At 33.5% G+C, this 72,089-nt stretch overlaps 4 protein-coding genes and 1 pseudogene across 5 annotated transcripts; 4 read left to right on the forward strand and 1 right to left on the reverse strand.

Moving 5' to 3' along the window:
• Positions 1 to 2,402: 2,402 nt before the first annotated feature.
• On the forward strand, positions 2,403 to 8,781 carry LOC145606336 (vesicle-associated protein 2-2-like). Of its 2 annotated transcripts, none has more exons than XM_081662347.1 (9): positions 2,403 to 2,979; positions 3,411 to 3,505; positions 3,695 to 3,768; positions 3,919 to 4,000; positions 5,584 to 5,699; positions 5,786 to 5,896; positions 6,498 to 6,827; positions 7,733 to 7,810; positions 8,122 to 8,781. In XM_081662347.1, exons 2-9 carry the CDS (start codon positions 3,460 to 3,462, stop codon positions 8,233 to 8,235), a joined length of 951 nt encoding a protein of 316 aa, XP_081518473.1. In that variant the 5' UTR covers positions 2,403 to 2,979; positions 3,411 to 3,459; the 3' UTR covers positions 8,236 to 8,781. The 2 variants fall into 2 exon arrangements, with proteins under 2 accessions (XP_081518473.1, XP_081518474.1); XM_081662348.1 differs by having other exon boundaries at positions 2,419 to 2,979; positions 3,698 to 3,768.
• An 808-nt stretch (positions 8,782 to 9,589) lies between these two features.
• LOC145606335 (sodium/hydrogen exchanger 2-like) lies at positions 9,590 to 18,460 on the reverse strand. Its single transcript, XM_081662346.1, has 15 exons — positions 18,021 to 18,460; positions 16,875 to 17,247; positions 16,637 to 16,755; positions 16,408 to 16,505; positions 14,619 to 14,678; positions 14,488 to 14,534; positions 14,203 to 14,397; positions 14,035 to 14,081; positions 12,243 to 12,309; positions 11,962 to 12,062; positions 11,772 to 11,873; positions 11,498 to 11,636; positions 11,341 to 11,403; positions 11,095 to 11,178; positions 9,590 to 10,393 (listed from the first exon to the last, which is right to left on the reverse strand). The coding sequence occupies exons 2-15, from the start codon at positions 17,049 to 17,051 to the stop codon at positions 10,037 to 10,039; spliced, it is 1,656 nt and encodes a 551-aa protein (XP_081518472.1). The 5' UTR covers positions 17,052 to 17,247; positions 18,021 to 18,460; the 3' UTR covers positions 9,590 to 10,036.
• Positions 18,461 to 28,977: 10,517 nt separating this feature from the next.
• On the forward strand, positions 28,978 to 29,520 carry LOC145603895 (F-box protein GID2 pseudogene; annotated as a pseudogene).
• Positions 29,521 to 33,501: 3,981 nt separating this feature from the next.
• On the forward strand, positions 33,502 to 35,422 carry LOC145605057 (large ribosomal subunit protein eL36y-like). The gene is made up of 4 exons (XM_081661072.1): positions 33,502 to 33,640; positions 34,695 to 34,799; positions 34,923 to 35,122; positions 35,238 to 35,422. Exons 2-4 carry the CDS (start codon positions 34,698 to 34,700, stop codon positions 35,266 to 35,268), a joined length of 333 nt encoding a protein of 110 aa, XP_081517198.1. The 5' UTR covers positions 33,502 to 33,640; positions 34,695 to 34,697; the 3' UTR covers positions 35,269 to 35,422.
• A 2,627-nt stretch (positions 35,423 to 38,049) lies between these two features.
• On the forward strand, positions 38,050 to 42,001 carry LOC145605710 (uncharacterized). Its single transcript, XM_081661782.1, has 3 exons — positions 38,050 to 38,186; positions 39,373 to 39,593; positions 41,433 to 42,001. The coding sequence occupies exons 2-3, from the start codon at positions 39,408 to 39,410 to the stop codon at positions 41,616 to 41,618; spliced, it is 372 nt and encodes a 123-aa protein (XP_081517908.1). The 5' UTR covers positions 38,050 to 38,186; positions 39,373 to 39,407; the 3' UTR covers positions 41,619 to 42,001.
• The last annotated feature ends 30,088 nt before the right edge of the window (positions 42,002 to 72,089 follow it).

The following is a 72,089-nucleotide window of genomic DNA, read 5'->3' on the forward strand; positions in this document are numbered from 1 at the left end:
GCTCAATTCACTTCAGTTCAGTTCAGCTTCAATCAGTTCAGTTCAGTTCAGCTCCAATCAGTTCAGTTCAGCTCATTTTAGTAAATGCGAACGGGCCCTTAGTATTATTGAACCCTAAACACAAGTCTACCCTTTTGAGATCTGAACAGTTCTTGAGCAATTCCAACTTTCAAATTCGGGTACACGAATTATGGAGGTCGTTGTGTAAAACTTGGGGGGTGTGCGTCACTAGGCTACTTGTACCGGTGGTGGCGTATTTCGCTTCTAAGTTAGTGGGTTCCAAACCACAGCACAGCTGAAGGAGAACATGTATTTGGTTCGAGTATGGCGATCAAATTTGTTCCGAGGAAGTTCTTGATTTTGTTAATATTATTCATGGAATCAACAGGTATTTTTCCAACGATGTGCACGATGTAGTGTACGTACTAAGCTTGTTACATTGCTTATTAACACATTCGCGGTGTGGTAGTGTGATGTTGATGTGTCTAGGTTCATTAGACATGGCGTGACAAGAAGCGCCTTTCTAGACTTGGATGGAGAGGAAGAGCATAATTCGCTTTGGAATTCTTCTAGGGGTATTTTAATTTTCTAGCACGACAGAAGAGTTCTTATGCTGATTTTGTTGAGAAATTCTAAATTTGTAATAGCTTTAGTCAGATATAACTACAAATCTACAATAAACTCCATTAATACTAAATTATGTTTAGATGCTATCATTTTATACCAACAAGTAAATATATTGATACCAACACAGGTATGACACACACAACACTGCTATTTATTATTATTATGTCAAATTTCAAAATCTTTGTTTAATATTATATTGAAGACTTGATGTCAATCTAATTTAATCGTACGCATCGCGTGCGCATAAGGCTAGTAAGCCCTGAAATAAGTGAGCCATGCACATAAAACTAGTAAGCCGTGAAATAATTGAATCAGGTGAATAGGATAGGGCCTCATACAAGATCAAAGCATAATACATGATGTAAAAATTGAAACCTTGGGACATGTATTTTGAAATTCATAAGAGTTAAGACATTTCATATTATTGTGTTAGGGAACTTCAATTTAACTCCCTTTTTACAAAACACAATATGATAATGTATATTATCCTCATTTCACAATAGTTGCATCAATTCATGTTTGCCAAATGCTTTACTTTTTGTGAATATACTACAGTAATTATATATATTGAGATCAACTAATTATATAAATTAGTTCTTGGGCTTGGGCAATGCCTGGAGTGATTACATTACATGTATAACAATTATTGTGCATAAAATTCATGGTTCAATTCCACTTCTATTGATTTATCATGTGTCATTTATACATAGTCTTTGTAATAAATAAAAAACACACAATATGTCATATTTCAATGGTTAGCTTTCTAATGTTTAACCTTAAGATCAAGGTATTAGTCCTAATACATGTCATATTTATGTATGATAAAATATGAATTGGAACGACAATCAACAAAGGAGGCTAAGATAGTGCATGTAACATTTTCTAGACCCTTTTAAGTACATATAGATATAAATTATTCCGTATTTCATGTTGGTAAATTAAAAATGGTCAAAGTGAATAGGAACAAAGGATCACTTAAAGGATCAAAACCATGACCGATCTACTTTGGCTTATGGGAAAGACTATGACCCAACACAACTCATCTATTTACGCCGTAACAACATAAGGTGCACCTAATTATACACTGTATATTGTCATTAAATCAGTCGTTAATTTTACTCTAATAAAATTTGGTGAAATGAATAAAATTTATTCTATGTCAAAGAGACTTGATTAAAATTCATTAGTCATCAAAGTAGAAAATTCTTTTAATTTTATTGTTTTGGTATATTTTATACCATGACCCATTAATTTCTTTTAATTGTTTTTGGTATATATTGATTTTTATGATCACTTTCCTCATTTCATTTGTTTGTTAATTTGCATACATGGTACCATCATAATTATTCACATGATTATTTTTTACTTTCCTTGATTTCAATATAATTCATTGAATTTCCTTAAATATATATATATATATATATATATATATATATATATATATATATATATATAATTCATTGAATTATCTACTAAAATATCCGCATAGAAGGTAATAAATAAATTGTTTTTATTGTGGTTAAAGTTTATTTATAAACAGTTCAAAAGTCAAATCTCACATCATTACAGACTTCACACCCCCTAAATAGAAGAAAATATGTTTTGATATCAAACATATCAATCTACTCGATATCAAATCACTACATATTACAACACACTTTACTAATTTCTAAACCAAAACTAATTCACAAATTCATATAAACTCTCAACCCAAACTCCAAAAATTCAAACTACGATTCAAACTACGATCTAGACCGCACTCAAAACAGCCTCAGAGTCAAACCAATTCACAAATTCATATAAACTCTCAACCCAAACTCCAAACAATCAAATTCATACAATACAACCTACGATTTAAACCGCACTTTGAACAGCCCTACGGATATCGACGTAACACCAACGACTAAAAAAAAAAAGAGCAGAAACGGAACAAAGAAGAAGAGACCGGCCGGTGGGTACAACGGCCTCCACTAAACAAAACCCGAAACCCCCAAAAATCACAGCCAACTCTTTCTTTCGTTTTCTTTCTTTTTCTTTATTTTAATTTCTTCACACCAAACACCCTTCTATACATCACCATCTCACCATTACTCCGCCATTTTTACTTTCCTTTCACTTCTTTCTCTTCTTCATCACTCCCATTTTCTCTCTCCTCTCAATAATCAACCCCCCATTTTTGTTTTTCAATTTTCTTTTCATCAAATTCAACAGCATTAATTGATTGATTGTACTTCTGGAAATTTTGAAATCAATTCAAATAGTATTGCGTTTTGAGTAATCTTAACGCCATTTTTCACGCATTCCCAATTTTAGTTTTTTGCCCATTTCTCCAATTATTGCGATCATTTTCTTGTACGATCTCTTTCTCTCTCTTAATTTTTTGTTGATTTCTTCGTACAATTTTGTTTGTGAATCTGATTCTGTATTTTGAGTTGAAATTCCGAGTCAAATTCTGAGTTCGATCTATTTTATTTCTTTTAAATTTGTCCCCCTTTTTTGTAATTTGAAATTTTTTCGTCGCTTTTCGAATATTCTGGTAATGTCTTTTGGGCGCTTTAATTTATCTCATGATCGTGCTTTTATTGCTCTAAATATTTGCTACTTTAATTTTCTTTAATCAATGCAATTATGCAATTACTGTAGAATAACTTTTAGGGTTTTAATTGGATTAATTATTAGTTTCCTTTTTACCCTAAATGATTCGATGCATTTTTTTTTTTCGCATTATTATAAAAATAATGTTGAATAATAATTTTGTTAGGCTAATTTCGTTGAAATTGCAGGAATTTTTGGTGTATATGCTTAGAGAAACAATCATCATAAGAAGAAATTATGGGTTCTCAGTTGGAAATTCAACCTCGTGAGCTTAAATTCATCGGTTAGTCACTAATTGTGCAATTTGATTGGATGTTATTATTTTTTTTATTTGGTTTGTTTTCGGCTATTTGCAATGATTGAATTACCTTTTGATTATCGCGATTTTTGCAATAGTTTGACCACTTTTTTTTAATGGGATGAACTTATATGATTGCTATTATTGACGTTTAACTTCTTTTTTGGGGACTAGTAGTTGAATTGAACAAACAGATCAAGTGTACAGTTAGCCTCAGCAACAAAACTGATCAATATGTTGCTTTCAAGGTACAATTTGAATGTCCTTTGGTTTGAATTTGATAATATGGATTACGATTATGCTGTCGTCTTGGTGCCGTGCTTGAACATTTCTGTATTGGTTGAGATTTTGATGATTTGAAGGAAACGAGTTTTGTGACCCGAGCATGATTGTTGCAGGTTAAGACTACATCGCCGAAGAAATATTGTGTGCGGCCTAATGTTGGTGTCATTCAGCCAAAGTCAGTCAATGAATTCATTGGTATGTCATTATATAAATGTACTTGTTTAGCTCTATCAGTCTATCTGTATCTCATAATCAATAGGTAAATTTTGACATCAATTGTCATAGTTTATTACTTTGATGACCATACATCAAAATTTGAAGCATTTAATTTGTAATTGTAAATTGGAGTACTTAAAAATAAAAATATGTACCTTTGTGAGATGATGACTTCTGTTATTTTAACTTCGATGATATGCAGATAGAAATGCTGGTTTAAGTTAATAAAATTTGGTTATGTAAGTTGACATGGTCCATTATATCGAGTCGAGTATTTTTAACTTGCCTGGTAAAGGTTTAGCATATGAAGAATTGAAGATAACAGGAGTTTTGAGGTAGAATTTAGTTACAATAAGAGCCACTTTTTGGAGGAAAGCTTCAAAGCCCTCAGCAATTACTCCTTTTGCCTTATGGGGGATTTGTCAATGTATACACAAATATGGCAGATTTAAGTGATTATAGTTTTTTTATTTTTTATTTTATTTTATTACTTTTTTTATTTTTTTTTATTTTTTATTTGATAGTAAGTTCAAGATTTAATGGTAAATGTTGTGTGTTGGCAAACATGAATGTCGAAATGGTAAATAAAAACAGAGGAAGCAGGTGAAAATTATATTCCCAAATGATCCATGAGGGCACTTTGATGTCTGTGTTGCATGATGATATTTTACTTTGGTTAACTAACATGGGCAACTCTATTGCGGAGCTAGTGTTTTGTGATTATTTCTTTGAAGTAGAATTTCTAGTACCATAAAGCATTCTTTGGGCCTTGACATAGCCCTTAGAAATGAGATTGTATAATTTGAATGCTCTGCTGTATATATGGTCACCTTCCATCTGTTAGCTGATGCTCTAATTTTATATTGATTGTTAAATTCTTAAATTTTTAGGATGTGAGGTTTATCCAAAGTCTACTTTTTGGTATACTTGTGGGTAACTTAGTGTCTTAGCTATGGTGAAATTGCATCACTCATATCCTGTTACTAACCTAAAATATCTCTGTAAATCCTTACTATTGAAATCAAGTGTAGATTTTGTGTTGAGGTCTTTAGGAATTTTGGGAGAAGTTCTTATATGGGCTAGACATAATTTTGTGATTTTATCATTTCTAGAAATTTGTTATTACTCAAAAAACATACCATCTGATCTTTAGTGATGATCGATCCATGTAACTTGCTCATTTTCATTAATTTAAGAAGTCAGTTATTGCATATTTGGGGCCTGGGGAATTAACAGTCTCATTTTTGGGTCTTGAAGCATACTATTGTTGCTAGAGACCTGTAAGCTGTAACTGATTTGGCTGGTTCAGCCTCCTGCTTTTCAAAGTGTAGCTTTTGAGATTTGAGAATTATGATGGAAAAGTAGTAAGGATGAGTCAGACAGTGATCTCTACATAACCAGAAAGCAGAGTACTAGTTCAGCCTCTTTTAACACTCCACCTACTTTATTCTTTGCTTTGTCTTTCGCCCTTTTCTTCCTGCTCCATGCTACTGTTTGAATCTGATTAACAATCTTAATTGATGCAGTAACTCACTTTCCTTTTTCATACTTTTTTGCTGCAGTCATTATGCAAGCTGTGAAAACAGTTCCAGCTGATATGACTTGCAAAGATAAGTTCTTGGTTCAAAGCACAATTGTTCCTGAAGGAACAATGGAGGAGGACATTACGTCTGAAATGGTATGAGTCAGTTGCTGATACTGATTATTTTAAAGTTTGCACATATGCTTATATTGGTGGACTTATGGTTACTGTTTATCTTGCAGTTCTCTAAGGATGGTGTGAAATATATTGAAGAGATAAAAATGAGAGTGAACCTTGTTATCCCAACCCCACCATCTCCAGAGTTGTTACCCCTCAACGGAACAGTGAAGCAGGTAATAACTTCTGACATTTGATTTGGCAGATGCTTATTATTCTATAGTGCAAACACTACCAATCACAATTTTTTGAAGTAAAGTAGGCATGTGATTCGATCTTGAATTCTCTTTTGCAGCCCATTCTTTGCTTAAACATTGAGCTGTTTTTATGTTGGATCATATGTCTATTTCTCTGTTTTTGTTTGATTGCTAAATTTCCATATTTATAGGTCAAACTTCATTAACTTTGACCTTGCCTTTTTTCAGAAAATATTACCATGTATGGTCTTGCTGGATATTTCTTAATATTTGTTTGAATATATCAATTTTTCATCGTACTTTACTAATTTGCAATATGATATAAATATTGTCAGCGTTGCATTGTAGATTGTAAAAACACTAGTGTTGCAATAAAAAAGAAACTGGGGATGCATTAATTTAGGAGTTTTCAATTCTTTTGCTTGCTTCATGCAATGTGTTTCTGGTTACATAAACTTTATTTTTATATGTTATGTTCCCTGAATACAGGATAGCGTGTTTCATTCTATTGAATTCTAATATCAAGATGTTTGGCAAGAAGGTGGTTGTGTTTATTCCTTTTTTTTTTTAAATGCTTCAGGTTGATGATCATGTTGAGTCTAAAACACTAAACAAGGAGGAGTTGAAGCCTGTGAAGGATACAGAGCATACGGATGTTGCTCGATCTCAGGATGTGAAATCAGAACCAATTAAGCAGATGAATTTTGATCTAAACAAGGTTGTTGATTCAAGTGTGAAGAAAGATGTTGAGCCACAACTCACTAAGGAAATAAAACCAATAACAAGAAACAATGAGGAATCACAAGTTATTGAGTCAAAAGTACCAGTGATTGAGGAGGATCAAAGATTATTCAGGGATGTTGAAGGGATGAAATCAAAATTGCATGAACTTGAGTCGAAATTAAGCAAGGTCAGTTTTTTATCAGACTTTGCTTCATTATATGTGATGTTAATCCTATGCTTCTCCTCCTGTCCTCTTTGGTTCTCCCCTGTCCTCTCTGGTTTTCCCCTGTCCTGTCATCCCCTTCTGCATGATTCTTCTCTTTTTTATTATTTTCTTAGGCCTGTTCTTTTACTTCGACTTCCTTTCAGAGTGCTAATTTTTGAGTATTGAAAAGAATAGTCACACGGTTTTGCTGAAACTCGTATATGAAATTTGTTATGCTTTTTAGCTTTTGTAGTCCGGTGTACGGTGTTCTGTATGTTTTGTTTCCTCAATTTGTTACGAGGATGACATTGGCTGGGATGTGCTTGAGGCTTGGAGTATTTTACATCATTACTACGTTACACATCTTCTCTCTTAACATTTCTCTTTTCTGATTGACATAATTTATTAAGCAAGCTTACGAGGAGTACAATATCCGTAACAATGGGCAAATGTCATGTGCAAGGAAATGGTTAATGTTGTGGTAATTGCACATAAGAATATGAGAAGTAAAATACATAAGACTATGGGAAGTAAAATATAGAATTTTGAATGGGTCACCTACAGGGTGAAACTGAAATCTCTCTCATACTTTTCTTTTAGCATTTCTCTTACAATCTGACCACTGTACCATTCCAAATGCAAGACTAAGTTGAAGTCAAATTACCATGTATATTTCTGGCAAATAATTATAATGTTGCTCCCCTCTGTAATAGATTCTTGGATGATTATTACAAACTAGCCTGGATCTTTCTCTGTTTTGCTCAACTTGCAAATTTTCTGACGTGAGCACATGACCTCAGAAACCTTGACTGCTATCCTATGTTATCTGGTCTTTTGTTATATATTTTGCAAATAACTAAAAAAAATTGTCTTGTGGATTTTTGCAGGCAGAAGTGACCATATCAAATCTGACAGAAGAGAGGAGGCTGGTCATTCAGGATAGGGAGAACCTGAAGCAAGAGATGGTATCTTTCTTTTTATTCAAATTAAAAGAAGTTTATATTTAAAGCTTTTTAAAGAAGATAGCCTCTTTTTGATTGTGAAGTTTCTACAGACCTCTTTGTAATTGCACAATCTGGCTGCAGTCAATTAATTTCTCATATTTAGCCCTAGGGAAGTGTCTAGTTCAGGTCATAACCATTAGGAAGCTTATTTTGACTTAAAGGATCATTGCACATTTGCCCTCTGTTTGACTGTTGCTAAAAATAGACCATGTTGATCTCATTTTTAGCATTTGTTTATTGCTAATGCCTTGCCTTTTTTAAATTTTCTGCAGTCTTTTCTAAAATCGAGAAAAGTAGAAAGAAGAGTGCAGGATGGATTCCCGCTTATGTTTGTCTGCATGGTTGCACTCATCAGTCTTATCGCCGGGTATGGCTTTCATCTCTGAGAACAACCAGTGTTTGAGGCCTGAGCATGAACCACATCCTTTAGCCTCTTCTGCTCTTCAAATACAAAGAATAGTTGAGGCTCTCTTTGTCAGCCTAGTTTGCAGAGACAGGGTAATGTGAGAACTTAGTTGTGGCAGCCATGAGGTATTGTGTATATGTTAGAATTTCAGTCGATATTATTTGTACATGACCATACACCCCCCCCCCCCCTTCCCCTCTTTCTCCCTTTTCTCTCTCTCTTATATTACTCTTGAGATGATGATTGATGAGAATAAATCGATAGTGTATGAACACAAAGGGTTGCTCTGTATGTGTGGATATTTTATATAGATGTATGTTTTGCCCTCTAGTCAAAATTACAAGGGTTTAATTCTGGCCCTGTTGCGATACTGAAGTGGTCTGCAATGTAATTGATTTCCCTTTCAATCTGGCAATTTAGCTAAGTTAAGATGTTTTGAAACAGCTTCTTCCTCGAATGTTAAGTCCATTTTGATTGTATTTTGATTCACTATAAGATGGTTTGTAACAGCTTCTTTTTCGGTCCATTTTGATTGTACCTTTCCACTTTGTTTTTTGATTTACTGGTACTCGGTAACTTTAGATTATTTTGGCTGACCCCTATGCACCAAGCGGCTCAAATTGTTGGAACGAGTTGAAAGTTTAAAAAGCGGGGTGTAATAAATTGGATGAATTGGGTTGTACTTTGCCTACTCCAAATTCAGTCCCAAAACTATTTGCACTCTAACTAATTAGATCTACAGAAACTTATTGAGTTCGAATGCTTTCTAATTCGATCTACATCCTTGATTGACATTTTATGCATTTTACTAACGAGTTTGGAATGGACTTCACGCTTTTTCATGTTTTCTCAATTCACTTGCTATCTTTCAAGGGCAATTACCAAAATTTGTAGACAAACATACCTAATTAACAAGTAATGTATTTTCAATGGAGGGGGTAATATTAAGAAAGTATTTCACAAATAAATAGACAAATGATATTTGAAGTCTAAAATAGTACAGAGTAATATGGATGGATATTCAATGTATGCTCAATTGCTCACACCATGTGTACAAGCCAATTTTAGAGGGCATATAGTTGAGAAAGCCCCAGTTTATAAGTTCTGTTTATCAAATAGCAAAACTGCGAATAAATCATCAAAATTGTCTAGTGAATCACATTAGGTGAATAAATCAACAAATGCAAGATCCGTTTTTAATAAAAAAAAAATATTTATTCACAGTTTTACCCAAGGAAATAAAGTTGTATTTTCTCCTTTTAGTTGAACAAATGTCAAAATTACGGCTTCATAAGAATATTAGCCTGTTAAAAACAGGCCGGAACTTGTAACGATATACAATATAACACGCTAAATTGCATTCCAGTACACAATGATCAGTTAAAACACAAACCTCGAACAGTCGAACATTGTTTCTACTATCTGCTCTAAAGGAAGTTTATTCTACAACGAAGGGAAAAAAAAACAAAACCAAGCTTCTGCTTGCAAAAGAAGCGGAACCGGCTTTGGAGGTAAAAGAAAATCCTAAACGAATATAGGACTACAAAACATGGAGTATTCTAGCTACAGCCAGATTAAAGAATACATCAACGAATCGCCATACTGTTTGAATATATTGATAATTTAAGCTGCAGATTGATTGTATCTTACTATCTATTAACAGAATTATTGTACAACTCTTCAAACAGGCACGCCCACGAGACCAGACACCAGACTTCGTTGGTATGGGGCATTTTCTGACCTCCCGAACTGCCAGTAGGTTAAAGCCTCAATTTACTTTCCTATGTTCTGTCTGCCAAATTGTGGGTGCTTTGTTCAGTAGGTGAACCCGGGACAAAAGGTACAAAACCTCGGCCACCAAACACAGGCCGCATGAAAGAGTCATCGAATTTGCGCCAATAGTGATGGACTGTGTGAGTAGGTGCATTTAGAAGCATGCGAAGGCTACTAGGTCGAGCTATAGTTGGCTCAGTGCCATCGTCATGGTTCCCCACATCAACTTCATAATCTTGATGGCCCTCAAGGAGTGGCGAGTATGCTTTTGGACTTCCCAGATCTGACACGGTGCTGCAACTAGTAAAGTGTTTTGGTTGAGGCAGCAAAAACATAATGAGAGGCTTTGTCAGCAACCCAAACACCTGCAGGATTGACAAAGATCAAGCAAGGATATCAAAACCAAACCTCTGTTTCATTCCCAAGCTTGTTTAGTATTGCATGAATTCTTTTACATCTCTTTGTTTATTGAAAGTCCAAATTTGATACTACAAATCTAGAAGTACACTGTACAGCTTGCTCAATACAAAGACATAAATCGAGGAAAAACCTAGCTGAAATCTTTATTGAGGGAATAGTAATCAATCTGTACATCTTTTTTATGACAGATACCACAATGTCAATGGTCGCATATTGCCACTTTCAAGAATGTTCTTCACTCTATTGACTTGCATTCTTACTGACAACCACCTCCCAAAATGATAACAAGTTGTAAACTAGTATTGAATAGAAATAATTGTATAAATGAATGTGCATTATCGTGTATATTAAGAAGACTAAGTAACACCATGTAAAATCCAAAGTTATTACTATTACTTTTACTTCAATTATTAAAAGACCAATGCTTAAAAATTGGACCTTCAACCAGTCCAGTGCAATGCATAATGATTACAACTTCACCAGAAACCACTTTCTAGTAAAATGGAGTAAAAGTATGTTGAGATAACTAATTATTTAGATCTCAAGATATTGAGTGATGAAAGTGAAAACAGCAAAAATCCAAGAAATGATGCCGATTATACATTTTTAAGAAGAAAGCCAGGCTGCTGGCAGCATAAATACTTACCATTGTACTGAATAGGACAACAGTTATAGTGCTTGTGATCATGATTGCATTTCCCCTCAGCTGTGTGTGCCCTGACCTCGTAAACTGCAGAAACCATTTAATAAACCAAGGATTAACAAGCATTTAACTGGTAAACTGTAAAAGATGATGGTCATGACATGCATAATTAATTTAGAAAGCTTGAGCACTATGAGATGGTTGTAAACCTATAGATAAGTGACCATCAGAAATGAATCAGTGACATACCTGATTATAAGCAAGTGCCATGGAAACAGCACCTCTCATAAGACCAGCCCACCATATGACCACCTATATTTAGAAATATTGACCAACATATAAGCTGATTAAGAAGAAGGAATATATACCATCGAATTTTATAAAAGTAAACAGGAAATTTACTTACCTGCTGGTTGAGGGAGACCTTTTCACTATGCGATTTCTTGGCAAAGTTCATCAACCATGATAAGGGGAAAACAAAAGCTGCTCGTCCAACCATGATCAGACCAAGCAATATGGAACTCACAGCAACAGAAGTGCCAGGACTGCAGCGCACATCAAGAGTCAAAAGAAATATAGTAGACTGAAATTTTCGAGGTGGAACCTTAAACAGAACAGTCCCAGAAGATGGTATTTATGTCAATGAAATATCAACAAAATTCTTCAGGAGATAATAATACCTATCACTCACGAATCTCCACTTCTCAATGTCCAATGCATCCATACCAACATATAGAAAGAGGAAAACCTCAGCGACAAAAGACAGTGTTGCAAAAGCATGCCTGTTGTAGAGAAGTGAGGAAATCACAGATTAGAGCAACCATTAAATTTTATAGAGTTTGGAGCAATTTAAAAGATAAGCAGTAGTACTTGGTGGTTACTCTTGAGCTCTCCGTCACATTGTGCCATGTATAATGGGACATGACAATTCCACAGAAGAACACTGTAAGAATTCCGCTTAAATAGAAAAGCTGCAAGAAACAAAAATTATTAGCCCCTGACAAAACTAATACATAATTAACAAAACAAGTAATGGTCTAGTCCCACGAAACAAGACCTGTATAAAAGATGATTGTCTTCCCAGAGAAGTTAACAAGAGATGAGGGAATTCAGAACGAAATACTTCAATAAAAAGAATTATAGAAGCTTACTTCAGCAAGCATGTAAGATAGATAAGCCATAAGCATCATTAAAGCAACCTCGCGATCAGTGGAATGCCTGCAATAATAATATTGCAAGAATCAGTAAGATATCATCTTTAAGCCTCTCTCTCTTCAAAATTAATACAGACGGCAGATTAATGCATTTGCACTACAAAGAACACAAAGCAAATAGCATAGAAGAATATTGTCAACTAGTGCAAAAACTAGAAAAAACTTTCGATTTCCTTTTATAAATGAATTACACATCACAAAACTTCCTACGATATAGCATATAGACACAATCACCCAAAAAAAAGCTCCAAAAAGCTCAAGATAACAAGTATGTCCCAGTTCAGGACCAGATATAGTGAACCCTATAAGCTGTGCACGAAAAGTATGGACCAAATTGGTTTTTGACCGTATAAGAAATACTATGATGTAGTGGAAGCTATAAACTGAAACTTGATCTCAAGCTCCATTTTATTTCTACAAACATATATTTAAAAAAAATTCCCAAGGATGCTGCTATTGTTTGGAAGCATATTTGTTCAAAACAAGAATAAAAATTTACATATCAAGTATTGTAGGTAATCCCAGGCAGACAGGACTGAGGACCATCCCATTAATGTGAACTGCATGTGAGCTTCTCTAGCCATGAATCATTTTTTTGCTTCCGTAAAGAATGTTTGCACCCTCCAAAATATGGAGCAACTGCCAACAATTTATACCTTGCCAATTTGCCATTATTTGAGAAAGTAACAGATAGCTGATGATTGGCATACCATAAAAGCAAAAAGTGGAAGAAACATAAAAGAAACTGCGTGGAACACATGGCTCGGAGCTCCAGCACAATCATAAATGACAGCTGTGAAGTAACTTGTCTGTATAGAATTCCCTAATGCGAAGATGAAATGTAGAAAGGTTTTTCTTGTTTTTTCTAATCTTGTTTTAATTTTTTCCTTTTTGGAGTGAATTGAAGGATAACAAAAGACAAATCAAATAGATTACGTACTCTTTTTTTAGAAAAAAAAAAAAAATAGATAGATTCTGAATTCTGATGATCCACGCCAATGCACCTAGTAATCGAACATTCTTACAACTTGCATATATTTCTAGCCAACAACCCTACCTAATTTATACAACAATACACAATTGACAGTTTGACACCACCCTGATCAGAAGCAAACATTTAAAATGACTGAATGCTGAAATCCAGGTACCTACAACTCTACAAGAATCAAACTATACAGCAGATATCTCTTTAGACATTTTTTACAGTACAACATTACACATATGAGTTTCTGTTTGATGACTTCAGGTACATTTGTAATTAAGCATGCATATCTGCATGAAATCATTTATATTAATGATAAATGTTCAGAAATCACAAATAAACTTCAAGAGACAAGCATGTGCATTGCAAATTCAAGCATAGTTTTCATCACCGAAACTTCAATAAGGTCTGGCCAACAGTAACAATGATATGAGGTCCATTGTCCTCCGCACATTAATATAGACTTTTGTATGCTGGATAAAGTTAATGTCCTTAGATATCCAGGATTCAGACGGGTAATAGAGTTTCAATGCAGCATAAGTGAACTTAAAAATCTCCATAGGAAGTAGCAGAATTTATGGGAAATGAACATTTAATTTATTTGCCATACATACCCTATATTGTATGATCGTGGACATTAATTATAAACTTGAAAATGTCCATATAAATTTTACTACAAGGCAAAGAACCAATATAATTAAATAAATGGAAGAAAACTGTAAACATTTAAGTTCTTTAAAAACATACCTTCCAAAGTACAACTTTTTGATAATGTAAGCACTGAGCAAGCCAGTCTGCAAATAGAACAGAGAATTATTATTCCATAACAAATTAAACCACGCATACAAAATATTGAAGAAGCAGTAAGGAAAAAGAAAGAAAAAAAACAGAGAAAAAAGATGGGCATAGCCTTACAAATGCTCCAAGTATAGTGCTTGCGATAAATAAATATAAGAAATTGCCCATAAATTGTAAAGCAATTCTGTGATCAATGGTTGTGAGATCAAAGCTCTGAATCGCATTAAAAAGCACCACTGATGTGGCATCATTAACAACACCCTCACCAAACACCAGACTGTAGAGCAGAGGGGTCTCATCCTGGTTGAGCACCTGTTCCATAAAAGGCATCTTTTAAGTTCTGTACTTATAGTGTGAAGGCCTTTGCAACCAAATTTTTACATGGGTTAGAAATGGACTTACCTGCAATGTGCAAACAGAATCTGTGGCAGCAAATATTGCACCAATTGCTGAAAGTCAAGGAGAACATTAAAACCCAAAGCAAAGAAAATAACATATGCTGTGAAACAACATTATGCAAAGAAAATAAATACCAAGATAGTCTGCCAAGTCCAGAGAACCGATATCCAATTTCTTAAAAATTGACAATGCTCCTGCATCATAGTTCAATAAACAAATAAATAAACAAAACAGCATTCCTTCAGAAACTTATAGTATGCCAATAAATGAGACTCATATAGTTTTACCATATAATTTTGTAGGAATTTGTGTTAGACTTACTATAAGCCACCGTAAGCTCATTGGTCAATTCATTAATCCTAGTTTTTTTTTTTTTTTTTTTTTTTTTTTTATAAAAAAGTTCTGGTTTTCTTCTAGTCGTCACTTCTTTGGTACACAAAATAAGAACGAAGATGACATTTGCTACCTAGTATTCTTAGATAAATCTAGAAGTGTACCATGTACCAAGTTCCAATTCGCCCACTTGGTAAGGGGATAAGCAAATTAGGTAACACTTGAATAGAAGTATTAAATAAGTCTTGAAGCAATATCCCATCAAGTCAAAAAGATTCCAAAGATCCAACAAAGATAATGGAAAAAATGTATGCGACACATCAAAATAGTAATGTGCCATGGAAACTCTATCTTCTAGTTAGCGATTACAAGCAGAGAAGATGGTTTTAAGTTGTTAATGAATGCAAGAAGGGTCAAGGACTGAAAGCAGCACAAGATAACCAACAAGTGTACTTAAAACTATTAAGAGAAATTTCGTTCAACACGCGTCCTTTTTCCCTCTGTCTTGCCCTGTGGGAGGGGCTTGGTTGTTTTAAAAGGAAGTTTCATTTCACCTAATTAATATTACAGAGATCATGGGAAGGAACCTCAAAAGCCAGTAATATAAATAGGAAACAAAATAAAGATATGCAAATATCAATGTGCTTAAATACAGCCTTCTAGGAAAAATCCCTTGGGCCCCTCATCATGTGCTGACCTTACACACAACAATAATGCAGCCTACACCAAAGACCAAATCCAAGAAAACAATAAGGTGACAGAACCTGGGAAAAACAGTTCAACAGCAAAAGTAGTAACAAATACCAATTGCTGGTCCATCCCCTCTCTAATATTTCATCAAATTCTTTTTCGCCAAATGAAAATCTATAGAACAGTACAATCACCATCATTCAGTATGAATTCCATTAAGATACAATCTAAGTAAGTCCAAGTCACCTCCCCCTAAGCTATCAAAGAGGATGTTTCCAAATTAATTACACAACAAGTAAAAATGCTAGTAGTAGAAACAATGGGAGAATATATCTAGCATAGTAAAGTCTCAAAAGTAGATTGTGAGAGCATTAAAAAGGTTTATCTGTTTATCATGCATGAAATGTCATGGGGTGACAAAAGAAGAGGATTAAGGTGTGCTGATTTTGTGGGGGGTAATTGATTAGCATGTTAATCTACACATTCTTACAAAAAGGAGGGAGGGCACCATTATCTTTCATGGGACCAGCTTTAGGATAGATATATTTATTTAGCTTCTTGGTGAGCTAGAACAATTTCAATTTCAAAGAAACTGGGGAGTTGGGTTTCTTTTTTGTTTGTTTGTTTTCAACTAAGGACTTCTTGTCCTCTTGCTTTGTACATTCATTTAAATTCTACTTCTTTCTATAGAATAATGAGTTAAGGCAATAATAGCCTTGAGGATTGGGGACACACATATAGGAAGTTAACAACACCCAAATATAAACAGCAACCAAGGAATAACTTCGTGAGTTTTAGCACACTACTAATTCCCATTAAAGACCACATCTACTATAGTATTGTTTTCAAAAGAAGCAAACAAGAGTGTAGCATAAGAGATAACATAGTTGTTTATATTACCAAAAGATATGATGGTGAATGATACCAATGTACCAACAGCTCCAAACAATATGATAGTAATGAAGTTGCGGAAGAACTGCTTCTTCTTCACCTGAAAGCTGGATAAGACAATTGAAGCTAAGAATATCAGTATCCAGACATGAATCCTAAATCTTTGTCAAAAAAATAATAAAGAAACAAGTGAGAGCAAACAGGTTATTTAAAGGGTTATTGAAAGAATCTAACGTACCCTGCATTAAATATAATCGGTGGAAGAAGGTATATGAAGAAAAGATCTTCACTGAAAACCAAAAGATGCGAACTCTTTCCTCCACTAATCAGCAGAATCACAACCCCAGTAGCCAAACCCTGCCAATAAGAATCAAACCACGTTGTAGAAATTAGATTGTCAACCAACACTCCAAAAGACAAACCTTGATAATTTGAAGCACAATTGAACTAATCGAATAAATGTATTGAAGTCTTACTATAAGTAGAGCAGTGATGGACTCGTTCATCCAGCGATTCTCCTCTAGAAGATGACCAATTACAATGCAACCACAGAGCAGTGCCACAAACATATTCATCGAGACCACAGAAGCGTGATCAGAAGTGGCAAGAGCGTCCATCTTACCAGACAACAGAGAGCCTAACTGTGACCACATTGTTTATCTACTTTGTTCACCCACACCCAGACAACCACAATAATTTATACTTTATACAAGTATATGAATGTACGTAAGTTTTATGTACGGCGACTCTTCAGTTGCTTTTGAAATACAGCTTTGTGAACTTAATGATCGTTGTAAGTCTCCTCGCTGTCCATATAAAGACCCTCAAAACTCATACACCATCAACGTTCTGCATATCACATATTCAACAATAAACATGAGCTAAAAAATAAAAATTACAGTCCAACGACCCAATCAACAACAATTTACAGCTTAATTCCCATAAGCTTAAATCTCAGAAATCTATAGCTGCAAAACTTAATCATTGTTGTACATAGCGCCGGAAAGGGCAGTGATGTAGACAGGATTCGATCCCAATTCTATGCCACCCCTAAGACTACAAACTAAACTAGTCAGCATCTTTAAAGCTTTGCCAACATAACTACATGCTTACAGCTGCATATACTGAGTACAATTAGCCCAATTTTGAATTTTGATGATATTATATTGAAGTACTCATAACTTTTTATATGCTTTAATTACGGATACCCAGATGCATGAATTACCATAAAATCACATTAAATAATTCACAAAACTTAAAGACAATAAAACCCAGTTTTAATAACTTCAAGAACAATAATTTAGCCATTATTATCTAAATAAGCTTAAACCTTTAGAACCCAGATGCTTATATCAGCAACAGATGATTCCAATCACAAAAATTGAGTACAAAAACAAACCCCAAAAAATTAATCGATTAAGGTTAAACATGCACTATTATTACCACTTAATTTTGTACTATCATTCCAAATAATAACTTATTTATTAAAATTGAAACAGTACGGCGATCTCCCATAATATTTCAATGCTAATCAAATTTAAAAAATTAAAAAACAATGATAATGGCATTAAATAAAAGAAAATTCATCATCATAATTGAAAAGATTAACCAAAAAAACGTACCAATGCATTTCCAAGTGTATGGGAATTAAAAAGGCAGCAATAATTCAGGAACTAAACAGAAAAATCTGTTCTTTTTTTAATCAAACTGATTTCCAAGAAAATCCCAATAATTCCCAGAAATTGTGAATTTTCAGGACAAATGAAAACAATGAAACTGAAAAACAAAACGAAAATTCAGGTGGGTAAGAAAGAGATAAAAAAAAAAGGGTAAGAAAAGAGAAAACTCTGGAAGAAATGAGAGAAAATTTAGGGGAAAAAAACGAAATTAAAAATTGGAAGATAAATTTTTGTTTTTATTTTGTTAATTTATTGAAAGTATATGAAAGAAATGATGCCAAATACGAAATGACAAGTGCCAAAAGAATAAGGAAGAGAGAGAGGCGTGTTATACGGGGTTATATGAAATTGATGATATCCACGGAGCATCTACATAAAAATCCTAAGCTAAGTTAAAGTTTTATAAAAGCCAAATTTTGTGGTTTTTTTGTGGGTGTATCACTTGTGATTCTCTTTCTTTATAGTAGAGTATCATTTTATTTAACAATTAATCTCAATCAATGGATCTTGATCTAGTTTTGCTAGATTCATACTAGTGTTAGGGTGTAAGGTGTCTTCGGTCGGTTGACTTTATATTATTTCGTGATGTGATGGTTATTCATGTTAGAATTGTATCGTGTGTTCAGTTAGGACATGTTCATATTTACTTAATTTCAGTTCAGTTCAGTTCAGCTTCAATCAGTTCAGTTCAATTCAGCTCAGTTCAGTAAATGTGAACAGGCCTTTACTGAATGCTTGTATGTTTTGGTATAGCTGTATAGGCATAGAATAATGTTTGTATTCAAATTTGATTTGCTTTGTTGGATTGTATGTGGGTGGTTGTTAAGTAGATATTGCTAATTTGCTACGTACTTATCTTGATTAGGAGGGGAGGAAGAGGAGAAGTTGAAGATAATGTTCATTGATAATGGGGCAAGTATGTATGATAATTTGTACTAATTGTAAGTATAAAGTTTTTGTTTGTTATAAATAATGATGACACCTAATCAAAATCAATACGAAGCTATAAGCTCTACGAGCGAAATGAAAGATCTCTTTGGAAGCTACATTCTCTGCATCCTATCCTGTACTATTTAAGCATTATATTGTAGAATTCTCCTTTTAATATGTATTAGGAAAAGTCAGTTTCATAACACTACTTAAACTTTTGTAAACACGTGCTATCATTATTGAAACTTAATTAGCATCTTTGATATAGGTCGTTGCATATCGACATATCTCATAATAATTACGAAGTATAAGCTATCATTGAAATAACCTATCTTTTTTCATCATTTATTAACATCATTTTCTCCGTCATAGAAATTTTAGCTCTTATCATAACTAGAGGAGCTTATAAGGGTCTGTTCATTTCAGCTTAATTTCAGTTCAGCCTGCAAGGTGTGACTAGGAATCCGTTTGATTCAATTTATTTTGAACTTATGATGACTAAAGCTATCTTATAATTTGAACGATTAGTCTTTAACAAGTTAAAATAAGATGAACAAATGTGCATCTATTAACATTATATTACTCCCTCCCGGTCAATTTGCCGATTTGGTTTGAAAGTTTATAAACCTAATGCAAATGAAATGTTGGAAATCTAGCTAATAACCTCTCAATAAATAATACTCCCTATACAACAGAAGAAAAACTTATGTTTAGTAAATTGATCTATTTCACCATTTCATTTTTTTTATAATGTTGTTTTATATTTAAAAATATTTATATTAAAATATTGCAGAGAAAATTTTAAAATAAGACTCATTATTTGGAAATGGAGGAGTAAATCAAATGACAATGAATGGTTTGTAAAGTCTACAACTCTAGAAGAACTAAAAATTACAGCTACTAATTGGCACTGTAATAAAAGTATCTTTGTATCATTGGTTCAAAAAAAATAAAAAGTATTTTTGTATCATGATCTATTTTATGGTCCTTTAATTTATTATTCTTATATCTTGTGTGTCTTCTGTTTTTGTTTTTCTGTGCATCTTGGATTATTCTTTGTTAGTTTCTTGTAGTGTCCTAGACAAGGTGTCTAATATGGATAAGCAAGTATCTTTAGTTTCATATGTTATTGTTTTATTGTTGGTTTTGTTACAATAATGTATACTTTTATAATATCATATTTGTTTTGTTATATAATCTCTATTAACATATAAATTCTCTATTAACATATTACGAGTATTAGAGAAAAGATAAATATTAATGTTGTGTCTCGAGACTCTCGACTTACATGTTTGATCATTAACACTTAAAATATACTAAGGTAAAATACTTCGTAGATTTTGTCTTGTACAAATGTACGGACTGCATCGACTCCGGCCTTTCTTTTTTTCCAATTTTGTCAATTTTAATTTTATCATATGCTACATATTTAATATTTTAATTCAATGTAATGGTCTACAACAAAAGTAAATAGATATTTTTAGATTTGTGTATAGTATTTTTCCTTTAGATTATTGATAATGAAAAAATGCTAAATAGTGATTTTATAGCAGAAAAATACAAGATCTCAAGTGCATCTGAAAACACGACGGGTCAATAAATCTCTCTCAGTAGTCTGGAATTTGGCATTTTTGGGTTGAGCTGTTTATCTTCAATTCATTCCAGCTTGGCATGCATAAATACTTTTTTTTTTTTTGAATAGCATAAATACTTATTTATGCACAAGATAAGTAACCTGTCTTATTACTCACTACTTTGGTGTTTTAACGTGCTAAATTCCAAGCCGCCCATTTTTTATTTGATATTGACCATATTGTCGACACATCTCATAATCACACATGAGATTATTTTTTTTTTTTAATTAATTAATTTATTTTTTTTTTGTTTTTTTTTTCCGTATTTTGGTTTTTTGCAAATATAAATAGAAAAATAATATACGGAATGTCTTTTTACATCGATCTTGAATGAAAGAAACATATGACTATAACTTTACCCGGACTTATTCATTTGTAATATTTGTAGTTGTATTCTTAAATAAAAGTTCAGTTTCTCTTCTATAGCACGATTGTAGACTTCTAATAGATAAATTCTAGTGGGGTATTAGGATCTGTTCACATTTACTGAACTGATTGGAGCTAAACTGAATTGAACTGAACTGAACTGAACTGAGCTGAACTGAACTGAACTGAATAGAGCTGAAATGAATATTTAATAAGAGAAGGAAATTAAGAGCTGAACTAAACTGAATTGAACTGATTGAAGCTAAACTGAACTGAACTGAACAGAAATTAAGCTGAATTAAATAGGCCCTTATTAGTGATTTAACATTTAAGTTTAAGTTGAATATACAAGGGTGAAGCTAGGCTATGATGTGAGAATACTTTTTTCCTTTTAAAAATTTAAGAAATTTACCACCTTCTGTTATGTCCATTTTAGCAATTACCACCTTCTATTTTTTTTTTTAAATTACCACCTTCTATTTTCAAAAAAATCAAAAGTTACCACCTTCTTGCCCCCCCCAACTACTACATGACGTCATTTTGGGCTCATTTTTTCCTTTTCCTCCCTATTTCACTCATATTTCTCATTTCTAACTCGATTCTCATCTCCCCTTTCACTTTTTTTCCTCCAAACAATCAAAAACACTTCAATTCACTCCTCTAAATCAAAATTGACGAACAATTATTGGTGGTTTGGGGGAAAAAAAAGTGAAAGGGGAGATGAGAATCCAAATAGGAATGAGAAATGTGAGGGAAATAGGGAGGGAAGTGAAAGAATGGGCCCAAAATGACGTCACATGGTAGTTGGGGGGCAAGAAGGTGGTAACTTTTGATGTTTTAGAAAATAGAAGGTGGTAATTTTCAAAAAAAAAAAAAAAATAGAAGGTGGTAATTGCTAAAATGGACATAACAGAAGGTGGTAATTGTCAAAATTTCCAAATAATTTTAAGAAAAAATATCAATTATGATATATACTTGTATACAACCTCATTGGTGCATATGTAAGAATAAATTTGGAAATTTAATTATGACAAGATAGCGTATTGATTGGTGCTATTAGTGGTACTTAATGATTCTTAATTTTTCCTATTTAATCTTTCTTATCTATGTTATCACTACCAAAATAAAAGAGATTATGGATGAAATATTAATTTTCATTGTACTACATATATAATTCAACAACATTGACAAAATGACAACACTATGTAACCACTATAAATTAGGCTTCATTTTCTCACCATGCATTTACATCAATAATTGATTGTTATATATACTTTTGAATTTTCCTCTTTTATTATAGGAAAGTAATTATTGCCTTTACTTGGGTTACCTTTAAGCCAATTAAAGAGAGTAGTTAGTTTTTCATCATCATCATCAAAAAAATAAAAAAATAGTTAGTTTCTTAAGAAAAAACAAATAGAGTAATAATTTGCAAGTTTGCAACATAAATATCTTTCAATCATACACTTCTTGAATTGATTTCTGAAATAAGCAATGCTAATGTTCTTTGAGGTATGAATTTGACAATAATATTTCTCTTCTATCTTGACAATATGTAATTTTTATATGAATTAGGTTTTTTTTTTTGAAATAAAATTGATTTATAAATAAGCCGTAAGACATCTACAAATAAATTTAGATCTAACAAATACATAATAATTTAATCAAATAAAACATTCCGTAAGTAAAGCTACAATCGTTGTTGCAAATTGTACATTCTTCATACTCTCTTTTATATCGCTGTGATTTACAGCCTTCTTCGCCGAGGGAGTCTATCGATTTGTTATAGCCGTGCGTGGAAAAAATTTCCGTCTGATTCGTTAGATTGTTGTTTTATTAAGGAATTTCATATTTCTTTATACCTAAACATAATTGATTAATTACAATCTCAAACCACCCGCGCCACATATATGTTTCCATAGCCATATAATATATTACATGTTCTTTCCTATTCAATCTGATTTAATTTATTTATGCCTTTAATGTCAAATAGCCAAGCCTCAATAAAACATTGTGGGTATGTTTTCTTCAAAAAATAAAATAAAATAAATAAAAAATAAATAAAAATAAATTAAATAAACAAAAACAAACATTGGGTGTGAGGAGATCACTATAGTAAAGTAAGGAAATGAAACAATAATATACTGATACATGCTTAATGTTGTTTATTTTATACTCAGTTTGATTTAATATCATTAACGAAATAACGAGTATATTTCTTATGCCTTTAATTTCATGAAATCAAGCGTCACTTAAACTTTAATTTGGGTATTAGGCTATTAGCTGAGATTTCGTTACTCTTCCCCCACACTTAAGATACATCGTAAGGAAATCAAGCTCTTAATTAATTAACACATACATACATTGTACATACACATCAACATTAGGTTACATTACTCAAAAAGTAACTAAACTTGAAGATAAATGAAATGAATTCAGCTCATGCCCTCCTAAAGATATTAAAAAAGAGTAAAGAAGTTTTACCATGAAATATTACTCCCCTTGGACAATTTAAGCGAAATACAAATGCGTCTAAAATTCGATGTCGTATATAAGATTATGCTGAGTTTTTAGGTTACTACTCTCATATTTCAAGTCTTTAACACATCAAGATATCGACCCTTTAACTAGATATCAAATTTTCTTTTTTCTTAAAAATTAGGTCACATCCTTGTGAGAAAATGCCCTTAATTTCCCTTATATCTTATCCTTAAATAGTGATGGAATTGTCATTATTGGTGTTTTGAATACTGCTCGTCATCAATTAGTAATTAATACAAAGTGTTAAATTGTGACTCGAAATATAGTAGGGTTTGACTTGAACGCAGATATCTCTCAAACTACAAGCTACTTTGAGGTGATTCAAGTTGGAGGTGATAGCTTGTTTCAAGAGCTTTCCAACGATAGGTCATATGCCCAATTCCGATAAGAAACGATAAAGTTATGACCGTTTTATGAAACCTTGATGAAGTTGGAAATTTGCAACTAACGAGGCTGCGAGCTATAGCTCGGCCCTATGAGGACTTACAGCAGGCATGAGCTAGCTGCCGAGCTATAGCTCGGTAGTTAGGTTGTTCTAGGATAATTGATGGAATATTTCTTAAAATTATATTTTTTTTTATGACAGCTATTTGAGTATACTTGGGGAAAAATCTTATTGTATTATTCTCTCGTTCTTTCTCCACTATAGTGAAGAAGCTCTCGAATCCCCCACCCTTGAATGTAGGTCTATTTTGACTGAACCACGTAAATCTTTGTGTTCTTTATCTATCTTCTTTATTGTTTTTTCTCGTTCTTATTGTTCATTGATTTGTTTCGCATTGATCAAACACAATTACACCCTTATTTCTTAACACAAAGAGAGTAGTAGTTCTAGTATAAGAATTGTATTTCATACTATAGTTTTGAAGTTGTGGGATCAATCATCAATTAGAGCGTTAATAAAGGAAGACTGTCTATTTGTCTTTAGCCTTCATTCAACTCCTTAATCTTATACGTGAAAGGTGAAACAAGGTATACGTGCCATAAATTAAATTAACATAGTAGGGTAGGAACGAGAATTAATTCCACCACGTACAGATGATGTTCGATCTTGCAAACACTAGGATTAGATTAGGAGTATTGAGTTCATGTCTTGGCTACATTGTTAGTCATACTCATATGTATATGATGTGATGTTTTCTAAGTTGTTTGGCAAAATTAAGTATAGTGGACTTAAACTCGTTGTTAATTGGGTTGTACAAAATTAAGTATAGAGTACATGAACGAAAACTTACATTCAATCATTATTTATGGATCTGTCAAATCTATCTGTATATGAAGGGTCGTAATTTAAACCCAGGAAAGATCATGTGATAATGTTCTCATAATTTTGTTTAAAACTTAGTATTTGTTACATGCAAATCAAAGGATTTTCCTAGTAATGCACCATCCAAGAGCTTGTCCTAATGGAATTTCGTTATGTATAGAAAAATGTAGACAGGGGGCAAGGGTGTAATTACATTAGAGGTGATCAATATTGACCCGACCCGCTATCTAGCCCGAAACTAGAGCGGGTTTGGGCAAGCATAAAAATACTAATTGGTATACACTAGACCCTAGTGTAGGTACCACACCCTACACCCCCCCTCACAATCTCCCTCATATACCCACTTTCTGCAATTGTACAATAAAAATCAAATCACCATTTATCTTTTTTCACTTTCTCTCTCCTCACCCATTTTCTCTCTCTACACCCATTTTCAGCATTTTCTAATCCAAAATTTTCAACAAAATTTGTGACAAATTATCCAAAAAAGTTGTTCAACTGCTACATAATTCAACAAATCAAGGTCGAAATTCAAAGGAGTAGGTGATTTTGTTCATATTTAATTCGAAAAAGAGTATAAATCCTAATTTTTATAATTTATTGTTGCAATTGTGTTACAGGAACATTTACTATTTTTAGTTTTAAAACTACTAATTTGAACAAGTACATTTTGAATTTTAAGTATGACGTATTTCATTTTTTTTTATAGCAGTATGAAGGAAATAGCTTCAGAGAAGAACACCAAAAAAAAATCTGGAGAAAAGTAAGCATTAATTAAATTAGTTCGTAGTGGTTTTTTTTTTTTTATAAATGTTCATTTTCATTTTGATAAATGTTCATTTATATATTAGTATACAATCATTCACATGTTAGTAAATGATTAATAAAAATATTTATTTATATATTACTACATAGTCATTGTAAAAATCTCCTATTGTTGATCAAGAACTTTTAAAAGATATTAAAACTTATGGTATAGATGTTAACATTTCTACAATTCCGAGGTAATATATGAACATATACTGAATTATAAATGTTCATTTGTATATTTGAATCTATTTGAGTTTATATTTGACTTTATATGCCAAAATAAAAAATGTTCATTTTTATGATACGTTATGCACATTTATGAAATGCATAAATATTCATTCATGTGAGTTGAGAAACTGACTTGTGCATACTATGAAATATTTTGATCATATATGAAATTCATAATGTTCATTTACATATATAGTAATGTAAATCAATGTAAGTATTATACTATAATCTTAGCAGTTTTTATTGAAGAATTAATAAATTATATCTGTACATTCTTCAGTTTTGTTTGCAGAGCGAAGGAAACCGTTTCAGAGAAGAGAAACAAATATTATAGTTCGTAGTTTTTTTTTTTATTATTTATTATTTCTTTAATTTTTTTTATTTTTATGAATGTTCATTTTCATTTTGTTAAATGTTCATTTATATGTTAGTATAACGTCATTCACATCTTAATAGATGATAAATGTTAATTTACGTATTGATAAATGTTCATTTTCATTATATATAAATGTTAATTTACGTATTGATAAATGTTCATTTTCGTTCTTATTCATGATCAACAAGTAAATGCATTAATTTTAAAATGAATATGTGCATATACTTAAAATTTCATTTTTATACTACTAATTAAAGCACCCAATTATATCATGAATTAGTTATTTTAACAAATTTAATAAGGAATTTCAATAAGAGTGTGTGCTATGTTGTAGTTTTCATGGAAATGATTCTTACAATTACAATAAGGAGTGTGTGCTACCTTCAAAAATTTTCAATAACAAGTACAAAATTATAAATTTTATACATTTTTCATCTATAATAATGCTCTTTAATTAAATGTTCAATTATAAATAATTGTATGTTCATTTACAACTATTAATAAAATATGTTCAGTTTTGAAATATTATACGTGCAAAATGACGTCACTTGGGGAGGGGGGGTGTAGGTAGCAGAAGCTACACCGGGGTGTAGTGTAAACTTTTCATAAAAATACATACATTTTTAGTTAAAAGGCTCGAATCCAGCCCGGAAAACCCGTTTTGGCCCAACAAGCCCGCTACTTTTTGTGAGTTTGGGCACGAGCAATTGTGTTGAGGCCTAGCTCGATTTTTTATCACCTCTAAATTACACGTAAATGCATACTCTGAATTTAGAGTAGTACTATTGGGTGATGATCAAAGAGTATAGTTGAACCTTCAGTGGTACAATGTATGCATGTAGTGGTACTATATATACTTTCAGTAGTATGACTATGTGTAGAAATAGTATCACTAAATAGACAATGGTATTATATAAACTTTCAGTGGTACATTTAAAAATGATCCTACTTACTTATCTCTCTCCTCCTTTCTCTCTCTTCCATATACTTTTTAATATTTTTACATATTCGTTATGTATTTGTAAATGCATAACAAAACTCCATTAGTACTTCCTCCACCATCATCCCAACAAATTCATAATATTATGTCTTATGTTTACCATTCCCGCTTAATCTCTTTTCTACTAGTATTGTTTAATTTTTTACGGAGTAATTCCCAACAAATCCTACTTATAATATTTTATTACTCTATTTAAGAGCCTGTTTACTTCAGTTTAATAATTTCAGTTCAGTTCACTTCAGCTTAATTTTAGTTCAGTTCAGTTCACTTCACTTCAACTTAATTTCAGTTCAGTTCAGTTCAGCTGCTAATTTCCTTTTCTCATAAAATATTCATTTCAACTCTATTCAGTTCAGTTCAGCTTCAATCAGTTTAGTTTTATTCAGTTCAATAAATATGAACATGCCCTAACTTTACTTCTTCCTATACTAGCCGGCCAAATTGGTGCAATTTTAAAAACAAAGTGACTATTAAGTGCTCGAAGTTTCGTGATTGAAAGTTAGCATAACCACCGTTTTATTACTTCATATTATATACTACGGAGTGCGTATTACAAAATTTGCTCATTTAAGCTTAATGAATAAACTTTACCATAGTCGATTGTATGGTACAGTGGTGCATGAAAAGGTGTTATGTCATATACTCCATAGTGTAGGGGTGATAACGAGCCTCATCGGTTTATGAACAGTTTGAGCTCGACTTGATCAAAACTTGATTCATGGTGGCTAGACTAGGGCTTAAGTTTGGCTCTAGGCCCTTAATGCCCCAAGCTAATCTGAGTTATGCCAAGCTCGGCTCGAAAAGTTGGTGAATAAACTTGATTAATCTTTTCCATATAAACTTAAATTATGTCTTTCTTCTGTTTTTATACTTGCAACACGCTTTTTATCCGTTTACATAGTCTAATATCTTCCTTAAAATGCATGCCGAAGGGGTGTGTTGTAACTAAATAAAAACGGAGGAAGTATATAAACATAAATATATTTATCCTAAATATTACACAATAATAAGTTAGTAATTTCATTATAACAAAATAAACTCATTGCAAAATTAAAATTAAGCTCGCTCAATTAGCACCTCTACTCAGTAGTATATACTTTGTACTTTGTATGAAGGAGTTAAGGAGTACTTAGAAATTTATATCATTTTATTATTACTGCCAAAAATTTATATAGAAAAATATTTAAAATTGCAGGGATTATCTTGTATGAGTAGTATTTTATGGAGTAATGGAGTATTGTAATTAATTACTCCCTTCGTGTTTTAATAAGCGTTACCTTACCAAACCCGGCCGTGTTTATAACTTTTACACTTCCTTTTTTGGCAAAAGCTACATTAAAATATTATATCTCTATCTTCTCATGGTCCCCTCACATTCATTACATTCACTTGCAACACACTTCTTCTCATGATTAAGGGTCTGTTTTCTTCAGATTATTTTCAGTTTAGTTCAGTTCCAATAAGTTCAGTTCAGTTCAATTCTTAACCCTCTTCTCTCATAAAATATTCAATTCAATCCAACTCCAATAAGTTTAGTTCAGCTCAATACAGTCAATCAGAAGAGGCCCTAACTCAATCGCTGTCTTGTTGTTGGAAAGTTAGATGACCGGAAACCCGTGAGGTAAGTTTCCTCTCGCTTATGCCCCCTCTTTTCCACACAACCCACACCCCTTTTCTTCATTTTCTCTCTCCTCCCTATCTCCTCCCCTTTTACTCTCCTCCCACCCCACCCCACCATGAAACGAGCTATGAACTCCGATTCCAATCCCAATCTCACAACCCCCAAAAAACCCAAATTCATCCCATCAAATCACCCCCAAATTCAACAACCCATCAATCCCAATCCCAATCCCAATTCCGATTCCGATTCCCAATTCGCAAAACTCGACGAAAACCTCCTCTACGAAGTATTCAAACACGCAGACGGCAAAACCCTAGCCACAGCCTCATGCGTAAGCAAACAATGGAATCGGACTGCTCAAGATGAACGATTATGGGAGTTGATCTGTACTCGTCAATGGAGTAATAGTATTAATTATAGTACTCGTCAACTTAGATCTGTTGTTCTTGCTCTTGGTGGCTTTCGTCGTCTTCACGCGCTTAATCACGCTAAGACCGCCCCGGCTTCTTCGAGCTCTGCTCAGCCGGTTCTGCCTCCGTCCAGTGCGATTCCGGCGCGTGCTGTTAAAGGTGGGAATAATCGGTTGGGGAAGGATGAGGTTCATTTGTCTTTGTCTCTTCTTTCTATTAGATTTTATGAGAAGATGAATTCTTCTAATAAAAGACAGTAATTTCATTTTTATTTCTAATTTGTAATTTGTCTTTCTATTTTTAGGTTTTTTTTTTTTTTTGCTAAATTGTTGTGGTTTTTTAGATTTTATTACAAGGAATAAATAATGTATGTAATGAATTTCCATTGTAATTTGAGTGTTGATTTAATGTATTTGTTGATTGGATTATCTTTTTAAAGGTAATCAATCTCCCATATTCCTGAATCCTGATCATGTTTAGTTTGTTATGGCATATGTAACTATCGTCCTGGATTTGGTTGTCGGATTGTTAATTCAAATTACACTATCAGCGTGAAAATTAATTTTGGTCCGAATTTGGTTATCGGATTGTTAATTTAAATTACATTATCAATGTGAAAATTAATTCCGGATAATGGGAGTATAACTAATTGAGTACTATGCTGAGCAGATGACAGGTTGTGGCAACTGGCAAAGTATTCTGTCTCAAAAACCTGTCAACTTGATTACATTTTGGTTGGGAGTTTAATACGGAGTAGTCAAACAGTACCAAAGAAAACATCAAATCTGAAATGAACCAACATTAAATCCATATTTTGTGACATGGACAATTTAGCTGACTATACAAAATGTCAGATGCAAATTAAACACTACCAGAAGTCCAGAATCATTACAGTTTTCCTGCATACATTCCTTATTCAAAATACTTGAAGACTAAGGTTATGGTTTCAAAGGCAAATTTATGTTTAAAATGAATACGATACAACGCCCTCGATATATATATACACACACCTTGATGAACAAAAGACGTACTTTAAAGGAACACTTAGGGCTTGTTCTCATTGACTGAACTCAGTTAAATTGAACAGAACATAACTGAAATGAAATGAATATTTTATAAGAGAAGAAAATTAGGAGCTGAGCTAAACTGAGCTGAGCTGAGCTGAACTGAATTTCAACGTAAGAAAATAAGGCCTAAATATGGTTTCTTAATATGCGTAGATTATTGCGTATGTATTCGGTTGTATAATAGACATGTTGTAGATTGTGAGATCGCCGAAAAAGAGGGAAGTGGGATATTGTAGCCATGCCACATGGAAGATCAAGAGGAAGAAATATCTGGCAACAAAAGCAAGGATTAAATCATAATTTGATCTGTGAAATTCACATGTTAACAGCTTATCTGATCATGACTCAAGAGCAGCTAGTCTTCACTAATTTAAAGTTGTGAGATTGATATACAGATGAACACTTGGTAGGTCGGAGTTGGAGTCTTGGAGTACATTGATCTGAAATATCTTTGGTACTAATGATGTTGATGCTAGATTTTCAGGGTAATTATACCATGATGCTTCTACCATGTGTCACAATCGAGTCCTCAAAATTGTACAATTTTCTTAAATATTTGTTCTATTGCGTAGAAATTATATTTAATGTTCAATCTCATAATTTATCAAACATGCTACAAAATTGAATCTTGTAATTATAATTTATAATACACAATTAGGACTTTCGGAGTACTTTGATTTCTTGATCCTTTTTATACAGTCCAAAACTACTCTTATGTGGTGAGGAAAAGTTCAATATGTCCTTGCCTATACATATGCTGGTATACCTATAAGTAAAAAGAAAAAAAATGTCGTAAGCATATCAATATGTTTAATTTCGAAATAGATATATTTCGGTAGTCAATTAGATACCTCTTTCTTAGTGATGGATAACTATATAAGCATTTTTGTACCAAACAATCAAGCTAAGTTTAGTTTAGTGGAAAAGAGCTCATCTTAGGGTCAATCTCGACTAGTGACAATTTGAAGGAGGGGTTTTCCTTGTCTTTCCCTATACTCTCCTTAATTGTCTAGTCCGTTAATTCATACTGAGTTGACCTATAATGGGTTTTGCCCCTTCTTCCTACCAACTATTTTCTTTTAAAACCGAACACACAAAACTTTGAGTAATTTAACAGTCTTTAATTTAACTTAGCCATAGAACTATAGAAGCGATCATATATTCATAGTCAGGTAGTTTTTTTTTTTTAGAAAGTTTTGTGTGAGTCTGTTTCACGTGAGTCCACCACCACCACAACTCCACCACCACCGACCCAAAAGAGCCCAAACCCAAACCTTAATTGCCGTATTAACAGATCGAAAAGCAGCAAGCCATTGATGAGTAATCAATGGTAGTAGTCCCCTATGGCTTGCTGTTGAAGAGTAATCAACCGTAGGACGTACTCATTAATCGAAGCAGCAAGCCATTGATGAGTAAAAGCTCGAATTTCGAGTAAAACCATTAATGAGTAAAACATCAAACTCCGCCATTAACAGCTCGAATTCGAACATCGCCATTGAACTCCGCCATTGATGAGTAAAACCATTGAGTAAAAGCTCGAATTTCGAGCTTGATTTGCTTTTGATGGAGAAATGATTCTTGAACTCCGCCATTAACAGCGTCAACCAAAAACTTTGATACTCAAACACCTTCCTTCTTCGCTTTCTCTAATCAACAAAATACTACAGTAATCCATTCAAATTACATGATTTCTGCAACTAATGTGAGTTGCAGAGAAAGAGGAGAGAGATGGTGGGTTGTTGAGGCGAGAGAAAGAGAGGAAAGAAGGAGGGGTTTTAATACCTGACCATTATAATCTAATTTCTGATATATTTAACCTATTTTCTGATATACATAACTTATTTTCTGATATATAGTACGGAGTAACTTATTTTCTGACAACTATAATCTAATATCTGACTATTATAATCTATTTTCTAATCATTATAATCTAATATCTGACTATTATTATCTAATTTCTGACCATTAAGATTTTTTTACCTCATTTTTTTATCCTGTTTGTATGACCGGACTCACGTGAGTCCGTTCTACACAAAACTTTTACTTTTTTTTTTTTGGACATTACTCTAGGCCAGCAGAAATGTTGGGTATGGAGCTATGGACAAAGTGTATTTAAGCCACTTCACATCCAAAAATATGGCCCAACTAATGGAGGTTGATAATAGGCGCGCAAACATGGTCCGAATAGAAGGCCATAACTAAGTTAGCTCTCCTTTCACCCACGGCAACACCTAAAGTCCTAAAATACCTAATATCTCTTCCATGTCAAATTAATTGAATACTCCCTTCTGTTTTATTTGTCTCTACTTTGGCTGGTATATTTGCCAATGAAAAACTTTAAATAATTGTTTTTGAAATTCTTAACAAATATAAATAATAATAAGATAGTTTTGGAAAACTATATGTTTAGACGATTCTAACAAGTTTTCTCACATGTTTATCTTAAGCATACATATTGGTCAAAGTGATATATGTCATGATCAAAATTGGGACACTTAAACAAAAAAGGAGTACTTTTTATTTTCATCTATTAATCGTAACTCTATATTAAAATGATGAGAATTTGATTAATGAAATATGCAAAAGCCAGTTTGTAAATTTTTGGCTAAAATTATTATCATTGACACCAATAAAACGGTATAATCTCTAATGATCACCAATAAAAAGGTATAATCTCTACAACTCTACAAGTATAAACGGTTTTAAATAAGCTCATTGCTACATTATGCAAATTAATTACAAGTTGACCACATGATTTATATAAAAAGAGGTATTGTATTAAGGGACGGAGGGAGTATCTAACATTCAAGCTAAGTATGAAAAGTAAGACTCATCTTGCCCAAGGGCTACCAATTGTCTGTTGGTATAGTGGTGATTGGGACAACATTTGGTAGGGAGGACTCGGGTTCGATCCCCCGCAATAATAATTGGGAGGGGATTGAAACCTAACCGCCCAAAACAAATTTTCGAATCCGGATTAGCCAAAGGGTGAATCGGGTAGAATACCAAAAAACAAAAAAAATTCTTGCCCAACGGCTTTCATATTATAAAAAAGAAAAGAAAACTAGACCGAACCCATTTTCGATTAATCAATTAACCCAAAAGGCCAAAAGCCCAAACACTCAAAAGTCAATAAACCAACCCTACACCACCATATTATAAAGCCATCACAACCGTTGGATAAAGAAACCAATCCAACGGTTGAGAGAAAAACCCTAACAATATCAAAACCACTCGCAGTTGCCTCTATTCTCTTTTCTTGTTCTTCCTCATTTCCATTCCCCAGTTCATCCCGAAACCCTTCATTCTCCAGGTAATCCTTTTTTATTTTTCGAATTAAATTCTTAAGTTCCATTTTAATTTTATATTGCTTGTAATTCATCTTGTTTATTTCAAATTTAATTTGATGTTTGTTTAAAATTGTTAATTGTATGAATGCACTACGTTTTTATGTTTGATTGTAGTAGTTTAACATTGCTTCTGAATACTTTGCTTGTATATTTTAGTAAATTATTTGGTTGTTCAATTTTGAATTGTTCATAATTTTGATTCTGTGTTATTTTAGCTTAATTAATTAGTGGTAGAATTAACGATGCAATTATGTAATTAGTGCTTTATTGGGTGATTTAGATAATGGATTTGATAGGGGGTTTATTGTCTTAATCGTATGAATGAAAATTTTGGTTTGTTTAGTTTGGAGAAGAAGGGAATGTGGAAAATTTGAATCTTTTGTTGTTGGAGTGATGAATGTGGAAAACTTGAATGTTTTATCATTGAAGTGGTGAATGTGGAGAACTTTAAATGGGTTGATACTTTTGCTTCTGTATTGTATGGGCGATGTTTCGGGTTAAGGGATTGATCTACATTAGCACTTGTTTCGCACTTTTATTCAATCAATTATATTGCTATGCTCTATCTAATCAATTTATGTTAGCCGACCCCAAATCATATTAAGATTTAGTTTTTGTTGTATGAAAATTGTTAAATAGATCCCTTTATTATTGCATTTTGCGTTCCCGACTGATGCATTGATTCATTGAGCATGTTCTTTGACTGTGTTCTTAAGTTTCATATGACGTGTGATAGTTAAGGGTGTGCTGGAGGACTAGAACGTCTGATTGCTTTATAATTTTGTACTTCGTATATGATTTTAGCACGATGAATTGAATTTGTTTTGGTCTCTAGCAGAATTGTATGCTTCTTAATTGAACTGTTGATTTGGTAGTCTTTTATCATTGTTCGCTTATGTTTTGATTTGCTGTATTATTGACATTTCATTCAATGGTGTGTGCTTTCATTTGTTTAGTTCATCTTCTTTTTTAATGAATTCATTGTTTTGATTTGTGTTTTGTGCGTTTTCTTTTCAGGTAATGGCTCCAAAACCACCAAACACCGGTCTTATTGTTGGCCTTAACAAGGGTCACATTGTCACCAAGAAGGAATTGGCTCCAAGGCCATCAGACAGAACAGGGGTATGCTATTCACCTTAATATTCCATTATGAATAAAATGTTTCAATGTTCTATACCTTTGTTAGGCTTATCATGTCTGTGACTCATATAAGTGTTGTGTCTTGACTGGTATTTTGCTTTGCAGAAAACTAGCAAGAGGGTACTCTTTGTAAGGAGTATCATCCGAGAGGTAGCTGGATTCGCCCCCTATGAGAAGAGAATCACTGAGCTGTTGAAGGTTGGTAAGGACAAGCGGGCACTGAAGTTGGCCAAGAGAAAGCTTGGAACCCACAAGAGGGCAAAGAGGAAGAGAGAGGAGATGTCAAATGTTCTCAGGAAGATGAGGTATTCGACACTGTTTAATCTATATTCTATTCAGTTGATAGCTTACTATTGACTAGGAGAGCATTATATTATCACTGCCTTTTGATTAACCAAATTCAATTTGATATTTGGGCAGGTCTGCTGGTGGTACCGAGAAGAAGAAGTGATCACGAGTTGTTCAATTTTTATCCTATAATTTTAGTTGTAGTAGTGTGCTCATTTAGCTCTACAAAACTTGGAAATTGAATTAAAAATTTTGCTGTGTTGGTTTTTGAACCTTTGCCTATTTTACCATTAATGAGTGAGGAGTCGTTAAATGTCTGCTGAGTATGAAATTCTTATTCCTTAGCATATGATATGAAGCGTGCATTTCTCTTCTTCCACATTACATATTCTGCTATATTGTGGTGTTTGCTATGCAACTCTTTGCTGGTGAATGTGGTGGTCCATTAATTTGTGGTGTTTAATTTTTAATGCCAAGTGATTGTTTTGAAGGTGGAATAGAGGCCTAGTGGGAGATAACCATCAACCCTTGGTCTAATCTTTGCCCTTTTGAAAATGATGCATAGGGTTAACATTGAAAGTAGTTGCCCCCGTGGTGGGTGAAGGTTTTTACATTTTCGAAGGGAAAGGAAAAAGTCTTACCCCCTTGTGTGGAAATTCTCAATAACAATGCTACGCAACTTGTATTCATTTGTATAAATTTCAAAGTAATCACATAAAACTACGGAGTAATTAACTATTCTTCATCAAATAAAGCGGAGCATGGTTTTAAATCTCGGATACGGTCGCAAAACCACTTTTCCGGCAATGCGGGTGGAATGCGGCTGTTGTGGTTTAATCGATTGAGGTAACCTCAAATAGTCAAATTCCTTTACAATGTGGCTGCGCCTGGTGTGTGGCTGAGATTTTAAACCATGAAGGAGATGGGTGATTAGATAATGTCTAGAGAAGATTTATAGAGTTATGCCTCAAAACCCCTAAATTAATTCAAGGTCATCCATTAAATTTCATCACATTAAAAAAAGAAGAGAGAGAATACAAGTTTATCAACATGAGAATTCGTCATTTTAGTCTGTAAATTAGGTTGATGTTGTAATTTTGTCTAAAAAATTGTAATTTAAGCATATTAATTGTAGAATAGTCAAATAATAATGGAGAAAATAGACTTTAATGGGGTGATTACACATGCCAAAGATCTTCAATCGAAGAGGATTTAAGTAGCAAAAACATCGAAAATGTGGAAGAGAAAGTGATGTTCACGAGCTACTAGAATGGAGGAGCAGTAAAGCAAGAAGAAGGTGGTGGACGAATCTTCTTCAAAAATATGTTCTATTTATTGTCATCGCAGATCAAGGTTATCGTGCTTTTAGGGTTAATTCCAAACCTTCCGTACAGCGAATTCGAAAGGTTCTTAGGCAATACAAATTTGAATCTACAAATGAGTATGCTCCTACGGAAAGCAAGCAGATAGACCTACCGGTGGCCCGGTTTCGCGAGACCTAGACGTATGTTACCCTCCTTGGACATCTGAGAAGGTATACTACCTGACGTAGCAGGACGCGAGGCAAGGCTTCCGAGTGCGAGCTGCTTTCTGTGGAAGGTTCGATTACGGGAGTGATCCAGTAGCGGGGAAGGGGCTTAGAAGTGCCTAACAATTGGAAAAAAATGGATTTTCCAATTGTTTTTTATTTGCCTGCTGACCTTTTCTAGGCCTCCTTCCCGCGGAACTGGATTGTCGCGCGGGAAGAATTATGAGTTTAATTAGTCGATTTATTAGTGAACAAAGATGAGGGTCAGTAAGATGCCGGAAAATCGAAATATACGAGTGCAATAGGTAGCGGTTCTCGGAGGGGCTTTTAGTTGATTCGTGAGTTTGCCACTTAAAACTGGTAGGTAGGTCTGTCTTTCTCTGGATCCCACTGAGCTGAAAGACATGAGACATAGATAACAAATCTTTTAGATCCAGAACGGGCTCTCGAAAGCTCAGGATGGCACTACTGGCAAAGACCGTCTGGCGAAAACGGCGCAGGCGCGGGATCCTCCGGGGGCGAGGGCCAAACTCCACTCGCGGAGACTACTTTACGACGACGGACGACCGCCCGTAGGGGGTTTACTGTGCCGTCTTGTCATTCCGAGTCATTCATTCCACTAGTCCAAGGCCTTCCCGATTCCGGTACAAGGAAAAAAGGGACAAATCGGCAAGAAAACCGCTCATTCGGGCTCTTTACCTTCGTGCTTCGTCTCCCTTGCTTGGGTTCGGTTATCATTAAATGTTTAGGGCCACTAAATTGGAGGATGAAGACGATGGAGGAGGAGGATGAAGTAGGAGGGTTGAAGAAGAAAAGGACAAAAAAAAAAGGTACCAAAAAACATTTGAAAAATCATGCGATTCTTATGTATATAAAAAAACTAAGACTCTTTCAGAAAAAAATCTCAGATTTTGGAACCGCCCATTATAATAAATTTTAAAATGACAACAAGCCTAATTTAGGGTTGATTGGAGGATGAAAAATTGAAAATGGGGTTGTTTGACTCTTGCATTGTCCTTTTTTATCGTCCTTTTCCACAATAATGAATTCCCAAATAAATCTAACATAGAACTGATACAAAGCATTGGTGTGTAGAGAGCTGACAACCAGGTTGGGTTTGGGTTGAGTTCGTTTTCGAGTCAACTCTAATTGGATTGACTATCCCCTTATCCACACCAACCGGTTTAAGTTTTAGGGTTTATTTTTATTTTTTCAACCTTAACCTAACTTTTATATTTTTGCGTTGGGTTCAAGTTGATCCATTATCCTATTTTCTAATTAAAAATGGGTCAACTTGAACCCATTTGGCTTATCTTTTTTTTAAAAAAAAAAAAAAATTCAAAACCGGGTTCGGAGTATAATTGGATAACTCTATAAAGACCCGCCCAATTTATTAATTTGACAGATCTGATCCATCTATAACTGGGGCGGGTCAGGGGTTTTAGAATTATCAAACTCCTCCTCTCTCTCTCAGTTCTCCATTGAAGCGCACTTGACGTTCTCCATTGACGCGCCATCTAATATCTGTATCCTCCATTGAAGCAGCTTCGTAGGTAAGTTGTTGTTTCTTTTTGTAATCATCATATCAATTTCACAATCTAGGGTTTACTTTAATTTTATTGTCAGTGTAGTTAGTTTAGGGTTCGAAATTCTCAACTATTGGTTCTAATTGAATCATGTAAGCTCATAACCAGCGATTTTGTTGTTAGTAAAGAAAGTAATGAGCCTCATTGATTATTGAATCTAAAATTATGAGCTTTATTTGATGATTGAATCAAATTTGGTTGTTAAATGTATTGCAGAACCCTTTAATTTTAGGATTGAACTATTAAATTAGATCTCTTCTCCCTCATTTACAAATTATTATCAATTGAAGCAAGAATGTAGGATTTTTGAGCTGTTGACGCTGTTGCGTTATCATGTTCTGTGTATCATGAGCTGATTCTGCGCGTTTTAGATATTCAATGGCATTTTTGAGGTGTTCATTCTTTAGAATCATTTCTGTAAATGACTTCATTGCTAGCCACTTGTAGGCGAGGTGGTGTGAACCTAGTCTAGCTTAAACTCCGTGATTTGGTTTTTGAGGTGTTGTCTTTTGCATGAATTATGCTTGGTGATTTTCCGGTGCTTTTGAGCTCTGGAACTAGAATCATGACTAAGTTTAGACGGTCAAATTAAAGCATACTGTTTGGCAAAAGTGACAAAAGCACCGGAAAATCACCAAACAATATGGTTTATTTTGACCGTCTAAACTTAGTCATAGCCTCATAGGTTCTAGTTTCAGAGCTCAATGAGTTTGTCTCTAGTGATCATTCAGCTAGGCTAAAATTCTGCACTTCATTGTTCATTACTTATTAATAATGGCTAAATTCTTAACTCGTTGCTGATGGCTCACCTGTTCTGGTCCTAAGGCTCCTAATGCAGCTTAGGGTACATCACAATTAGTCAGGCGAAGTAGCCCTGCTTCTTTCTAATGGATATACATGTTAAGACTTAAGAATTCTCTATCTTCACCATTTGATTGTATAAAGCTGCTCATGTCTGTTGCTGTTGTTGCTTGTTGGTTTGTTGTGCTGTTGGTTCTATTGTTGTACGCTTGTGATTTTTGTTGCTGTTGCAGCTTTTTGGCTGTTGTAACAGGCTGCTTTTTACATTGCTGAAATTTCTTTGGTGTTGCTGCAATGTTTGTTTTTAAATTGTGATAATGAAATAGTGACAAGCTGCTTGTTCTGCAAACAGAGCAAAATCATATCTGTTGCCCGAGAGAAACAAAAATGAACAAGAAGAAGATATTCAAACTAGCTAAGGGGTTTAGAGGCAGAGCAAAGAATTGCATTAGGATAGCTAGAGAGAGAGTGGAGAAGGCGCTTCAGTACTCTTATAGGGATCGCCGCAACAAGAAGCGTGATATGCGCTCTCTTTGGATCGAACGCATTAATGCTGGTGCCCGCCAACACGGAGTAAGTATTACTTATATCACCAATTTTTATTTAATTATAGAGCTTGATCACATCTATGCTTGTATTAATGATTTAAAAATGTAGCCTGTGTGAACTTGAGAGTATTATTTTGAAATCACTACTTAAGTTCCAAAAATTATATCTTGGGATTGAGAAATTCTGAAATGTTCAAATTTTGTTCTTTGTCAGTTATATTGGTTAATGAGCTGAAAAACCAGTAACCTAAGATGGAAAGTGAAAAATTTTCTCATGGAACTGTTATTCCATCTTTGAAAGTTGTTAATTTTAGTTCTCCACTTTAGGAAGTCATGCTCTGAGTTAAGTTAAATCATTTTGGGTTCTGACCCTCTCTGAAGGGTCATATCGTATATTGGGGTGTAAAAACAATAGCAACTGTTTGGAGTACTAACATCTGAATTTTCTATAAACTTTTACTTCATGAATCCTATGACCTGTGGAGGAACACGAATAATTTGGTTTCCACTAAATTCGTATTGCCTGCTACTTGATTTTGCTACTGAGTGGTGTGGTCCAACAATTCAATAGGGTATATAGCGCTGTGTACATGTTAGTTGTGTACATCCAACATCTTAGGAAGCTTTTATTTTGGTATTGTACTGATGAACAATATTTCCTATAAGTGAAGCATTCTATTGCACAACAATCTTTGTTGTCTTCTCATAAACAATATTGTAGATGAAATTTTTGCAGAAAAATTTACTAGGGTTGATGACTTGAAGGAGACTTTCCCACACCAATAGATTATCTTCTTGAATCTGGATCTTTTATCTTTTTCTGGGAGAAAAGTGTGAAATTGTTCCTACACATGTGTCCTTAAGTTAATGGTAATAAATTAAGGATGCTCCACTGGTTGTGTAAGCTAACCCAGAGAGGTGAACTACAGAATGTTGTAATAAGAGATATGGCGCCACAACCTCTATTAAAGATTTAAAGGTAATAAAGGGAAATCAAATCTTCGCATCAGACAACCCTAGACACTAGCCAGCGTTCACATTCTACAGAAAGAGCCTTACGTTGGATGTGATTGTCATTAATTTCTCTATCAAATTTGTGTGGAGCTCCCATCCTAATGTTCTATATCTAGAATAAAATGTGAGGAGTGATGTTCATCTTGGTGAGATAACGAGTTTTTGTTGAGGCTAACTTTGCTGTGATTTTGAGACTGGATTTGGCAAAAAAATTTTATATAATGCTAGTCCTTTTGCCATGAAACATTTACAGGTATCTATTATTCCAGATGGTTTCGCTTGCACTAAGCTGTGTTAGGAAATCAAAATAATGGCTGGAAATGGTTGTAACAGAGATCTAGAGTTGGTACTTTTTTGGAGGAGGAGGGGGTGGGGGGGGGGGGGGGGTCCAATCTATAATAAGTGCAACCACGAGTAGCTATTAGGCATATCTTCAACAGAATGAAGTTAAGGAAACACTGTTTTCCAACATTTGGATCATAATGAACTAAAATAGAATGGCTCATAGTCTTGGTCTCTCTTACATTGAAGTGTGAAGCAATCATTGCGCCTGGGTCTCGCTTTCATTGACATATGAAGCAATCAATGCGTACTGGTTTAAGGATCAGTTGTAAACTACCTCTTTGTTAAGGTATATTGGTATGTTGGACCCCTTTGGCCGTGCCAAAAATAGGAGCATCTGTAGAGGCATTGTAGTACATGTATTTTTGTTTTGGAGTGCTGTCAATGTCCAGGAACACTTTTAGTTCTACTCTTTCAGTGTATGATGATGTATATATTGTTAGAATTGTCATCTGAGGTGTCCTAAAGTATTCTACATCAATAAATATTCCTAATCTTATGGCTGCAGGTAAACTATGGTAACTTCATGTGTGGGCTGATGAAAGAAAACATACAGCTAAACAGGAAGGTCCTATCAGAACTGGCCATGCACGAGCCCTATAGTTTCAAGGCTCTGGTGGATGTATCACGCAATGCCAATCCAAAAAACAAAATAGTAGAACCTAAGAAGGTTGGTCTTGCTTCTGTTCTGTGATGGACGGTTTTTGATGTCTCCTGGATTGTTTGTTTCACCTTCTGGAATCTGGAGCAACATTTTGTCGAAATTGGCAGGTTTGTCGGCTGCAGCATCATCATTGCTGCAACAAAATTTCGTCTAGTATTTTTCGTTGTTTAGTCTATCCTGGAACTAAGACAAAATATACAAGCTGCAAACTTTTTTTTACTCGTCTTTTAAAGATGTATTGTGGCCTGTGGGCAGAGAAATTAGAATCCTAGTGCTTAGGGTGGCTTGATTATCCCAGGTATATTTCTCTGGGTAGTTTATTTTAGGTATTATTCAGTGTGTAAGAAAACAAACTATCTTAATTATAATAATTGGTCTTTCACTCTTTTGTGGTAAATTGGCAATGGTTATCATACCAGGAGGTCAACGCTTGAGAATAGAGTGGGAAGTTAAGTACTAGTAATTTCCTACTCCCAAGTATGGTCACTGCACTTTGCTTAACTTTTCAAAAATTATGCTAGAAAAATCCACCAGATGTACACAAACCATCTACCCAAGAATTTGCATCGCGATTATATAGCAGACCTCAGTTTTTTGTGCATGCAGATGGAATCAAACTTTTTCATGGCACTATTTCTAGCTTGCTCAGCTATTACTAGCAGAGCAACTCGCCGCCTTCGTGATTTTGCCTTCAACAAGGACTACAATGATGGCAGCAGTGTTGTCGACAACAACGATATACTTCGTACGGAGTAATGCATGGTAGAGAAGGATGGTTCTGTCACTAAATTTTTTAAATTTTACCCAATCAAATGACCAATTCCAATTATGAGCTGTTATTTTTAAAAATGGGAAACACATCAAATTCAAGTGTTTTTTTAGATAGGTGTTTCATGTTTATATTAGGATGTACTCTGTATTTTTGATTCTGTCCTACTCTAAATCTGACGTATTTGATTTGATTTTTTTTTTTTAATTTTTTTTTGGCATTGTAAAAATAAGTTCTAATGTTAATTACATACTAATATTCAAGAGGGCATAAATTACAATGCATCATATGCCTCTTATTAACTAGCTATATAAAATCCATCCTATAATCAATCTTAATCTCCTACATTTTGCAATGCCATTAATCTATAAATTACTGTAACATACAAATTACCTTTTACAATCATCTACCTACAAACTTGATCAATAATAATTATAATAAATCAAAACCCTCTCTTTTAATTCACGCATAATCTCTTCATTCAAACATGGGAAACGAACAAAGCTGTTCTCTTGGTAGTATTATTTCTAGTTTGCTCTATCATTGCAAGCGAAGCAACTCCTCACCATCAAGACAACGGCATTGACGCGAACAACGACGTACACAATGGCGCTAACAAGCATAGAAGTATGGCTTATTTGAGCTCCACCGGAAAAAGAAAAGGAAAGAAACCAACTCATTCATCTGGACCTTCAAGAGGTGGAGACACTCATCGAAATCATGTTTCTGGAGCTAGAAGTAATTAATAAATTATAATAATGATAATGAGTAATATATTAAGCTAAGTTGTCTAAAATAATGGTTGGTCCATACAAATGTAGCACTAAATTTTGATGTGTTAGTTGAGATGTTCTCTAAGAGAATGTATCGTATAATTTTGTAACATAACCTTGTAAAGTTGGGAAATTCATCAAATTCAGAGTATACTCATTTTTTCATATATTTTTATGTTTGGTGTTTTTACTAGGAAGCAACATTTTTTATTTATTACTCCATCCGTCCCTAAATTACATTTCTCTTTGGAAATTTACACGGGAATTAAGGAGGGAAGAATAAGACAAATAACAATAATTAGATAATTCAATGGAAAGTACAAAAATAGATTAGTTATTACTCATGACAAGTCATCAATCCTTTGCAAAAAAAAAGGACCAATCACATGCTCCTAATTAAAAAATTTTAACCAATCATATTCATTGTAATTTGGCACAAGGATTATGAGTGAGATTAGGTAAGGATGAGTGAGAAAGCATTAAATATAAAAAAGAAAAAGAGAGTTGATTTAGTAAAAAAACTTACCAAAAATAGAAAGGAGGAATGTAATTTTAGAATACCAAAAATAGAAAGGAGGAATGTAATTTAGGGACGGAGGAATGTATTTTTTTTTAACAAATTAAATATTCTATAATTATTAACATGTGAAATTGTGAAATGGTTTATATATATGTCAAATAAATTATTTACATTTAAAATAGATTTATTTAAACAGAAACAATATTCATAATCATAAATTCATAATTGTCCTAAAGTGTAGATTCATTAGCAAATAATGGCAAAATTAAAATTGAACCAAAGAAAACAAAGGGTTGACAATAGATTGACACTGTAAAAAAATCCTGCAGAGCAAAATGAGGAGGAAGAACCGAAGAAAGAAAGAGAAGATCGAGCATCTAGCTAGATTATTTAATTTTTACATTATATTTGTTTCACTTAGAGAAATTTCTAGTTTCTAGATATACTAAAATACAATGTCTCAAAGTATTTCCCTAGGCAGTTAAACGTTACACGCATGCAACATTGTTTGACAATTATAAATCTAAAATAGTAAAATATATACTTCTTCTCGAAGTATTTTCCTAATCAAAATTCCATCTCTAACGAGCTAAATAAGAGAGATTTCATTTCATCCCTGATTCCCTGTGCCACATCGTCATTGATCGAGAAAGTCCATTTCAAAAGTCTAATGAGTTTTCATCCCAAAATCATACTTTGTATGACAATAGAAGGAGTAGTCCCTAAGCTTTATAAAGGGTTTCCCTCTCTCATCTTTTATTAATGTGGGATACTTACATGTGCTTGTTTAGGAATACTATGCTTCAACACTAAGGGCTTGAACTAAGCTGAGCTGAAGTGAAGTGAATTGATTGGAGCTGAACTGAACTGAACTGATTGGAGCTAAACTGAACTGAACTGAGCTGAAATGAATATTTTATGAGAGAGGAAAATTAGGAGCTGAACTGAACTGAACTGAAATTAAGTAAACTAGGTTAGGTCCCGTGCCATGCACGGTAATTTTCAATTAATATTTATATTAATACTATGTCAACAATATTTCAAGTAATTTAGTTGTATTTATATCAATTGAAATACTAAAGAACAACAAAATTTGGCAAGAAAAAACCACACTAAGAATAATCAACATGTGTCATTCTTGGCAAGTACTCCATATTCTTGAAGTATCCATAGTTAATTATAGGTTATTGATCGGTTAAAGTTGTTGAAGGAGAGCGTAGAAAGCCAAAGACCTGGTTCTAAACATAAATTATTCAAGGTAATAACAAAGTATCATTTGTTGTTTTGATATTCGCATCACTGCTTTGGTGGAAGGCTATTCGCTTTTGATTTTATATAATTCCTAACATTTCTTACTTTAAATAAATAAAATCTTCGCATTTTATTGTTTCGATGGTATAAAAAAAATCAAGAAAAAATATATACTCTCGTGTCTTTCCTAAAAACTTCGTATGTCGCAAATTATGTTAAGTTTTTTTTTTTCCCTACTTAAGCTCATAGTTGTCAACATTTTTTTTGGAAGGATACATAATCAAATCTTCTATTATACTCTATCTATAAGTAATTATTACAGTATATACATGTAAAATATTTGTTTCTTAAATAGTTTTTTTTTTTCCAAAAAAAAAAAAAAAAAATCTAAGGACACACCAGGAGATGACACGTGTCATTGCTGGTGTGTCTTTTAGTATATAGTTATTGATTGATTGATGTGAACATGCCCTAAGTTAAGCCGGCCACTAATTGAAAGAAGCTATACCTAATTGTATGTAAATAGATTTATATACAATATATGGGTAAAACAATAATGTATTTTGCTATAATTATATGTTTATTTTAATAAAAATATTAAGTAATTTAATAATGATGCCGAATGTTCGTTGTTTATGCTATTCATTTTTTTTTTTATTTATTTTTTTTTTTTTTATTGTTGTGTAGCTATGTACGTGCTTTTCAACTCATTACCAATGTGATATGCTTTTATTTATTAATATATATGTTAGTTTGTGTGCTTTCATTATAATGTATATACTGTTCCATTATATATTTATATTTATATACATATGCATTTTGTTACAAGAATTGAAGAATATACTAAAATCAATTTTCAAATTGCATGTAGAACTACCACATCTAACGGGGTATGTGGTCTAATCTGTGCTACTAGACCAAAATCTTGCACAGATCAACCTAGGTGTCACCACCCTCCTATCAAAAGCTAATTAATACTCATCATATATACTAAATATCTGTTTAACATGTAGTTAATAAGAGTTAGTTTGCATGATTAGGTGAATTATGACATGACAAATTAAACCGTTAAATTACCTAATTAGTAGTGGCAAATTTTATCGATATGTACAATTATTAATGTTAGTTGTTAAAAAAATGTTTGAATTGGCGTTACATTTTGCATATGTTGTGTATACTTTAAAAAGTAATTGGCGGTTAGTTTACCGTTAAACTAGGTTAGCTTGTTGTTGCATATTTAAAACCATTAGATGAAATATGACCAAATATATAAAATTTAAGCTACCTTATTAGCTAAAGCATATGTTAATTATCAATCAAAAGTTACTAATATTTTTTTTTTAATTTTTTTTACGAACATAACAAAAAAAAAAAAAGGTTACTTATCAGTTGTAAAACTATTGTTGTATAGTTTTAATTTGCTTTGTCAAAACAAAAGGTTTAATTTCCATTAGCTAGTTCTTGTAAATATTACCAATTTACCATAATTTTTAAAGTACTTGTGAGTTGTGACCATTATTGTTGATTTATGTGTCCAAATTCTCCAAATAAAATCTAATTACACTCATAATATATTTACTCCGTATTTAAACAGAAACAAACAATGACAAGAATTGAATCAAACAAAAATGAAAATTTAAAAGGCAAAAATGAGGAAGAAAGAATGAGAGGAGTTTTTATATGCAACATTATTGTTTGACAATTCACATTGAAAACTTTAATTTGAAGTGTAACTAACCTATTAAAAGTCTAACACATAAACTAACCATCCATCACTTTTTTATTTTATTTTTACAGAAAACACCCTAACCAATAACTAAATCAGAACCTCACACATGTCAGCCTAATCGATCTAGATGAATTGAAAACACCCAAAAATTTCACAACAATATATACAAGAGTAATCTACCAAACACAACAGTCCACCCAAAAATTTCACAACAATATAATCAAACAAAACCTCTCTTTTCTTCTCTCTCTATATTTTTTTTTACTATATGCATGCAATGGCTTCAAACTTGAGAAACAAAGTTTTTTTCTTGGTACTAATTCTAGCTTTCTCTATCATTACTAGTGAATCAACCCGCCACCGTCGTGATTCCGCAATCAACAAGGACAACAACGATGATAGCAGCGGAGATGACAACGTTATCAGCATTAACAACAACAACAACAACAACGACAACGACAACAACAACAACAACAACAGAAAGATGATGGATATAGGCATATGTATAATTCTGGTCCTTATTTTTCATACAAGGGAAAACGGCTAATTCCGTATTCTGGACCTTCAACACGTAAAAATTTCAATGAAAAAGGTGTTATTAATTAGTAAATGTACTTAATAAAATATTTTATATTCCAAAAATATTATTGAGTGAAGATTTTGTAGATTATTTTAAAAAAATATTATGTGTCTGTTTATTTTGCCCCCTTTCCCCCAACAAAAATAAGTTCCTACATTTGCATTGTATAATATTAGCCTTTTACGTTACTAAAACGCAGTTCTTCTCGCAATCACTAAAGATTAAAATTTTATTTAGACAATTCACTCTATTTTGATTTATTTTAGACAAATAAGTACAAATAAGATTAGAATTTATAAGATTACCCTTAACTTAAACAATCTCTAATAACTTTTGCGAAATTCTAAAAGTACTTTCATATCTAACTTTGTATATATGAGTACGAATGTAAATTGTAACTTTAATTTTGTAAGGTGGTGTTAGTTTTGACGATCAATTTGAGTTACAAACCACCTTGTTAAATGTTGCAAAATGTGAAGTTTGTTAGGAATTTTTATCAGAAACTACCTAATGTAATTAGATTTTGTGAAAACCTACCTAATAAAAAATTGTTGTAATAAACTACCTATTAAATAAAAGATACTCCGTATTATAAAATACTATCTCTATCAGATTTCTACCGTTAACCCCTCAGGTGACTGTTACAAATCCCTTCTGAAAAGAGCAAAATATCAATTTGAATGGATGCAAACTCCTAACCATTTTAATAGATTAAGGGCATGTTCACTTCAGCTTAATTTCAGTTCAATTTAGCTCAGTTCAGTTCAGCTCCAATCAGTTTAGTTTAGTTCAATTCAGCTCTAATCAGTTCAGCTCAACTCCTATTTTCCTTCTCTTATAAAATATTCAATGGAGTTTAGTTCAGTTCAGTTCAGCTCCAATCACTTCAATTCAGTTCAGTTCAGTTCAGTTCAGTAAATGTGAACAGACCATAATTCCACCGCAAATTAAATTATAAAACCCCTAATTGAGGGGTTTTATTGAAAGAACAACCCACATACTTCATGCATGATGTCATCATGACATCCACCCACACGCACATCTTCCATAGTCCTAATTCCTAAACTCCTAAATCATGAGAAAAGTATTAGTAACGCACCATAAAATTAGCTAGTTACAGCTCATGAAAAATCTTGTTTCAACTTCAATTAATTATTTTCAAATTCAATTTAACATAATTTTTATATTTTTTTCAAAATCTTTTATTAGGGGAGAACAGATGACATATGTAGTGGAATATTCCCTCAAATGGGTTAGACCTTTGAGACTTTGAGAAAATGTAGTACAACTGTACAAGCAAAATGTTAGTTTGATGCTTCATTAAATGATTAAAACACCCTTTAGTTGTGAAATGTGATGTTTGTTACCATTAATTTCATCAATTTTTACCAATATACTATACTTTCAACGTGAAGTTCTGCGTTTTTTATGTGCTTCTCTACTACTACCATTCGTTACATGCACTATACTACAAGTTGTACAAATTAATGTACAAAATTAAATGCTCGCTCTTTGCCGTTGTACATGGTACGTAGATAGCTAAACATAATACGTGCAACCTGCGTAACTAGCGCGTGCTAGTTCTTATATACACTCGAGGCTAACTTCATAGCAGACCGTATGTGCATGTAGCCGACTAGCCGTGTAGGCGTATAATTATGCGTATGATAATACGACACTCCATATATGCAATGCATTACCTCTAGTGCATGTCTTGAGTATATGAATAATAGAGATTTTAATAAATTTATTATTAGAGGGTAAAGGGCTAAAGGCGGTGTTTTTCTCATACTCTTAATAAGGAATTTTTCAACTAGAATAATTATAGCAAATAAAAAATTATTTAGATTGGGAATCCAATCAGAGTTTTGACTTAGAAATTCTTTGAATTTTATGTGCAAAGAGAGAGAACCATTTTAGTTTTAATAAAATTTAATAATCTAAGAGTTTATTGAAGGATATAGTGAGAAAATAGTTTTTTTATTCTTTTATTTTTTGAAATAACTAAGAGCTTGTTGCTGAGTTGTGTAAATGCATCATTGTTCTCCAGTACTTCCTCCATTCATTATTAAAAGAGTTTTTCGGCAATAAATTGTTGCGACACATAGATTCTGCTAATCTGGTTAAATACCTCTTAAATGTAATATGTTATCCCCCCCCCCCCCCCCCCCCGCGTGCTTGTATTCGAATTCCTTTTTTGGTGACCCTATTTCTATTTTGATTTCATGTTAAATTACCTTTATAGTCCCACTTTGGATCATCTCAATCAAAAGCTTAAGTTGATGGCCTAGTTGAAGCCCAAAATCGGTTTATATAGTCTATAATGCCCCTCACATGAGAGCTCTTTGAGCTTGAAGTGTGGATTAGTTCGTGTTAAATTATCTTTTTTTTTCATAGCAAAATATTTCATTAATGGCATTCTGGACAAGTTTTGACAAACTGGTGGCAGTCTCTCTCCATGGTTGTCCAGGAGCCGTATGAGGCGGAAGCTCCACGTACGGTTTTGAAGCCGAGCCTGATGGGTGAGGCCAATTCACGTGGCTTAGCCTAGTCTCTGCAAAGCAGCGCCCGAGGCTCCCTCTCCCTCTAATCTAACCCTACACCTCGCTCGCCCAGGCCCGCCTGGGAAACTGTCTGCCTTCCTGTAACCAGATAGACAGCCTGCCAGCTTTAAAAGTCGTACACATCTACAATAGAGATTCGATGTTAACAAATACATAAGATATTGAATCAAATAAAATTTTCCTTCATAAAAACTACGATCGTTGAGTAGATCTTGCAATGTGGAACATCTCCCGCTTATATCGCTGGAAAATACAGCCTTGTTGGAGAGACAATCTAACGATCCTTTGTAGCCGTGAGGATGTTTTTCTTCCGATTCATCTATCAGTATTTGAAAACTTGATAACTTTTTCACCAACGAAATAATTTCACAACAATCCATTAGATCTAATATCATGGATTCAAAACTAAGAAATTCCTCCCCCAAAAGATGAGATAAACCTTGTCTTTCGAAGGAGGTCGAACAGCCCTTGTCTTTCGAAAGAGATTGAAAACCCTTTCTTTCGAAGGAGAAAAGTTACTCCCAAAAGAAGGAAGCATTATAATAAACCTAAAAAAACATTAAAAAAAAAAAAAAAACAATGATTGGGGCTTCCCACCAGTTAAAACCGATAGAAGCCCCCTCAAAAATCAACAATGGAGGCTAGGATTTGGAGAGAGAAAGGAGGAGAGAGAAAAAAGGTTTGTATTTTATGTTAAATCATCTTCATATATTCCCACATTGGATCATCTTAATTAACCAAAAGATTAAGCTGATGGTTCAAGCCCAAAATTGGTTTATATACTCTATTAATCATGCCCCGTCACATGAGAGCTCTTTGAGTTTGAAGTGTGGATGCAGCATGAACCCCTTCATACCTAGCGCGAATTATTCCACTTAAAAGGAGTAATGGATGAGATTTGAACTTGTGACTTTTGTGTCACATTGGCTCTGATACCATGTTAAATGACCTTTTTAACCAAAAGGTTAAGCTAATGATTTAGAGTTTAAAATATGTTTTATATTCAATGAAAAAACATTAAATTGTACAACGAACAAAGTGCATTAAATAGTTTTTTTACTAATGTGATATTCTTTGTAATCTTTTAAACTATTCATCAAATATTACATAGTATACTCATCACTTCTTTATTCATTTGACAGTCTTGACCACCCTTATACCCGGCAAGTTTTTGGGGGGTGAAAGGGGGATATGGTTGATGGTTCTATATATAAATAACTTAGATGTTCCCATCTTGTTCTCATCTTACAACAAAATGTTACTTGGTTTAGTCAAAATATATACAAATATTCTGACATATTAGTCCATCAATTGAGCATGTATAGTAGAAGGTTTAATTTGTTTTATTATTTTTTTTTTTTGGTGAACTTGTTTTATTATTTAAGAACTGACACTAAAAATGAATTTTGCCTAGGTTGAAAAAGTCAATAACTGTCAAAAATTGTGAAAATACAATCGATAACAAATAAACATCACCCAATATATTGTTTCCGGGGCTTGCCCCTTTCTTGCACAAAATATATATATATATATATATATATATATATATATATATATATATATATATATATATATATATATATATATATATATATATATATGTATAAATAAAAATCACCCAATATACAACCTTTGTACTAAAAATAAATAATCCAAGATTGAATGACTTGAGTTTTTTTACTGCTACCATCTTAGCATATTACATTTACATATATTACAATTTAGACATTTATATAACCAAATAAAACTTGGTTTAGTGGAAAAGTTTACATCTGAGATCAAACCTTGCTAGAGTAGCCTGCTAACCTGGGTCGAGACTCGAAAGGACATGTGAGAAATTTTAGTCCGATAGAGCCCTTCTCTTTACTAACCAAACAAATTAGACATGTATAATGATTTGTTGTGAAATATAGATTCTACTAGCTGATTACCTTTTAAATTTATATAATACTAACCTGTTCCTTTACTATGTGCTTGTTTTCCTTATTTAATAACCCAAAATTTTAGGCCTAATTATTCTACATTTATTTCATGCAAAATTACTTTCATTCCCTCACTTTTTACATTTTTCTCAAACCAAAATTTCTCTAATTACCCTTCAAAGTTGATGCATTTGTGTAATTAAATGCATTAAATTGCACAAACCAATAATTGCATCAAATACATTTTCATTATTGTCCAAAATGATTTATTACTTTTTATGTAATTATTCTCAATAATTTTCACACGTAATTTTACACTTTCCCTAATTCTATAAAAAATGAGAAGATTTGACCTAATATTGCTCTATATGTATATAAGAAGATGGGAGAATGACATTAACATAATTGTTCAAATTTTTACAGTACAATTTTCAGTCTTAATAATTTTTTTTTTCTTTTTTTTTGAAATAGTGTACAACCATGATTTATTATCCAAATAACAAGGTTGTGATACTTTTATTCATTCTAATTATTTTTTCTTTAACTAGCTTTGGGAGTGGAGCAAGATTCAAATACCCTATAATTAAACATTCAAATGAAATTCCAAAACCCAAAAATTATTATAATCATCGCAGGTTGGCTCCGCCTTCAGGACCATCAAGAGGACACGACTTACGATGGTGTTTTTACAAAGAATGATGATGCTAATCAAGTTAATCATCGTAACGATAAGTCAATTATTACAATACTACTGTAGTTTTCAGTTTTTTGGTTTTTTATTAATTATATGTCATACAATAAATAAAAATTTAGTCTTATGTGTTGAAATCAAGATTATAAAGAAAATTGACATTAAAAAAGTGAAAACTACTTTTTCTAGTTATTTTTCTTTAATTTTATTGTTATTGTTCTTTTATTTCCTTACCTTCAATCCTTTTTTGTTGCTTAGATGGAATAAATGTGATAAAAATTGGAAATGAGCAAAAGCAAGTAAGCAGCGGTAACTAAATGTAACGAGTTAAGTTGGGTGAAAAACACTGAAAATTGTTAAATACACCCCGTGTATGTGCAAGATTCAATCCAGGGTTTTTTTTCGCTTTTGATGATTAAATGAGCAATAAGCATCCTTAAATTATCATCATAATGAGCCAAAAAAAAAAAAAAAAAAAAAAAAACAAAAACAAAAAATGGCTTGGGTGCACCATGCATCCGGATTTATATAACAACCTTTGGAAAAACATTTTCGGTGAAGTTAATTTTCATTTACGGTAGAAATTTAAATCGGGTTTACACAAGAACCAATGAAAAATGTGCTTGTGTATTTAGCTTCTTGTTTACAATTTGCTCGTATGTAAGATCTAGTTGTTGTTGAATTAAATTTATATGACTTTTAATCAACATTTATCAAAACGTGTATGCTAAATCTTTTGGAAGATGCCCTATTGGACTGGAACACCCAACCTAGATTAGCGAGTAAACCTCCTTGAGAGTGGGGGAGAGGGGGATAAGGTAACTAGGTAAGGTTATCCCTATCCTAGTGAGAATTTGATTCTACAATCTTACAACAGAATTAAATATAATGCTACTTAGGGCCTGTTCTCTTACGTTAAAATTCAGTTCAGTTCAGTTCAGTTCAGCTGAGTTCAGTTCAGTTCAGCTCAATTCAGTTCAGTTCAGTTCAGTTCAGCTCCTAATTTCCTTCTCTTATAAAATATTCATTTCAGTTCAGTTCAGTTCAGTTCAGCTGAGTTCAGTTCAGTTCAGTTCAGCTGAGTTCAGTTCAGTTCAGTTCAGTTCAGTTCAGCTGGGTTCAGTTCAGTTCAATTCAGTTCAGTTCAGCTGAGTTCAGTCAATGAGAACAGACCCTTAGTTTAGTCTGCAAAATATATACAAGTATGCTCACATAGTATTCTATAAATTGAACATGTATTCCAAATGGTTTGGTTTTATTATTTAAGAACTCACACTAAAATAAAACGAATTTTATATAGGTCAAAAAAAGTCATAAATACAAAGAAAAAAAATCAATAACTAACAAATAAAATCGATCATCGCCAATATATAACCTTTGCAAATGTCCGCAATAAGCCTTTGAGCTACAAGGCACGTCTGACCAGTACGGAATACGTTTGCAACCACTAACTTGGTACTAGTGTGGCACCACAAAGGCAATCTACGAGTAGCCGAGTACATAATATGGGGGTTTAAAACCCAATTCTCCTCCTCTCATAATGCCACGTCATATCCACGTGTTCGGCAAAATATAGCTGTGAAGGTAGCTGTAGCTGTGGAGGCGGCTGTTAGCTGTGTAGGCGGTTGTTAGCTGTCAACAAGTTGTTAGCTGTGAAGATAAATAATTTAGATATGAGTGTTCGGTAAAGTAGCGGTTGACTAGCTGTTACGTATAAAAATCAATATTTTATTTTTAAAACTATATATTAAATTTTCAACAGCTACCTCAAAAGGTACCTCTAATTTCAAAAGCTAATCTTTCTAACTTTCCACAAAAGCTACTTCCACCACTAAAAGCTACCCCAACCACTACCTTGCCAAACACTCACATTTTTTGTTAAGTAGTGGTTTGACTTGGTCAAACCACTAAAAGCTACTCAAAAGCTAGCGCCGAACACGCCCTAAAATGCAAGCAAAGTGATTACAATTTCAATTATTCATCAATCAAGCTAAAAAAAAGGGAAGATTTCTCATTTAATGATATTAATGGAAGAATTAGTAAACATGCAATTTTTAGGATTTTACATTTATTTACTGCATATATTTTTTTGACGAAATTTACTGTATATAATTATTTAAAATTGGATGAATGTGGGAGTTCCAAAACCCAAAATCCTTCTTCTCGTCATATCCATAAGAAAGGCAAGTAAAATAATTACATCTTCAATTTCATACAAAAATCAAGCTAAAAAAAGGGAAGATTAAATCTCTCTTCCTGTATTTTTTGAAACCAGATCCCATTTAATGATATAAATGGGGGTTTTCTTGGTCTCTACTAAGTAGAGTCCACTTGGCCTCTACTAACCTACCTTTTTGGAATTATTCAACTAACCTTTTTGTCTTTTTTGTTTGGTTCTGGTTTTAACGCGGATGGTATACCAACAATAGCCAAGTTAAGCTTAGATGGTATTCTTCTTTGATACCTACGAACTCTTAGATGGTATTTCTTTTTGATACCTTCGAACACTTAGATGGTATTTCTTTTTAATACCTTCAGACTCTTAGATGGTACTTTACAATTGATACTATCTAATACCTTTTCAACACCAACGAACACCTTACTGGTACTTACAAACTTATATATAATATTATATCAACTAATTTTTACTTGTTTCTTGATTAATGACTTTTATCGGTACTAGTTATTACAACTCTACTACTTATACATCAAAATAAGTTATTTTAACGGTTTAATAGCCCACCATGCTTCGCAATAATCATTATTTAACTAGAGAGTTTTGACCAATACCTGAACTTAGTTGACAATGGAACCTCCGGCGTTCTGAGCTTCCGGCTTTACCAAGGTAGCTAACCCCAACCCTGTCTTCCTTAGATCAGGCTCAACACAGATCTATTTCGTTTCCTACCTTAGACCGTAATCTCTAACTAAACAATCCTTACTGTGTTTATGATGGGAATATTTAAACAGAAAGATAACTCATTTAATATATAAGGTTCAAGGGGATAACGTTCCCTTCTTGAACTAAACTTTTTATTTAATTTGAAAAGATTACAACACTCATATATTACAACACACACACACACAAACTGAAATCTTAAACAGACATAAGCTGAACTAGAGTTTTCTCTACTTTAAGAGAGATGGAGAACCAATCTGTCTCTTAAGGTGAGTATTTTTTCTCTAGAGGACTCTCTATTATTTTCAGAGTAATTCTCTAGCTAATTCTTCCAACTCTGCCTTCACTTCTTTGCCTAATGCCCTTTATATAGGGGAAGGCTCACAAAGGTCACCGACACTTTCTATGGTTTACAGAAAACCATGACTCAGCAAGTGAATATCGTTCACTGCTTTTTTAAAGATTCTTTAAAACAAATAAAACGTGCTACAACAGTAAAAGTAGAAACATAATTGCTGGAGTGGGCTCATAACTCCATCATGTCTTGTAGGCTGTCTTTGTTGTCCATACTTTCTTCATATTGGACATACATTGGGTTGTCCTCTTCTATACCTAGCTCCATCACATATTTTGCTGTATAGGATTCATCCCATGTGACAAAGATTTCCAATAAGTGCTCTTTTCCTTCTAAGGATAAATATCTTCCAGCTTCAACTTGTTCTAGATAATCATACACTGATTCGCCATGTAATACTCCTTCCTCTAGATAATTCTTTAACCATTCTGGTGCCACTATAGTAGTATTTCCCACATGTATTATGACTGGTGGTTCTTCCTTTAATGCTATGAACTGGTTAAGATACTGAGCAATATAGAAAAATCCATAAGCTCTTGCTTCTGTAGGATCTTTTACTCGTTTCTGTTGGATACAGATTGGATCTTTGAGTTTGCGATGAACGTCTTCAAACATGATCAGGAAATGGGGAGAGCTAATTTTTCCTTCAATCATTTCGATGTTTGCACTTTGTACTTGGACTTGTTCAACTCTTCCTTTGTATCTTGTAGCTTCATAAATTCTCCTAAAGACATACTTTTGGAATTTTGTGAGTTTTTCAAAGAATGTGGTATTACTATCTGGAAATGGAACAATACTATGGACCATCCCGTAATCCCAAGCTCTGTAGTGCTCCGCTACATAAGGTGCCCTCCATTCAGGTGAATGTGGATGAATTGACACAGTACCCACTCTGGAATTGGTTTTGAACATTATTCTACTTCCCCATAAATCATAGACATCATACATCTTGTACGACCTTGATACGACTAGATCATACCAGAACTTAAAATTATTATCTTGTATTTTATTTAGTATAATATCCTGAATATCAGGAATGAGCCTCAGGATTATGATCATTACTTCATACATTAGGAATCTTCGAACCGCTACATGACAACTTTTAATCAAACCATCTCGGGATCTCTTTTTTGATGAAACGATCATGGCCTCCATCAAGGCCCAAGTGGAGGGTGAAACCCGCTCCATTAATTTATCAGTCTCTTCAATAAGAGTTTTTCTCTCTGCCTCCATCGTTTCTATCTGATGGGCAGGAGGTTTTTCCGATGTCTTGTGCTTCTTTGTCATTAGCTAATTCTCTGGTTAAGCTGTCTGCCAAAGAATTCTTTATTCCCTGTATATGTTCAACAGTAAAAGAGAATTGGTTAAGCCATAATTGCCAACGCAGGAGTCTCCCTTGCGCTTGCATATTAGACAAATTCTTTTTAACAAAACCGAGTATGCCTTTGCAATCTGTTCGTATTAAGAACTGTTTAGGGGCTAAGAAGATTAAGAACTTCTCGATCCCTCTAATTACTGCAAGGATTTCCTTTTGCATTGTAGGATAATTTAACTCAGCTTTATTAAAACTTCCACTGCTATATCTGCAAAGTTTTTCTCCTTCTTTTATTTTTAACACAGCGCTCCAGTGCTCATTACTAGCATCTGTTTCAAGGATTAAGTCATCTTCACTAGTAGGTAGTGTTAGTACAGGAAGATCTTTACACATAACTTTTAAATTTTGAACAATTTTAGAATCACAATCCTTCCAGCTCCAAGTTAATTCTTTCTTGAGTTTGTGTTGTAATGGTTTTCTTAGTAGAGCAAGATTTTCTATGAAATCAGAAGCATAAGTTAAACATCCAAGAAATCTTTCTAGTTGTTTTCTATCTTCAATTTTATCAGGGAATTTTTCAATCTTTTCTAGGATATGCTTTTGCAATATTATTTGTCCTGCTTTAATTTCTAATCCTAGAAACTCAATTTCTTATTTAGCATATACACATTTATCTTTTCCAAGGATTATTCCATGTTCAGCACATTTTTGAGTTACGGCTTTAAGATCATTCTTATGCTGTTCTAAATCCTTTGAGAAGATTAAAAATATCATCTATGTAAACCAAACAACAATGATTAAGTTCTCTAAAAATATTATCCATTCTTCTCTGAAATATTTGTGGAGCATTTTTTAATCCAAAAGGCATGACTAACCATTCATAATGCCCTTGAGGAGCACTAAATGCAGTTAATGGAATGCTTTCTTCTTCCATTTTAATTTGCCAATAACCACTCTTACAATCCATTTTAGAAAACCATGTGACTCCTTGTATTCTATTAAATAACACAGCTTTATTGGGAATATAGTAGCCATCAAAAACAGTATTGTCATTTAGTTGTTTATAATTAATGACCATTCTAGCTTTACCTCGTTTTTCTTCTGCATGGTTTCTAACCATGAACGCTGGACTGATATGAGGACTCTTGCTATTCCTAATTAACTTCTTATTCAACAATTCTTTTATTTGCTCATCGAATTCTAATATATCTTGGTAGGTATAAACCATTTGTCTTACTCTGATAATCTTATTAGGATTTGTTAAAGTTATCTTAGCAAATGCTTTATCCCTTTCCCAATGGTCTAAAGGATTTGTTGAATATAATTTTTCACATAACTTTTCTTGTTGCTTATTAATTTGATCTATTAATGATGATTCACACTCAGAAATTCTAAGTGCAACCTCTCGTTGTGTAGGTGTAACCCTATCACCACGCTGGCTGCGCGTAAATTCCATAGTCGGATGGGTATAAGCCTTTGATATTTTTTGCATAGGAACAGAATGACCATTAATAGTAAAGATTATCTGATCAATTGTTTGAGTGCATGGGGAGTATAATCTTTGAAAGTTATTTCCTATTATCATATTATGACTTGGCTGATCAGTAGCCCATAAAACAGGAATAAGACATCGAACTCCTCCAATTTCTATTTTTAAATCTTCAATTATCTCCGTATGCATCATGACACTATTATTAGCGATTCTAACTTGCATAGGATTTTTAGCCTTTTTCCATAAGAATTCTGGAAATAATGATCTTTTTCCAAAACATGTAGAGCAACCACTATCAATATACGCACATAATTTATATTTATTATTATCTTCAATGCATATATCAATTGGAATATAAATGCTATTAGGATTAGTACTGGTTACTTCATTACAAGCTTCCATTTGCATATTAACTTCATCTTCGTATACTGGTTCACTCACAGTTTTAGTCTTATATCCAATTACTTTCCTTTTATCAATAGGATTATTTAAATCTTCATTTAACTCAAAACTAGAACATGATCCCATATCAATGCTATGCCTTGCAGGTTGTTTTAAAGCCTTTTTACTCTCATATTTTTCATTTAGTTTCTTTAGTAAAACTAATATTTCTTCTTCATCTTCTTCTGGCTTCTCATCACATGGTTTCTTTAATTTTATAATCGTAGAGTTTTGTCTACTTAGACTTGGTGTTCTAAAACTCATATTTCTCTGTATCTTAGGTCTCGTAGTTATTCCAATATGGAGTAATCCTGATTCATCAATTAACATTTTACTTGATCTATTACTAACTGCAGGATTCATAAAGAATTCTTCCCAAGTTTTTTTCAATTTCGATTTCGTTAGGATTTACTTTTATAGGTGTAATTTTCTTCTTAGGGCCTCCCCCTTGCTCATACTTCTGAGCATCGACTATTTGTTTTTTAAAAGATGTTTCTATAGTGTTTACCAACTTATAAACCACCTTCCATTTTAATTGTATGGGTCGTGTTCCTTTATGCATTTTTACTCCTTCTGATAGTAGTTTGATAGCTAAAAACTTAGACGCAAATGAGTCTTCTAAGCTCACATAATATCTAGGTTCACATATGTAGCTTACCGTTCCTTGACTTAAATTACATGTGATACCACTGATTATTTGATCATAAAATTCTTGATGTCTAATATCACAAATAAAACTTAAGCACTTAACATCTTTGCCAAAGTCTTGTAAAGGAGTTATGTATACTTGTACTGCACCAATACAGATGTAACTATAATTTCCTTTTTCTTTATGTTTTTTAATACTTTTCCAGTTTATGATGTTAATTTCAGCTGCTTTTTGTTCACAATCTTCGATTACTATACTTCCTTCCATTTCTTCACATACATATTTAGTTCTTGTTTTAAAGAAAGAAGTTTTAAATATTTTATCCTTAGTAATCTGAGGAAAATTCCAGCTTTCTTTGTTTTTCTGGTCTAGGTCATTATCTTCAAATGAATATTCAGCTCTTTTTAATTGACCTATAGTCATTTTGCTTTTATCCTCATCATTGTCATCTGATTCTGAGTTTTCTACTTCTTCTCCTTCCATCATATTATTTATTTCTTCGTAATTTTCATCTTCAAACTCACTGTCTTTAGGTTCTTCATTATACTCATTTTCTTCTTCTATTATTTCTACTATTCCTTTATTATTACTTAAAGCCAATTCTAAAGCCTCGTCTTCTGGTATTTCTATGTAATCCCAACTACCTAAGGCTTCCATTAATTTACGATTAGCTTTCTTACATTCATTAGCATAATGTCCTAATTCTCCACAAGACCAACACTTGCATGTTTTCTTTTTCTCAGGACAATATGTTGCTTTTCTGAAAAACCTACTTGGTTTTCTATATTTATGTTTATAGTACTTCTTTTTATAGGTTTCTCCTCTTGATATGTCAAATTTATTTTTCTTATATTTCCTTCTCTTATTATAGTTTTTTCTTTCACATCCATAGTTATTTGGGAAATCCCAGCAAGTGAGAAATTGTCTCTTCATTTGTTGAGTTCCTGCAACTTCTCTACATTTCTTTTCAATCCATTTTCTTAAAAAGGCAATTATATTTCCTAGGGTATCCCTAGCTAAAAATTTTTCTTTCCATTCATGATATTTTTCACTAATTTCTTCATTAAGGGGACTTGGTAATTTATCATAGAACATTCCAAGATTTGTCTCGTTTTCTCCAATTTTATAATAATATGTCTTAAACTCCATAATGTAACTCTCAACATATTTCATATTACAGATGGACAAATTACTTAACTTTCTTTGATATTCTATTCGTTTTTCATTAGGATCAGCTCTTGGACCAATGAACTTTACCTCAATGTATTGACATAACTGCCTAAACATTCTAGTAGGAGATTCACTAGTTCTTAATGTAGCTTTGACTTCTTCATCTATACCATCATACCAATCTTCTACACAACCATAAAAACTATGTTCGATATAATTTAAGAAATTCTCAGAAGTCCAGTCAGTGTTTAGGTTGAGTACACTACTCATGCTCTTCTTCCACTGATCTAATACATTTTGTCTATCTCTTACTCCGTCTAACTTAAGCTTATATCCAGTTTGACTTATGGGTTCAAGAGTTACTTCTTCTTGTTTAGGAATTTGGTTTGGCATAACCTTGACACTAAACCGGGTAGTTTTCCCTGGTATGTATCTTGGTCGTGTGCAACTTCCTTCTCCTTGATATCTAGGTCTTTGGATAACATTATTTACGTTAATGTTTTCATCAATAATTTCTTCTCCCACATCATTATTATCCATTATTCTTTTACCTAGTTTATTTTCAGTCTTTTGTTGGACTACTTCTATGGGTAGAAAATCCAGATCATTTAATTTCATTAATCCCATTTGTTGATATAGGTCTTCTTCTAAAGTAACATAATTATTTTCTTCTATAGAAGAAATCCCTTTTTTAGAAATTAAATTCATGATTTCGTTAAGCTTATTAGGGTCTTCTTCCTTATCGAATAAGACTTGTAATTCTTCAAGTGTTTTCTCCTGAAGATGATGGCTCATTTTTAGTCTCTTGGTTCTTTTCTTGATTACTAATAGGTCTTTTAGGAAGTGATACAGTGAACTTCTTATTTTTATCCAGATTTTGAAAAGGATATTTATATTTATATGGAACAATCTTTTCCTTACTAGGTGATACTTCTTTGTTAAACTGATGCCTAACCTCGTTTGTCAAAGCAAGTTGTACTTGTTTAACTTGTTCTTTTAGCTCACTTAAATTTTTATTAATCTCTGATGTTTCTGTTGATAGCTTATGCTCACTGCTCATGCAACGACAATGTACTCTACCAACTTCTACTTTAAGCTCACCAATTTGATCTACAATATAATTAAGGACTGGGCCAAGATTATTAGAATTTTCTGGAATATGATAGTAATGCTTAAAATCAGGCTTTTTACACTCAGTAGATGGTCTAGTATTCTCCAGTTTTACTAATTTTAGCTTTTAATAGTATGGCTCTGATACCAATCGAACGCAGCTAGATATCAACAAAGTTTTAATTAGGATACCAACTATAAAGCTAATAATACCAACAATAATGTTTGTTTAATATGATACCAACCGTAGTACTATGATGATACCAACAAGTTATAGGATGGTATTTCGATACTACTCAGGATGGTATTGTTCTATATATATATCGTTGGTACTCACAGATAAGGTTTTTTTTTTTTTGTTGTCTTTTTATCTTTTTGTTAAATTACGAAAATACCCTTAGTTGAGTCCACTTGGTCTATAACTAGTTGAGGCCTAGAATTTCTCATATAAATGGAAGAATTAGTTTCTTTCTTTCTAAACTAAAAGAAACTAATTCATGCCATGTTTAAGATTTTATATTTATTACTCTCTTCGTCCCTTAATACAATGCCTCTAGTAGTGTATATATATATATATATATATATATATATATATATATATATATATATATATATATATATATATATATATATATATATATATATATATATATATATATATATATATATATATATATATATATATATATATATATATATATATATATACACTACTAGAAAACAGTCGAATAACGACGGAAATTTTCCGTCGGAAACACCTTAATTTCCGTCGGAAAACTGTTTTCCGACGGAATTCCGTCGGAACTGGTTGTCGCAATACACCTTGTCGCAAAAAGGGCCTTTTCCGACAGAATTTCCGTCGGAAACATGTTTTCCGACGGAATTCTGTCCGCCGGAAGTGAATTTTAGGTTCGGGAAAGTCCGTCGGAAATTTCCGACGGATATTATTCCGCCGGAAAATTCCAACGGAAATTCCGTCGGAAAATTCAATTAAAAAAACAAAAAAAAAACTGCACCCCAACCAGAACCACTAGCCCCCACCCCAGAACCACCATCCCCCACCCCAGAACTACCAGCCCATTCTTATCCCACCACCACCAACACTACCACTCCAATAATGAACCCCAAAAAATGAAAATAAATCCCGAAAACACCAAAAAAACGAAAATTAAACACTGAAAAACGAAAATTAAACCCAATGAAATGAAAATCAACCCCAACGAAATGAAATCTACCCCCAAAAAATCGAAAATTAACACCACAAAACGAAAATTAGCCCAAAAATCTTAAAATAACAACGAAATCGAAAAAATCCACACAATTATCTAATAAAATTCATAAATTAACATAATGTTTCGGGGATTTTTGTGATAACCCGAAAGGGGGGTATGGATTCCCGCGGGAGACAGATCCGGGATGCAACACTCGTACGGCCCGAACACCTGCAAAACAACGGAACTCCGGTTTACCGGAGATCCGCCTCCGACGATCAAGTTAGTGACCGGAAAACGTAATTTTAGAGAGAGAAAGTAGAGAGAAGTGAGAGCATATTTTGGGCATTGTGCCTTTTTGAATTGTGTGTGTGTGTCCCTTCCATCATGAAATGATGGGGTATTTATAGGGAAGAGGGATTATACCTCTCGAAAATGAATTTATAACTTCTTTGAATTCGACATTTTGTCTAGTTCAATTAAAAAAGGTTTGATTAACTTGGAAAATTTTTATACCTTGGCCGGTATGATATTTTCTAAGTTAATCAATCATAATAATGATTGCCCTTGAACTAGACAAATGTCGATCATTATGCTTTTAAGCCTCACTTTGATTTGTCTTGCGACTAATGGGTTACTTAAAGTACCTTTCTTACAAGGTTTGATTAGCTCTTAAGCTTTTTCAACTCCTCTTATTCATGAGGTTTGCCCTATTTGGTCTATCCTTTTTAAGGATTATTTTTGGACCTAGGCATAGACATTTTTTCTTTAATGGCCAATTAGGCTTAGATACCTCTTTTGTATTCATTCGGCATATAGTCTAGAGGCTTTCAATTAACTTAGACTAGGAAATGCCGAGAAACATTTAACACTTGCCGAGGGGCTTTGCCTCGTGTCTGTGCCGATTTAGATATAGCATTTGCCGAGATTCTTAGTCTCGTCGTTATGGAGGGATGGATTTTCCTTTATCTTTTCTAGGCGTCCAACGACTTTTTAGTTGTTTGGACTAACCTTTGAGAGGGTCAATTCTCAATAACTTCCAAGTCATATTAACAAGAAGTTTCGTCCCATGCCCTTGTCATTTATGACTCAATTGGGCTCGGACTTAGTTGGGGCGAAAAGATGACCATCTGTTACTTCTTGCCCTTGCCTTCAGAATTCAATTTTGGCGCACAGGCTTAGAATTCCTATATTTTGGAGTACCTTTGAGATTTCTATTCGACATTTCTGCCACCTAGAATCTTTGTACTTTGAGAGTTTAAGCTATACAATGTGTTTTGCCGAGCAAATTTTCAGAATTATGCTCGGTGTTATACCATCGTATTGGAAATTATACTTGGCAATATTGCCATGTGTATCTTCCATCTTGGATTTCTCCTTGCAGTGGAGCTTGGCATTTGTGCCATTTTACTCTTTTATATGGTAAGTCTTACTCAGACTTAGAAGGGTGCTGTGTGAACAGCTCAGCCTCTTCTAGAGTTTTCTATACTTGTTCAGATGAAGGAGCCATTCAATGTACACTCGGACCATATAAAGATCTTTACATTGCCCTATTAAGGGAGGCTTATCTGAAGGTATTAATACATTTATTGGGCCAAAGCCTTATACTAAGGGACGTTTGTCCTTAATTTAATGAAGTGGCTACTCAATAGGGAACGTTTGGACCTTAGTCTTTCCTTATTGCCCCAATGGGGTGGCTTGTCTTTAAAAGACTTGAATAAAATGTGACGGCTTAGCATTTGGTATAGTGATTAGGCTGTTAAAAAACTAGAAGGAGCTGCCCTATCTTATTTTGATAGGCTTTCTTCTTTTTTCAATTATGAACTTGATTATATTGTAACGATACCCGACCTTGAAGCTATCTTGTGAGCAATGAATGCTTACATAGAGGGTCGAACACTAAGTAGGCATCTTGAATTCATGGAGGGCCTACTCGGCCTAATTGCATTAGGCTTTAGAAATTTGTTGCCGCTTGCGGTCTTTAGTAATAAGTCGAGGCTTGATTGTCTTCGTCCACTTGGCTGCTCACAAGTGCCGTTCATTTTTCTAAAGGAAGGTTGTTTGGTCATTAGTTGGTCGGCACTTTGACTCTTCCAACTTGTCTTCCCAAAAGAGGATTATTTTTTGCTCAAGCTAGGCCTTTTGGCTCATGCATCGGCCAGCTCGATTAGTTGTTTTGCTATCATTTGCGTACCCCCATCCATTAGGACTTTATGCTTGGTTAGCCTCATGTTCGTTTGATTATTTTCGGTCAGGCCTGATCTTGGTGCTCAATTTCACTTTGTTGCTGGACGACTCTCTAGAGGCCCAACTTCAGATATTGCATGTCTTCATACGGCAAGCTACGTGATTTGGCTAGGACTTTAATGCCTTGCCCTTGATTGATGTTGCTAGATACTAAGTCTGGGTGACTCTTTTGATGCTCCTTGTACAAGCCTTGGGACTCTACATTTGGAAACTTGGCATGTGCTGCCTAGCCCCTACTCATTCTTCAACAATCGGCTGCCTGCAACTTGGTTGGGTGCTGGCCGCTTACCCCCTGCCCTTGTTAAAGGCTCTCTTGCTTATCATGGGTCGTTATTCGACCATCTTCAGCAATACCACTTGGACAAAGCCTAGCTTGAATACTTTGATTTTATATTCAACTCTTGAATGTCAAGCCCATTATCATAGTCGACACTTCACCAAGTTCAGATGTGAATGTTGCTTCTACCCCGGTATTGAACTGTTTGTGCTGATTAACTCCCTTTAAAAAGTCCACCTAGAAATGAGAAGGAGGTTCCTTTGCTTAATAGTAGCTCGGTCTCCTAGCTTGGCAAGACAACGTCCGCCTAAAAATGAGAAGGTGCTCCATTGCTCAATAGCAGCTCGGCCACCATCTAACTTCATTTGGCACATTGGCCAATTCATTCCGTGTTCGCCTCAAAGTGGTTAGGATATTGTTTGCTCAATAGCAACTTGGACGCCTAATCCATGACCGATTAAGAGTCTGTCCGCCTGAAATAGCAAAGGAGGTCCCTTGCTCAATAGCAACTCAGACACCTATCCATGGCTGACTTTCAACATGTCCGCCTGAAATTGGAAAGAAGGTCCCTTGCTCAATAGCAACTCGGACACCTATCCATAGCTGACTTTCAACATGTCCGCCTGAAATTGGTTAGGAGGTCCCTTGCTCAATAGCAACTCAGACACCTATCCATGGCTGACTTTCAACATGTCCGCCTGAAATTGGAAAGAAGGTCCCTTGCTCAATAGCAACTCGGACACCTATCCATAGCTGACTTTCAACATGTCCGCCTGAAATTGGTTAGGAGGTCCCTTGCTCAATAACGACTCGGACACCTATCCATGGCTGACTTTCAACATGTCCGCCTGAAATTGGTTAGGAGGTCCGTTGCTAAGTAGCAATTCGGACACTTATCCATGCCAGACCATCCGTTCACTCGGCCAGGAAGCTCGGACAGTAAACAATTTTTTTTTTTTTTTTTTTTTTTTTTTTTTTTTTTTTTTTTTTGAAAATCAATCATAATAATGATCAATCAATATTAGTACAACTAGGCATACAAGTGTTTGCTGATTTTCTTCTTATATATTTCACTTGGTCAATAAGCTCCATCAAGTTGATGGCCGCATGAAATTCGAAACATGGACCCTTCCTCAATAGCAACTCGGCCAAGCGTGTGTCCTCCTAAAAGTGATTAGGTGGTTCCTTGCTCGAAGGATGGTTGGACGCCTTGAGTTGGCCGTATGAAATTAGGAACATGGGCTCTTGCTCTATAGCAAGTCGGACACCAACCTCGGCTTCCGTCCGACCATGTATGCTTTCAGGGGCAAGGTTTCCCATCTCACTCGGCCAGGAAGCTTGGACACATTGCTGGCCGTGTGAATTTCGGAACAAGGCCTCTTGCCCAACAGCAACTCGGCCAGGTTGTTGGCCGTATGGAAGCAGGGACTTGGTGGTTTGCGTGATGGGCTACTCGTACACCCTGCCCCATGCTGGCCGACTATCTATACTAGGAGGGGTGTCGTTTGCCATTTAGCTCGGCATATACTCAACTCGGCCAAGCTTCTGTCCGCATAAAAGTAAAGAGATGGTGGTCCTTTGATATGCAACTCGGCCACCACTCAATTTTTTATCTTTTTTGTCTTGAAAAAATGTTTGAAGGCCATTTTCGGGCCCTAAATGAACCCGGATGGCTAAAAAAGCCTGTCAATCACAGCACAGCTGTGTGTTTGACTTATTGGCCCGTTTCCATTTCCGAAAAGGTATTTTATGAAGCGTTCTGACACCGTGAGCCCGACTAGTAGAAATCATTTCCCTTATTTTAGACGATTTCCTTCGTCGTCAAGTACTTCAGGGACGAGCTTCTACCTTAGCTGTCCGACTGAAATTCATTACATTATCCCTTACTCAAAAGCAAGTCGGACACCCAACTTGGCTCCCGTCCGACCACCTATTCTTGCGAGGACCATCTTCAAGCTTTTACTCGGCCTCTTGGGTAGCTTGGACAGGTTGCTTGGCCGCATCAAAGTGCAAGGGAGGTTCCTTGCTAACAGGCAGGTCGGACACTTATCAAAGTGCTTGGCCGACCTGCTATGCATGGGAAGGCATGCTTTCCTTTTTCACTCGGACAGGGTATTCGGACAAGCAGTTGGCCGCGCGAAATAGGAGACATGGTGCTTCTTTATAAGGCAGGTCGGACACTCTTTGATTGCTTGCTGCTCGGACAAGCTTGCTGCTCGGCCAGGCTGATTGGTTGCAGTCGGCTGTTCATTAGCTTAGCTAGGTAACTCGGTCAGGCTGCTCATTTGTTTGGCCGAGTTCCTATGCTTGCAAGGGTGAGGTTACCTATTTCATTCGTCCAGCTCAATTCGGCCACTCCATGGATGCCTTCGGCCGCTTAAAACCTGGAACAGGGAGCTTTGCATGATGGCAACTCGGCCTTCTCCCGGCTCTACCACCTTGCCGCCTAGAAGTATATAGCCGCATAGGTGGTTCTTCACTCAAAGGCAGGTCAGACGCTGAGATGGCCGACCATCTATGCTCGTGAAAGCGTGCTTTTGGATCTCACTCGGCTACCCAGCCTTGGACGTATCAATTTAAGAACAATAAGCTTTGCGTGGGGGCAACTCAGCCAGGTTGTAGCTCATCAATTCATGCCGCTTCGCTGCCTCTTGGCCGTGTAGTTATTCTCACAAGGGTGGAGCTGTGCAATCGGCCTGCCCTTGGCCGTATTGAACTAAGAACATGGGGCTTCAAGTGAAGGGCTGCCGAGCTGCTATGTTCATGAAGGTGTGCTTCGATAATTTGATCGGCAGTAAGAGCTTTCACGAGTGACATTAACTAGCATGCCACATGTATTTCATACATATGTAATGTACTTCGTGAGTATGCTGCTATCAAAAGAGGCATTGTATTAAGGGGCGGAGGGAGTAATAATTATATAGTAATTGCTTAAAACTCCAAAATAATTTTTTTTTAGAGATAATACTCCAAAATAATCATTATAGAATAATGGTTGTAGCTAGGGACTTGCTTGCAATTTATAAAATTCCCTAGCTATTAGCTTGGTCAAGCAAATTAGCTTAGCTAAGCTAATTTGCTTAAGAAATAAACTTGCCAAAAAGATAGGTTGATCCATTAATATAATTAAATGCAAAAAGCAAATTTACAAATTGAGGCACTATTAAATCACAAGCTACTAGCTAACCATTGGAGCACAAATTAGCTACAAAAAAGATTAGCTTATAATCTTATGTGGCATAACAAGCTAATTTGTTAATTAGCTTACCATTGGAGTTACTCTAATAAATATAACCTATTAGATAGATGATAAATAATATAATTATCATTTTGTAATTACTAGTACTCATGATAGATGAATACTTAAACATAATAATGTCCTTTAAAATCCTTTTGCATCATAACAATAAACATTCAACAATGTAACAACTAATATTATCAATATTACCAAATGCATATATATATACAACGAAGCCACTGGACAAACAGCTTTGAGCATATAGAGAAATGAATATTTGAGAGAAACGAATATTTTATGAGAGAAGGAAACTAGGAGCTGAACTGAATTGAGATATAATGAATATTTTATGAGAGAAATTGGGAGCTGAATTGAACTGATTGGAGCTGAACTCAACTGAACTAAAATTAAGTAAATGTGAACAGACCCCAATACATTCCATGTTTATATTAAGATTCTATTTTTATTACTATATTTAATTTTTGTAGAGGGTTAATCAAATCAGAAAAGTAATAATATTTGGAAAGATTATTGACATCATTATTCAAATAAAATAAGTATAAAGATAATTTTTATTTTATAAGACTCTTATGATACAGGAGCATTGTAGCTTTTCCATTAAATTAACATTGCCATTTTTCTCATTTTCAAAAGCTTATCAACTCCATTCTTGCAATGTTGTATCCTACAATAACTGAATAACCATACAAATTAAATAAGCCTTTCATCTTTGATTATCTTATTATGGCTCATACTGAAAACATAAATTTTACTCTTACATAATACAAAAATTTTGTATACATCCGATGTACAGTAATCGGGGTTATTACTTTTATTGAATGTAGGGTAACTTTTATACTTTTTGGGTAACTTTTATTAATAAAGCATAAGTACCTTTTATTTATATCATGGTAACTTTTATATATTGGGTAACTTTCGCTCATTAAAGGGTAACTTTTGATGATGATTTTAAGGTAATTTTGTAGTGGATGTACAATATTTTATTGTACGTCCGATTTTTTAAAATGTTTGTGTATATTAAAATACTAAAATTTTACTTAAATAATACTCCCTCCATTTCACTTTGTTAATCCCTTTTGGAATTGATCACTTAAAATAAGACAAGGAGGAATCGTAGTAATTTGGAATTTGATTACATATGTGTAATAAATGCTGTTTTTTTCCTGTTATATTTGTTTTATTTATGGGAATTGGTTGTAATTAAGCCTATAATAAATCTTAACCATATGGCAATAGGAGGAGTAGCCCTTAGCATTATAAAATGTTTAACTCTCTCTTCTTTAACCAATGTAGGACACTTACATGTGGTGATACTTGGGAGGTTTATTCTTCAACAGATTGGAAGAATTTGCCATGTCAGCAATCCATTAGCAAATATATTAACCAATTAAAATCAATTGACTCTTTAAACACCAAATTAGATTACTTATTGACATACTAGGTTAGTTTCCGTGCCATGCACAATAATAATTTCCAATAATCATTATTAAACTATCTTATAATTATTTTTTTATAAACAAAAAAAATTAAATTTTAAAAACATAGTTGACAAATTTGGATCAAAATGAATGATTGTAAAAGATATGTTAGATATAAAATGAAGTAGAAACTAATCAAAGTCATGTTAAATTTTTTTTATATAGCTATATAAATATTTGTGTTAAACTTTCTCAAAAAAATAAAAATAAAAAAATATTTGTGTTAAAGATATGTCAAATCTTTTTTATTTTAAGCTATATAAAAATTTGATATATCTTTAACACAAATACTTCACTTTCTCTAAGCTAATTAAGTAATTATATTGTAGCTAGCAATACATAATCATATACTACCTCCGTTTTTTAGTAGTTAACACGTTTTGACTTTAGCACTATTCACACACCTCCCTTTGACCATGTTTTGTGATTAATATGCGAGGAAAAATATAGTCAAGTGGGATCTTGTTAGCTTCGTCACAATGTATATATTCATAATATCAACTTTTTTTAATTTTTTCTTATCGGTAATTAAAGATATTAACGATTTAATTTATGCATTGGCAAATGTGATTAAAGAAACGTGTCAACTAAAAAGAAACAGAGGATGGAGAACTATACAACACCTAATTGCTTAGTTTTTTACCAAAATGGAGTAAACTATAAAGTTAAGTATGATAATTAAATAAAAAAAAGTATAGCAATTGATACAATCAAGATGATATGATACTAAGTAAATCATATCTTGAAGATGCATACAATAATATAAAAATCTCATTTGTTAACTTATTCAAGAGAATATATTTCAAAAGAGTTATTAATGTAGTATGAGTAATTGCCATTTTTCATTCAGATTTTCAAAGCATGATATTTGTATGTGAGTCAACTATAAGTCTATAACATTACATGCTATTCATATGATATACTCCGTATCAAATAACGTGGATCTTCTAGAATAATACTCGTACAGCGTAAGTAAGTATATTGCTATATTTACATTTTTGTTTTTTTTTTTGGAAGGATATATCAATATTTACCAGTGTTGCTTTTTTTTGGAAATATATATTAAATCTTTTACAATATTGAATAAGTAATATATTGCTATAATTATATGCAAAATATCTGTTTATTAAATACAATTTGATCTTTTAAAAAAAATAAAGACACACCAAGAGGTGACACGTGTCATTGCTGGTGTGTCATTTAGTATTATTGTTATTGATTGATTATAAAAATAATTCACCCTATAATAATGTTAGGAATTTATTCCATATGTGTATTTCATTTTGAAATGCCTAAAATAATTAATGGGAGGGAGTAAAATACATAGTTTGGTAGTTATTTCTTTAATATTATTCATGTAATAAAATGTTGGTATATTTCAAATTATGATTGTATTTTATTTAAATTTCTTTTTTTATTTATATATATAAAAAAAGGGTTTCTTAGCTATATGTTATACTTATAAAGACTTGTGCATAAAGGTGGGCATCGTGCCGTGTTGAGCCACCACGGGCCGTGCCTGGCTGTGTCTCTGGGGTGGCTCGTGTAGTACCGTGCCTGCCGTGTTGTGCCAATTTTTGGCACACCCCAGCCATGGCTTAGTTGGTCGTGCCGGGCAGCGAGCTACCATGGTTTTTTTTATTTATTTATTAATTTTTTTTAAAAAAAATGTATATATTATTAAAAAAATATCGATATATATATATATATATATATATATATATATATATATATATATATATATATATATATATATATATATATATATATATATATATATATATATATATATATATATT

The sequence above is a fragment of the Chenopodium album genome, chromosome 22 (genome assembly GCF_948465745.1).
Source record: "Chenopodium album chromosome 22, dcCheAlbu1.1, whole genome shotgun sequence".
NCBI classification, from domain to species: domain Eukaryota; kingdom Viridiplantae; phylum Streptophyta; class Magnoliopsida; order Caryophyllales; family Amaranthaceae; genus Chenopodium; species Chenopodium album.

Bases quoted from the DNA above. Each gene is read 5' to 3' on its own strand.
- LOC145606335 (XM_081662346.1), bottom strand. From the start codon at position 17,051: ATGTGGTCACAGTTAGGCTCTCTGTTGTCTGGTAAGATGGACGCTCTT. The intron at 14,398-14,487 runs GTAAGTCCATTT...TTTATGGAACAG, and splicing joins ATTCTGTTTGCACATTGCAG to GTGCTCAACCAGGATGAGAC. The intron at 10,394-11,094 runs GTAAGTATTTAT...TCAATCCTGCAG, and splicing joins TTGTCCTATTCAGTACAATG to GTGTTTGGGTTGCTGACAAA.
- LOC145605057 (XM_081661072.1), top strand. From the start codon at position 34,698: ATGGCTCCAAAACCACCAAACACCGGTCTTATTGTTGGCCTTAACAAG. The intron at 34,800-34,922 runs GTATGCTATTCA...TTTGCTTTGCAG, and splicing joins GGCCATCAGACAGAACAGGG to AAAACTAGCAAGAGGGTACT. The intron at 35,123-35,237 runs GTATTCGACACT...ATATTTGGGCAG, and splicing joins AATGTTCTCAGGAAGATGAG to GTCTGCTGGTGGTACCGAGA.
- LOC145606336 (XM_081662347.1), top strand. From the start codon at position 3,460: ATGGGTTCTCAGTTGGAAATTCAACCTCGTGAGCTTAAATTCATCG. The intron at 4,001-5,583 runs GTATGTCATTAT...TTTTTGCTGCAG, and splicing joins GTCAGTCAATGAATTCATTG to TCATTATGCAAGCTGTGAAA. The intron at 6,828-7,732 runs GTCAGTTTTTTA...GGATTTTTGCAG, and splicing joins TTGAGTCGAAATTAAGCAAG to GCAGAAGTGACCATATCAAA.
- LOC145605710 (XM_081661782.1), top strand. From the start codon at position 39,408: ATGAACAAGAAGAAGATATTCAAACTAGCTAAGGGGTTTAGAGGCAGA. The intron at 39,594-41,432 runs GTAAGTATTACT...TTATGGCTGCAG, and splicing joins CTGGTGCCCGCCAACACGGA to GTAAACTATGGTAACTTCAT.